Source organism: Megalobrama amblycephala, linkage group LG3 (assembly GCF_018812025.1).
Source record: "Megalobrama amblycephala isolate DHTTF-2021 linkage group LG3, ASM1881202v1, whole genome shotgun sequence".
NCBI lineage: Eukaryota > Metazoa > Chordata > Actinopteri > Cypriniformes > Xenocyprididae > Megalobrama > Megalobrama amblycephala.
In genome coordinates this window covers 20,806,076-20,878,164 of record NC_063046.1, presented here as the reverse complement: position 1 = coordinate 20,878,164, position 72,089 = coordinate 20,806,076, and the positions used below count along the sequence as shown (strand labels likewise).

Below are 72,089 nucleotides of genomic sequence, written 5' to 3'. Positions count from 1 at the left end.
TTCACGCTTTATTTATAACGTGTCTGACCACTAGTGATTAGATCAACTGAGATGAATCCTAATACCAGGTGTAAACATGGCCTTTGTGTCAGTCACTCCTCTCTCTTTTTCTAAAAGTATTTCTGTCTTGAGAGCTCAGAGCTGACTTGACACTAAAGTAGGTCTTGGCGCAGAGAAAATTCACAGACTGTTTCACAAGGACAATAGGCCTAACTTGAAATTATTTGTGAATTTCTTATCGTTTGTAGCTTATGTAGGCCTAGTAATTTCTCGATAAAAGCACCATTAAAATTAAACATTTCAAACTAATATTTACCCAGACATTATAATGTAAACACTTTCTTCTGGGCATAAACAGTGTAGTTAATACAGCATCTGAGAGACCCTAGTCCTCTTTAGTCCTTCATTATAAGTTTATTCCTGCTGGAAGGTCATTAAAGTCACTCTGCTCTTACTATTAGTGCTGTCTGTAAGCCTGCTTGAAAGGGTAGGCCTACTCTTCAGCTACCAGATTTATTTTAGTTTTATTTGGCTCTCAGTCAAAAACACTGTCAGTGAAACTGGCCGTTCAGATGGGAATCAATTCATAGGGCTGTGCTGCAAATTCCTAAAGGACCTTAGGGTGCCATTAAAAAGGATTGATTTATTTATTTTTACTTTGAATTACTTGAGGAGACAAGCTGCTGGTACAGCAAGGGTTGTAAAAGGGCATCAGATGAAAGAGTGATTGGAATCTAATAAGACATGTTTTTGTCACTTTTGTAAGAGTGTAACTGATGAACAAGACCGTTCTTCACTGTTCTTCTTTGTTTCGGAACCTGTCCGTGTTATCCCTTTAGTTCATATAAACGGCAATCGCGCTCGGATCAAAGACAAAACAATCGCTCCGAGATCGCCAGAACGAGGTGGTTCCTGCCCGACTGAAAACGAACTCTGGAGCGGTTCGGTTGAAGTGAGAAAGCAACCCAACCCAACGGACCAACGACAATGCGGTATCACAATTTAACGGTAAAATGTGTTATATAAAAAGCAACAGTCTGATTCTGTTCGCTTCTGTTTGGCTCCTCTTAATCTTAAAATGTTGTGTAATTGCTCTTCTTCGTTCATTGCAAGAATGCTGTCGTCGGGATAAACAGATACAGCCACAATAAGCCCGCGGAGCGAACTTGTATCCAACTTGAATGACGCAGAGGAACGTAAACAGGTGAACTCTGACCAATAAGAGGACAGATTTACTCACATGTGTAACTTGCATAAACACATTTTTGAAATGTTGCCTTGCGAGGGCGAACAGAACAAAGAAGAAAATGCAACATTGTAACAGATTAAGTCCCTGTTTCGGAACAAAGCAAACAATCTACAAGTCTGAAAACGCCAGACTATAGCCCGAAACATTCTGTACTTCCTTTGAATCAGCCTCCAAGCCTCGAAAATGAATTAGGTCCAGTAGGAAATAGAATTTAACTAACTAATTGTTCCAATAAAAATGTTGAAAGAAATATGATTGTATCTGTTATGTAATAAGAGTGTGTCACACTTCATTTGCGTCAATGCTTTGAAGTGAATACGGTACAGTAAACACCACTGAGCAAACAACGCCATCTTGGGGCTGTTGGAAGTAACCTAAGCAATGTTCAGGTGTTGACTTTAATAGAAGAACATTAGCGACATCTACGGTGCAGTAGTTTAAATTACATATTGAGCTACCCTTGACAAGACTGCATTACATTTAGATTTACTATTATTAATATACAAGTATTATCATCATTTATTTCTGTCTCTTCCTACGCAATATGGTGAATTCAGGTTGACTGGGACACTTTTTCCAAGTCATCTCAATGGCAAAAAGTGTCCCAATCACCCTAAATTTATATTCATATATATAGGGGAGAGCAGGGCATAAACAAACACTTTCTGACTTTCTCAGTTTGTGTAAATCCAATTAGGTTCAGAGAATTTCTTTTGTTCCACATTAATTTCACACATCTGGTACAAATATGTGGCTTTGTTTAATTAATACAGTGTATACTTTTTTTTCTTTATTTACCCCGAAAGAAGGGAAGTGAAATGTGACAACATGCCCCATAGGTGAGGCACATTGTAACATGTGATGGGGCACGTTGTAAAATGACCATATGACAGCTTAAAATGTTATCTGATTTAATGTGGAAAAATATATACATGACAAACTAAAATATTTTGTCAATAAAAAACTTTTTTTTTAGAAATTCAAATTTAAACAATTTTGTAGTTTGACAATGAACACTCTGCAGAACATAGCTATAGCCTAGGTCAAAACAATACAGGCAAACATATGAAGAAACATATTCAGCATTCAGAAAAACACAGAGGTGAACAAAACACTCCCCTCCCTCCACTCACAGAACAGGGGATAAATAGACGAGCCAGTAAAAATGCTGTAAATTTCTTGAAATAATATTTTCTAAATGTTGAGGATCTTCCTCTCCGTCTTTATTCAACTTTACTTAATTACTTAACTTTTTTTTTAAGCCATGTGTTACAACTAATCCTGCGTTAGATTGTGCCTCGCGCTCCCCTATATTCCAAAAGTTTGGAACCACTAAGATTTTTAATGTTTTTAAAAGAAGTTGCATCTGCTCACCAAGGCTACATTTATTAAAAATACAGTAAAAAAAAAAAAACAGTAATATTGTGAAATATTACTACAATTTAAAATAACTGTGTACTATTTAAATATATTTGACAAAGTAATTTATTCCTGTGATGCAAAGCTGAATTTTCAGCATCATTACTCCAGTCTTCAGTGTCACATGATCCTTCAGAAATCATTCTAATATGCTGATTTGCTGCTCAATAAACATTTATGATTATTTTCAATGTTGAAAGTTGTGTACTTTTTTTTTTTTTTTTTCCAGGATTCCTTGATGAATAGAATGTTCAAAAGAACAGCATTTATCTGAAATACAAAGCTTCTGTAGCATTATACACTACCGTTCAAAAGTTTGGGGTCAGTAAGAATTTTTATTTTTATTTTTTTTTAAAGAAATTAAAGAAATGAATACTTTTATTCAGCAAGGATGCATTAAATCAAAAGTGGCAGTAAAGACATTTATAATGTTACAAAATATTAGATTTCAGATAAACACTGTTCTTTTGAACTTTCTATTCATCAAATAATCCTGAAAAAAAATATTGTACACAAATATTTTGTGTAGCAAAATAGTAGTGGAAACCTCCACTACTGGGACCTTATGGCTGACAATAGGGGAAAAAAAAAAAAAAAAAAAACCCTGTAAAGGGTGTTGGCTGTAATTTTATTTTGTATTGAAAGTCAACCTGACCCTTCTGAGTCTTTTCATGTAATTACATGCAAAGCTGCTAGTGCAAAAGAATGAGAATACGATATTGTAACTTGTTTAAACTGGTCCAGGAGGATTTTAGTTTTTCTTAGAGTAGCTTTTGTAAAAAACCAGTATCAATATTCAGCTTATATATGAACAGAAACAAGTAGGGTTTGTTTTTCAACTAGTAGCTTCATAGCATATTTGTAATTTTTTTTAAGTGCCCCTGTTATGGCATTTGAAAGGTTACTATTTTTGTTTTGGGAGTCCCCAAAAACAGGTTTACAAGCATGCAAGGTCAAAAAACAATTTCATTGTCTTGTAATATGCATTTATTTTTACCTTATTTGCTCAACGACTCCCAAAATGATTCACTCAACGATTAATTTTTCCAAACCCCTCATTTGCGTGACGCTAACCTGCGGTGATTGGTCAGATGACTTTGTCACGGAAATCACAAAGTCCAGGAAACAAGATCCATTTGCAGCATTTTATTAGGGAAATCCAGAAACGTAATCCACAGACAGGCAAGGGTCAGAATCCATAAAGGCAGTCCATACAAAAAACACAAAACATGAAAACCAAAAACCAAAACGGAGAACCAGGAAACCATACATGAAAACACCATAACAAGAGCAGAGACAAACCAGGTATAAATAGACAGACACTAATGAACAAACACAAAACAGCTGGTTGCAATGACAAGGTGTAATGAGTCCGAGAAGTGAGTATGGGTAATGTAGTCCAATGGGTGAAAACAAGAGTCCGGGATGGAGTGCCCTCTAGTGGCTGATTAGGGCACTCTCACTAGTGATCATGACAGACTTCTGTTGGTTAACATGGAGTACAGTATACAGTGCTTGTGTCACTTACATTGTATTATAATAATGATGGTGCTCTGCTCTGTTCTAAAAATAAAGACTTGGTGGTAAACATCCAAACAGTCATGGCATATGCGTGAGCCCAACGCAGAAACATATTGATAAAGCACTGCAGTTGTACACCAACGTATTGCTCTATTCTTTATCATAACTCCTAGAAATAACAACGAAAACATTTGATATATTTCTATTTGATTATATCTCTGGACAATTGTGAGCGAACACATATTGCTGTTAGCTGGTTAGCCAGAGACCTGCAAGCTGCGCGGAGCGTACACAACACACACAACTAAATATGTAGTGTGCATGCTACAGAGAACATTACAGCAACCATTATTAATCATACTTACAGGCTGTGATTCGTCGGAGGAAGAAGCAGTCTAAATAAACTGGGTACTGACCCATCCTTCAATAACAACCAGCTTGCAAATCCCTCATTGAACGCATTTAGGTTGAAGAAGCAGTAGTCGGTAAAATGACGGGAACACAGCACAAGGTTCGAGCTATACTGTATCGTTGTAAAGATGAACTTTAACCACTGATTCTTCACGTATTGGCAGTGTTTGAGGGGTTTCCTCAAAGTTTTCCCTGGTGTCTGCGCGTGCAATAAGTGGGCGGGCAATATGCTAATGTTTTGTTTTGACATCACAACGAAACGGCTTGGGATTCGTTTTACAAACGACTCGTGTAATTGACTCTTAGTCGACTCTTACTTTTTAGAGACAACAACTTTATATACAGTGCACTTTAGGATGTAAAACTACCAACGATACCAACAATAAACGTCTAATCAATCAGCATTAGGAAGCGTATGACGGTCGTGGAGACAGAAGGGGGAGATTTGAAAAAAAAAAAAAATGCAGAAAGAGAAATTATGAGACACAATACAAAAGAGCTCAAAAGAATATCACTGGAATGAAGGTATATGACTGGGCAAGTGCTTTAGGACCTGCTTTAATATTAGAAAAGCTTTCCAGCACTGGAGAGAGCTAAGCGGGAAGGCCTGAAAACAGACGCGGAGGCTGCTTTGAACCCCGTCTCTGAACGTTCTGGGAACGTTACTAGGTGACAGGTTACCCTGCTAGAAATTTTACGTTCCCAGAACATTCTCAGAACGTCCTCTGGTATTAAGGACGTTGTCTAGTAACATTCCCAGAACGTTCAGAGACGGTCACAATGTGGAGTTCTTTTAAGGTTTGGGGAACATTATTTGGTAGACCTTCAGGGAACATTCAGGACGTTATAGGAATGTTTAGGGGACTATTACTATATGACGTTCTTTTAACTTCCCAAATGTTCTCTTTGTAACATTCTCACGCGACCATAAAATAACCAAAATAGAACTCATATCGGGAATGTTATTAAATGACCAACAGAGGACCATGTGGCAACGCTTGGTTAATGTCCCAAATATCCTCATTGTAATGTTCTTATGTGACCATAAAATTAGCCAAATTGGAATGTCCCCCTAAAATCATATAAGGAACCTTGAACTGCAGCACTTTCACTACCAAAAGAGGATGTTTTATGTCCCAATTGTTCTGTAATATTTCAGAATTTTCGTCACTTTTAGAGAACTTTTAGGCACAGTTGCGCAAGGTCACGAGAACGTCACCTTCTACATGGGTATTTTATAGAAAATAATAAAGTTTGTATTCACCGTTACAGAGGTAAGCATTTGTTTTAGATGGGCTCTTGATTCTTGCTATTTTAACATTAGATTTTTTCTGGCGGCTTTAACTGTGTTTTCAAGACACATTCGTTATAGCAAAAAAATGCAAGAGAAATTCTGATCAGATGAATTGAGTTGTTTAGTGCTGGTGATTCAATCATCATGGAGTGTCCTGATTCACTGATCATCACCAGAGTCTAAACTATGCGTGTATTATATGTTAGTTTTGCATTAATTAATGGTTAGGTTTTTTTTAAATTCATTATGCAGACAGAGTTTTAAGCAGTATATTTTAGACTCACACAGACATCATGAATCAGCGTATGATCCTCAACAATGGTGACAATAAACAAAAATCTTTTTTGTGACTTTAGTAGCTTGTTTTGTGATGGTCAGAGTTAACCCCTTAACGCCTGAATTTATATAGCTGTATATAAAAAATGTTTTATGTGTGTTTTTGCCTTTAAGTAGGTGGTAAATAATGTTGAGATTATCAATTTCACTTTTGCACAACAAATAAATAGAAATTTTGGTATGTTGCAAATTTGCGACAACAGGCATAATGGTCAATTTGGAGTCAATTTGGTATGTTGCAAATTTGCAACAGCAGGCATAATGGTCAATAATAAGATAACAATAACACAGTAAAATAACAGTGAAAAAACAATGTTTTATTTATTCACCCTTTTTTTTAATTATTTAAATAAATCTGCAACTGCAGGTATTCAATAATAAGAATTATGACCACTTTCATGTCACCAACACAATATACACAAACGTTACTGTTAAGGCTATAGGAAACATTGCATACATTTGAATTGTAGATTGATTTGAATTGTAAATTAAGTTTTAACACACGCGCACACACACACACATTCACGCACACATGCATACATACACACACACACTCACGCATGCATGCACACACACACACACACACATGCATACATACAAACACACACATGCACGCATTCACACACACGTGGACACACATGCATGCATACATACACACACTCAGGCATGCACGCACGTGTTTTTTCTCACTCGTGGAATGCACAGAAGCAGTTTTTCTTCTTGTTTAGGCACAAGTGAACATCACATTTTGTACACTTGAAGCTAGTGTGGCCCGTGCACTTAGGGAATTTGCAGCGTTGCCGCACACTGTCGATTTGCGGCCAGTGACCCACAGCATCAGCACGGACATCTTGTGTGGGAATAGCCTTAGTTGGTCCCCTGCGCTGCTTCTTCTTGAACTCTCGCTCCACGCTCCACTCTGGGGAAACTCTGACGCGAGGTTGCGCATTTACGCGCTTGCCGTAAAACACGGAAGGTTTCATTCGGATCTGCATAAAAATAAATAGCTTTTGTATTCATATCCCAGCATGGTGTAACCCAGCATTGTGTCTGTATACAGACTATTGAAAATAACTAAGCAAAATACAAAGGATTACCTACATAAGCCATCACGAAAAGCGTTTTTCTATATAGCGCTGGTTAACGGTTAACATTAGGCTTATGGCCTACTGTCGCTAATATGCTACAAAGCTAAATATTACAATAACTTCTAAAATACTTGTCACACATATTTCACCTCATTACATCGAGTGTATAAGCACACAATAAGCAGGTAAGTATTTTTATCTTAGCACAACTTACCTTATATACACCTCAGGATCAAACTTTCCCGACTCATATCCATAACTTCGCGACCGGAGTAATCCTCATGCGTAAACAGGAAATAAGTCCGTCACTTTGCGGTCCCACTAGAAACAAGTGCTTGTCGAAGGTTCCTAGGTCCGTAGTGAATATGCACTAACCGGCATTGGCGGAATGCAGACGCTATCTCGGCTGGTTGATTGAGTCAAACGGTTTGTCGCATATTTATGACAGTAGGCGTTAAGGGGTTAATCTGTTTATCTGAAAATTTTGTCACCATTGTTCATACGCAGAATCTTGATGTCTGTGTGAGTCCACATGACCCTGTCTTCATAAGTTCTTCTGAAAAGGTATCTTCAATATTCAGAGATCAGTGAATAAGACCACTATATAATATATACAATTATATAATCATCAACAATGAACAACCAACTCCATTTGATCAGATATTTTTTTTCTCCAATTTTTTTTTTTTTTTGTAACAAATGCTTTAGAAACACAGTTACAACAATTGGAGAAAAATTAAAGTTAAAATATCAAGGGTCAGGACAGGAGCCCAACAAAAGCAAGCGCTTACCTCCGTAATGGTGACATTTATAAATTTTGATAGAACAACACCTCATTAAGAAGTTTTGAATGAAAGAAATAAAGTTAGAGTGGTTTGTAATAAGTGAAGATGCTGAGATCTAGAGAGATCTGTTAGTGTTTAATGTTCTGTTTCAGTAGTCTGAGTTTTGTGAGGTTACCATTGTGCTGGAGATTAGAGCCTGGCTTCAGTCAGTGTCGATGATCCAGAAACACTGATGTAATGCTGCATGTTGCTTTATTTAAAGACAGTAACTGTGTAGTTGCTGATGCAGTGATACAGCAGTTACATTAGCTCATGCATGTGCTGTTGTCAGCTAATGACTTACTGCAAGAGATTTGCATTTAAAGAAAAGGTTTCATAATGTTAATCCAGAAATTACCTGTAAAGAACTTTTTTGTAAGACATTTTAGAAAAAAAAGTTTTTGTTTGAACAGCCACTTTTGTTAGTCGATTTAGCTCTAATTTTCAATTAAATTTTTTGACAAGAGCAGCAGGGACATTCTGAGAACATTTCCAAATAAAGTATGGTTCCCTAAACGTTCAGAGAACGTCTTGAATGTTCCCCGAAGGTCCGCCAAATAACGTCCCCCAAACCTTAAAAGAACTCCACATCATGACCGTCTCTGAATGTACTGGGAACGTTACTCAACACTAGTGGGGACATTCTGAGAATGTTTTGGGAATGTAAAATTTCTAGTGGGGTTACTGCCGTTGATGATGGTCCCATCGGTAAAGGTTGTATCACTCCAGCCCAACGATGGTTTCCAGTAAGCAGGTGAAGGTTTCTGCGTGTTCAGTAATTTAAAGTCATTTAATTCCAATTAAACTATTATCTAACTCCATTTTATTATGACCTCGAATTTAGGTTAGAATGCCAATTGATTATTTAGCTACACATTTAATTATTCTATTTAACTCTATTGAAATTACACCCGTTCATCCGGATTCCTATGCTTTGAGTCTCGCACCGACTGACTATACGATCTCATACTCACAAACTCGTCGGTCTTGGTCATTATACAGAGGCGATGACTAATATTCTAGTGGCTGTACCGACTTTGCTCATTTTAGAATACATTATTTAGTCCCCATAGATCTGAACACACTGAATTAAGGTAAGACTATATCTAAACAGAGGTCATGACCATAGAAATAAGCTGACCAACTTAATTTCCTCTAATGGTAACTTTATATAATCATGCAGTGGTTTCCCACGTACAGTTATTATAATCCTACAATAATCAGAGGTTGAGGCCCACCCTATTTAGATGGGTCTAGCAACACTCTGTTGCTCTAAATGGAAAACCCATTATTAGCCTACACAGTCTAAGTATACATAACTAATGGCAATGTGTTAGCCAAAGCTCTAAAATATCAGTTGGTGTGCCCCTCTGCTCCACCTAAGATGTACTTTAGTCTGTTACTAACCTAAGCGTAGATTTATGGGGTTATGGATTTAACGTAATCCACTAGATTTAAAGGTGCCCTAGATTATGTTTTTAAAAGATGTAATATAAGTCTAAGGTGTCCCCTGAATGTGTCTGTGAAGTTTCAGATCAAAATACCCCATAGATTTTTTTTTATTAATTTTTTTAACTGCCTATTTTGGGGCATCATTATAAACACGCCGATTTTATGCTGCGGCCCCTTTAAATCCCGTGGTCCACGCCCACAGAGCTCGCGCTTGCCTTGAACAGTGCCTTAACAAAGTTTACACAGCTAATATAACCCTCAAAATGGATCTTTACAAAGTGTTTGTCATGCATGCGGCATGCATGCGTCGGATTATGTGAGTATTGTATACTGTTATATTGTTTACTTCTGATTTTGAATGAGTTTGATAGTGCTCCGTGGCTAATGGCTAATGCTACTCTGTTGGAGAGATTTATAAAGAATGAAGTTGTGTTTATGCATTATACAGACTGCAAGTGTTTAAAAATGAAAATAGCGACGACTCTCTTGTCTCCGAGAATACAGTAATAACCGATGGTAACTTTAACCACATTTAACAGTACATTAGCAACATGCTAACGAAATATTTAGAAAGACAGTTTACAAATATCACTAAAAATATCATGTTATCATGGATCATGTCAGTTATTATTGCTCCATCTGCCATTTTTCGCTATTGTTCTTGCTTGCTTACCTAGTCTGATGATTTGGTTGTGCACATCCAGACCTTAATACTGGCTGCCCTTGTCTAATGCCTTTTATAATGTTGGAAACGTGGGCTGGCATATGCAAATATTGGGGGCGTACACCCCGACTGTTACGTAACAGTCGGTGTTATGTTGAGATTCACCTGTTGAGATGGGACCATTGTACCAGTCACACTGAGACATTTCAAATGATACCAAACATGTATAGTGCTGTATGATAACTGTTCACATTAAACCATATTGATTTTTGGGTGAATTTCAGGTAATCTCTTTATGTTTAGAGAAGAGATGGGGGAAGAGGGGGTGAAGGAAAGGAAATGTAGATTAAGAGAATACTGAGGTGTGATTGACTCAGTATGATTGCGTCTCAGATGGGGATGCTAATTTTGTAAGAGAGAGTTCAAATGTTAATTTCCTTTGTTTTCTCAGAGAGTTGGTCCTCTCTTGGTCCAGACAGTCCTCATCAAACGCTCCCCATAAAACTCAGAGTTGGCCTGCTTCACATTTAAGAAATCATTCTCTATGTCATCTCATCACCACGAAACCCAGTTATCCTAGGATATCCTTGGTTGTCTACTCACGACCCACAGTTTTCATGGAGGGAAAAGGAATTGGTCCGTTGGTCACCTCATTGTCACACTCACTGTCTGGAACTGTCCACCAAACTTACAGTCTACTAGGGATGCCACAATTCTCAATATAATATTGAACCGTTCGGTACGACATCCACGGTTCAATACGCGCTTGTGAATTGCGTTTTTTTCGGTTTTACGTTTAAATAATTTATGTGCGTTTTATTTCTCTCCGAATTGACTGTTTGTGTGTGCCTGTAAGTCTACGAGTACTCCTCCCCGCGAGTAAATATTCAATCACTATGCTCTAAAGTTAGGGGGCGCTGAACCATCATTCCACACTTTAACATGGCGAGCGGCGGGGAAGTGAGGCTACAGTACGAGGAAGCGCCGGCGTCTTTCAAATCCGTGGTGTGGAGACATTTCGGTTTTTGCCGTTGAGTATAATCAAAGACTATAGAATAACACAAGACGCGTCACTCGTATTGTTTTGAATGGGAGAAAGTGAAACGCGCAATATGGTGGAATAAGTCCCGCCTTCTAAATAAGAGCCAATCGCTGACTGATAAAGTCATCGCGTCACTGCAGCGGCCGTTAGAAGCACCGGTTTCTATAGAAACAGCCAGACGAGCGTCTCCGAAATGAGGCACAAGAGACGCGCATTTAGGTCTGCGCATGCGCATTAGCTTGATCCAGCCTGAAAAGTACAGATTTTTTGTCAAGATTCCAGCGTTTGAGAAAAAAAAATAAAATAAAATGAGGCAGTTGTTGTCAGATTTTATTGGTGATTTCAAATATTAAATTTAATCGAAAGCTTGGTAAACAGCTTTGGAGAATTTGTTTGTACAGTTTGTACATGGGCTACCAACAGCTGTGAGATGTCAGTGTTAATTTTAAAATAAAAAATTATTTTATATTATACAATACACTAGAAACTAGTGGACTTTTCTTTGCTTTTAAATAAAATAAAGGAGTATTGCAATAAATCGTTTTTACTTTTTCTACTAACCTCTTACTGTTCCTATTGCCTAAGCATAGAGTAACAAACTGAACCGAACCGAAAACCGTGGTTAAAAAACCGAGGTATGTATTGAACCGTGGGCTAACTGTATTGTTGCATCCCTACAGTCTACACTATCTGTCTAGCCAAGAATCCCTTTTCATTGCCAAATAAAGTCCCCAATGAGTATGCTGACTTAGTTAAGGTATTTAGTAAAGACAAGGCCACCAGTTGCCACTTCATGGCCCCTGGGACTGTACCATCGACTTTTTCCCTAACACCTCTCCACCTTAGAGCCGTGTTTACCCACTGTCCATTCCTGAAACCAAGGCGATGGAAGAATACATTGAAGAAGACCATCCACCTCTTCTGCTACATCTAGGTTCTTATTTGTTGACAGAAAAGATGACATCTTAAGATCTCTTCTTCTATGGAGCAATTATGGGAGGCCTGGCAGTACAAGTATCTGGTTATGCCACGTAGGCTGGCCAATGCACCTTCAAAAAAACAAGAGTTCTATTTTTGGCAAATGTAAAGGCCCTTTCACACCAAAATGAAATGAATAAGCCTCAGGCTGAAGGACACGCCTGTACTGCAGAGGGTGCAGCTCAAACAAACTTTGCTGTCATTCTGGATTGCAGAAGAAGATGCAGGAGAAGAAAGTTCAACACTCTTCAACAATAAAAACAAAACAAACAAGCAAAAAAGAAACAAATGTGATGTTTACATAAAGTCTCTTTTACTTATTGGTATGGTTGAATTGGATAATCAAAAGTCAGCAGCGAAGACATTTTATGAGATTAAATACATAAAGTAGGCATATATTTGTGTAATTTAACATTTAATTATTGCAAGTTTTCATTTCACTGTTTTTATTTATTTTGAGGAATACTGAACCTGTTTCTGTGCAAGTGAGTTGAGTAAATGCCTGCTCACATTTAGTCTAAAACTACAATAATTATCAAGTTTACACAGTGTACACAATGCCTCTGCACCTCACTCATGATTTCTCTCAACATGGGACCAGGAGAGGTGTCTGTCAATAAATTGAAAATTACTTGAAAAAGGTAATCTGACTAAGTATCTCGGGTTACTTGTAATACCTTACCTCCAACACTGTTCATGTCAATGACCATCTGTGTCTCTATCTAAAAGGAATGAAACACTGAGTTCTGACCATGTCTACACTGGGCACAACAGTTGTTGCATTGTGTTGTGCCTCACCGCAACAGCTTGAGGCTGTCGACACTGGATGCGACAAAGTGTCTGTTGCAAATCCATTTGATCTTCATGTCAGAAGTAGCTGGAGCACTTGAAATACACTATATTGCCAAAAGTTTTGAGACGCCTGCCTTTACGTGCACATGAACTTTAATGACGTCCCATTCTTAATCTGTAGGGTTTAATATGGATTTGGCCCACCCTTTGCAGCTATAACAGCCTAAACTCTTCTGGGAAGGCTTTCCACAAGGTTTAGGAGTGTGTTTATGGTAATTTTTGACCATTCTTTTAGAAGCGCATTTGTGAGGTCAGGTAGTGATTTTGGTGAGAAGGCGTGGCTTTCAGTCTCCGCTCTACTTCATCCCAAAGGTGTTCTATCGGGTTGAAGTCAGGACTCTGTGCAGGCCAGTCAAGTTCCTCCACACCAAACTCACTCATCCAAGTCTTCATGGACCTTGCTTGGTGCACTGGTGCACAGTCATGTTGGAACAGGAAGGGGCCATCCCCAAACTGTTCCCACAAAGTTGGGAGCATGAAATTGTCCAAAATGTCTTGGTATGCTGAAGCATTAAGAGTTCCTTTCACTGGAACTAAGGGGCCAAGCCAAACCCTTGAAAAACAACCCCACACCATAATCCCCCCTCCACCAAACTTTACACTCGGCACAATGCAGTCAGGCAAGTACCGTTCTCCTGGCAACCGCCAAATCCTGACTCGTCCATCGGATTGTCAGACAGAGAAGCATGATTCGTCACTCCAGAGAACATGTCTCCACTGCTCTAAAGTCCAGTGGCGGCATGCTTTACACCACTGCATCAGAAGCTTTACATTGCACTTGGAGATGTAAGGCTTGGATGCAGCTGCTCGGCCATGGAAACCCATTCCATGAAGCTCTCTACGCACTGTACTTGAGCTAATCTGAAGGCCAAACAAACACTGTGTGCCTCAGCATGCGTTGACCCCGCTCTATGATTTTACGTGGCCAACCACTTCATGGCTGAGTTGCGGTTGTTCCCAATTGCTTCCACTTTGTTATCATACCACTAACAGTTGACCGTGAAATATTTAGTAGTGAGGAAATTTCACGAATGGACTTATTGCACAGGTGGCAACCTATCACGGTACCACACTTGAATTCACTGAGCTCCTGAGAGTGACCCATTCTTTCACATATGTTTGTAGAAGCAGTCTACATGCCTAGGTGCTTGATTTTATACACCTGTGGCCATGGAAGTGATTGGAACACCTGAATTCAATGATTTGGAGGGGTGTCCCAATACTTTTGACAATATGTCTTAAATAGAACGGAGCATCAGTTTACTGTCAGGAATGTCGCATCTAGTGTAGACAGAATCACTGATTATGATGAGTTCTATCTGCTTTTGTCATGTCGTCTTAGTAAAAAAGTATGTTTACTTCTTGAGTTACTGAGAAACAGTGACAACAGAGATTCTCCCTGAAGGAACATTTTCTCTTTCAGACTGAGACAGGTGGAAGCAAACACACAGGTGGTCAACAGCTTTCACAATTATGTGAGACATATACAATACCCATGTGAAACCTTTTGTAAAAAAGTGTGTATGTGTTTGAAGTTCATGTTTACCCTATGTTATGAGAAGAAAATGTCCAATATCCAAAATCCTTGTCGGGACATTTTTTGGTCCCCATGAAGAAAACATCTTATAAATCATAGCAAATAATGTTTTTTGAAAATATAAAAATGCAGAAAGTTTTCTGCGATGGGTAGGTTAATGTTTAGGGTAAGGGCATAGAATATGCAGTTTGTACAATATAAAAATCATTATGTCTATGGAAAGTCCCCATAAAACATGGAAACCCAACATGGGTGTGTGTGGCTGTTATCTTCAACATTCATTTAAGTGGTAACTCCTACTAATGTGTAATGTTTTAAATGAACACAAATAAAGTGTTTGGCTATCGAGTATAGTTTTGATAAAACAATGCATTCTGTAGTAAATGTAATATTTTACAATTTTATAATTTTGATATAATTGTTTTCCAGAATTTACACTACCATTCAAAAGTTTGGGACCAGTGACATTTTTTTTTTAAAGAAATTAATACTTTTATGCAGCAAGATCAAAAGTAACTGTATAGACATTAACATTGTTAGAAAAAAAATCTATTTCAAATAAATGTTGTTCATTTGAACAATCTATTAAATATTTATCATAGTTTCCACAAAAATACTGCAGCACACTGTTTTCAGCACTTATTATAATAAGATTATAATCATCTACAAAATCAGCCAATAAGATATAATCATGCACCAAATCAGCACATTAAGGATGATTTCTAAAGGATCATGTGAAACTGAAGACTGGAGTAATGGCTGATGAAACTTCAGCTTTGCCATAATAGATATACATTTTAAAATATATTAAACAAAAAACAGTTAAATTATATTAATATTTCACAATATTGCTTTTACAGTATTTTTGATAAAATAAATGCAGCCTTGGTGAGCACAAGAGACTTCTTTCAAAATAACTTTTTGAACGATAGTGTATCATTTATAATGCAGTACACCCCTTATAAGTGTTTGCAGACTGTAAGAGCAAAAGACTCTTTCAATTACATCTTATAGACCCTTTAAACAAACAAACAAAAAAAAATAAAAAAAAATCCAATAGCATTTAGCTTTAGGCAGGGCTACAAAACGACCTGACCAAAATAGAAAAAAATGGAAAGCTTAATTACAGAGTACTCCAAAGGCTCCACATCTTTTGTGGTCTTGTTGCATGTTCCTTGAAAGGAAATGTTTAAACTGACAGACAGACACCAACACCCTTATGTCTTATTACTTAAAGACGAGAATCTCGCAAGAAAAGACTTCACATAGGTCATGTTATGCACATATGCTCACGATGCCTAAAATAGGATTTCTACATTTTGGTGCATCTCCAGTATATATTTGGTCTAGGTCAAAACTGCTATTTTGTGAATGTGTGTTTGAGCTGTTACCTATTAACTTGTTGGAACAGGCTGCTGTTTGTACACTCATGTCATGCCAAGGTATTTACCATTTCCTTTTGACATGCAGACAAAATCCATGAAAGGTTTTCCCCAGTAAAACAGAAAACAGAAATTTTGCCATATAAATGGTATAATGTTTTACTTTTAAGCTGTTTTATGCAAATACTGTAATGGGTCTGGATTTTATCAGCAGTTATTTTCCTCATAAAGATTGTGATTCACATATGAAGCCGGGAAACATGAGTGGGAGTGAGAGCAGGGGGAAATTGTGAGACAGGCCAAAGTGTCAGAGCCTCTCTATTTGTCCGAACAGGAGGAGGGACTGGGAGAAAAAGGTGGGGACTATGCTAATGGATTGAGAGGAAGTGAGGGAAGACTAGAGGAATGTGTTGGAGATTTCAGGGAGAGTTCAGCTGGCCCGGGAACGTGCTATCTGCCAAAAGAAGGGAACGAGAGGGACAGATACTCACACTGAACGGATGAAAACATGCCCCATTTCACTGTTGTACCAGTACAGGATAACTCACCGTCCAACTATGACAGCCTGGAAGGAATAAACTGGGTGGATTACAGAGACACAGGACAGGGAGGATACCCTGGACATGGAGACACAGTTAGCTCAGATGGTAAGTTTTCTTTTCATTTCGTTCTTTGTGAAAGACATTCCTCTCAGCATAAAACTTGGGGTTAACTGCATCAGGAGCAAAGATCGAAAGTTTATTTAGTTTAAAAGTTAGATTTAACCCTAGTATTCATGACAAACATCCTTAAACCATCCGCTATTTAGTTACAAAATTGTTCAGTCACTAACGTCATAGGACACACTACTTACATCCCAGTTGTTGGGAAGTTCTGAGGGACCTTTATCATGTTGGCAAAGTTGCATCTCTATAAAATGACGTATATTTGATGTAAGGGGAGGGATATAAAAGTAACTCAAGCTAAGACTCTTGGCACAGTGCTGACATGCCAGACACCACTGTGGTGACAAAGGAAAACAATCAAGAGCCAAAGCAGAGGCGGGACTGGGGGGGTCTGCAATAATGGGACAGGCCTCAAGTATTCATGGACACAAAAGATGGAGCCCTCTCTTTGTGCCAAGACAGCATCTGAGGGTTTAACTGGCATTTATTTACTACATATTTTCCCTTTACTTCTCTAGCGCACTTTAAAGAGAGAAACGAATGGCAAGATGTGCAGCCCTAAGGCATGATTAAAAGACATCAGGATCTGTTTACTGCAGCTGTAACTGATATATTGAAAGACCACCATGTCTGTGGAAAAGCAGTTGTCTTTTTATCTTTTGTGTATCAGGGTAAAATTTTTCAAATTTGGGTTATATAGTCAAGTGAGGCTTTTCTAAATGGAATATGTATACCATCACACATACAAATATATAGCTAATGTACTGTATACTAATATTTTACTGTTAGTAAGGTGAAGGGATGAGGGCATTACTGAAGCTGGTCATGTTTTTGCATATAGGCTTTAAAAAAAAATCAGTGTGTGACATGCTGAACTTTCATGTTAAAATGAATGACTAAAGTGAATCATTGAATGAATCACTGCAGGGGAAAAGAAAAAAGAAAATTGTATATGCAGATTCTTGCCTTACAGCACACCATAAGGAATAATTATACAGCTAATTATAAATTAATCACCGCAACAGCAGCCATATATATATATATATATATATATATATATATATATATATATATATATATATATATATATATATATATATATATATACACAAAAGACACACCCAAAAGAACATTTTATCGCAGAAAAAAAAACAAACAAACAAAAAAAAACATATATACAAAAACTGATTTTCACGTCACACATTTCCCATGCATATTTGATAATCTAATGTTATCACTAGCTCTTTAAATTATCGCTCACTCTCTTTCTCTCTAAGTATGGAAATGACAGGCTGGAATACTTGCAGAAGTACAATTACATAATCCAATCTTAGATTAAAATTTCCTAGCAGAAGATGTTTGTCCATGACAGGGCAGGTGTGTTGGATGTGTTTGCATGCCTGTTTGGGTGTTTGCGATTTTGGGGAGCAATTTAACATTAATCATCACTTCAGCCTTCTGATCACCTTATGGGTGATAACTGAGGTGGTAGATCTCTTTATACCAGTTGAGTTTGTATGACTTTCTATGTGTAAGCATGTAGGTTGAAGAAGAAGAGTCTTATGTGGCAGTCACACTGGTGGATCATTTAACTTTAGGCAGGGCACAGCAGAAGGAGGGTGTTCACACTGCTAACTTTGTTTTTCAGTGTGTCAGCTCAGCAATGTTTAAAGCAGTACTACACACTGCGGTCATTGTGCTGAAACAAGCCTGTAATGGAAAAGCATGAGCTCAAACCCATTCACCACGTCATGCATTACTTCCACGTTACAAAGAGTAAAAGAGATGTAGAGAGGAAGGAAGACAGATAAACAATATATGATAGAAATAATGTACAGTCCTGTTCTGTGTGTCCAACAGGCTTTCAGAGATCATTAGCAATAGCATTAGCTAAGAGAGAAGATGTTATCCCAGCTGGTTATCTTTGACAAAGTATTTTTGGTACAAAACAAACCCAGCTGGTGGTCCAATATACCTCAACTGGCTCGTGTCAACCAGGGAGGTGGTTAACTTTTTTATAACCTGAAGGAGTAGTTATTTGACACAGAAAAAGCAACATTGTGCAATTTTCAAGTAGGACCTGCCTGGCAGTCCTTAACACCACGAATGTCTCTGACTCCTCCAGGTAACAGTGTATTAATTCTTGTTGAAAGACAGCTGTACCTGAGAGACAGGCACAGAATGTCTTAAACTCACTTATCTCTTACTCATCTCATATATGAAATTGTTTTGTTGACTTCATCAAGATCAGGAACAGAGCTAAAAAAAAAAATATGTATAAATGTATAAAAGCAGACATTGTCCACTTTGGATCGTACCATGGGTTCATCTAAAGTGTGCTGAATAGTGCTGAATAGTGGCATATCAAACTCTCAAAATCTGCCATCATTGCTACACTATCGTTCCAAGTTTGGGGTCAGTAAGATTTTTTTTTTTTAAAGAAAATTATACTTTTATTCAGCAAGAATGCATTAAATTGATCAAAAGCGACAGTAAAGACATTTAGAACTTTAAAAAATTACACAATTTGAAAGCTGGGACTTTGTTTAATATATAAGTAACCTACTCTGTCTTGTCTGTTGACGAGTTGTCAGTGTCCTCTTTGCTCCATGATGTATTTTTCACTCTGTGGCGTGACAGCGCCATGGCTTGTCAGACAAAGCAACAATAACTAAGGGAGGCAGGTCTTTGCTAAGGTTCAATTGATATTGTTCATTAAAGCTTACTATATTATGTAGAAGAATATTGTGAGAAAGAGTTCAAGTGAGCGAGTTTATTACCTGCAGGGAATATTTTTTCCAGCAGAAGGAAGTCTTTTAGTAATTTTACTTCATGAAAGTTGCATTGATACATATATTTTTTGGCTTTAATATTTGTATTGTGTGGTAACCATATTATAAAAGCAATAAGGTACTTGAGGCTAGTGCTGTATCGTGAATAGGACACGTCCCTAGCATCCCACTATATGCCCCTGACACTTACAAATGATCGGATAGAGTAAAAGAGTAAAATAAGCGTATTAGCAAGCGCGTTGACATCATCCATAGCAACGAGATCAACCCCACCCTTTCTCTTAGCTTAAGACTTCTCTCTATTCCTTAGTAAAAGTTGGTCTCACCTATTTTGTGAATAGGTTTTAAGAGAACTCTTAAAGAGATAGTTCACCCAAAAATGAAAATTTGATGTTTATCTGCTTACCCCCAGAGCATCCAAGATGTAGGTGACTTTGTTTCTTCAGTAGAACACAAATGATGATTTTTAACTCCAACCTTTGATGTCTGTCAGTCTTATAATGCGAGTCAATGGTCACACAGTTTATAAGAGTCAATAAACATGCACAGATGAATCCAAATTAAACCCTGCGGCTTATGATGGCACATTGATGTCCTAAGACACGAAACGATCGGTTTGTGCGAGAAACCGAACAGTATTTATATCATTTTTTACCTCTAAAACACCACTATGTCCAACTACGTTCAGCAATCGCTTGGTGATGTCTGATCGCGCTCTGACAACGACAGTGATGTCTAGCACTCTTGCATCGACGTCACTTTCAAAGAGACAAAAACCCTGAGGTATATATTTAAAGACCACCGAAAGCTACAGAAAAAAGAAGCAAATGGATCACTGTAATTCACAGAAACAACTTGACTTCAGCAGATAAACATGGATTTGCAGTAATCATTTTGTGTCAAATTGTTGGATTTTGAGGTAAAATCATACCGTATATTGTATTGTTATATATTATGTTGACAACTCATCAATTAAATATTTTCCATCTTATATTCTGCATAATTGGGTGTTTTTAAATAAACAACACTGACAAAAACTATACTATAAAACTATATATGTTTTAAGGCTGGACAATATGACGATATAAAATTGATATAAGTGATTACGCGGATTTAAACCTACCTATATTGTAGTTATATAAAATATTCACAGGCAGATTTGCTTTATGTGTCTCCCCGCCGTCGAAATCAGGCACATATAAATGTCAGGAAACACGATTCCTGGCTGCATGTCAATATCCATGGATTAGGTTTATTTGACAAGTTGTAAGTAACACATTCAATTCCAACATTTAGTGTAATTCGTCAGTTTTACTCGCGTTTTCGCAGTTTCCTCTATTAAATCCAGTCAAGCAGCAGCTTCTTTTGCCACTCAGTCCAGCTGAGGGAGCCCGCTTTCGGCGGGAAAGTGACGTCGATGCAAGAGTGCTAGACATCACTGTCGTTGTCAGAGCGCGATCAGACATCACCAAGCGATTGCTGAACGTAGTTGGACATAGTGGTGTTTTAGAGGTAAAAAATGATATAAATACTGTTCGGTTTCTCGCACAAACCGATCGTTTCGTGTCTTAGGACATCAATGTGTCGTCACGAGCCGCAGGGTTTAATTTGGATTCATCTGTGCATGTTTATTGACTCTTATAAACTGTGTGACCATTGACTCGCATTATAAGACTGACAGACATCAACGGTTGGAGTTAAAAATCATCATTTGTGTTCTACTGAAGAAACAAAGTCACCTACATCTTGGATGCCCAGGGGGTAAGCAGATAAACATCAAATTTTTATTTTTGGGTGAACTATCCCTTTAAGAATTTTTTCTGCTATTTAGGGGAAGTCTTAATGGTAAGATAAAATGTTTTGTGAATACGACACAAAACATTGACATCACAAGATAACAGGTTATTAAACACGACAACAAATTCACAAGGTAAATAAAAACAATGAAAAAACAATGCAATACTATTAATTATTTATGCCCAAGTGCATGCTGGGAAAAACACAGGTAACACTTTATTTTAGGGTCTTTTAACTAGTTGCTTATTAGCATGCATATTACTAGAATATTGGCTATTTATTAATCACATATTAATGCCTTATTCTGCATGAACTTATTCTACATTCTTAATCCAACCCAATACCTAAACTTAACAACTACCTTACTAACTATTAATATGCAGTGAATTAGGAGTTTATTGAGGGAAAAGTCATAGTTAATAGTTTATATGTGTTCCCTATACTAAAGTGTTACCAAAACACAAATTGAAGTTTTTTCAGTGTAAGCCTTCTTCCTGGTTTGACTTTATTATCTTAAAGTATATAATATAAAAGCTTTAATAATAATCATTAATAAGTTAATTATTTGCTGGGTTTTATTGGCATTATTTACTTGTTTTTTTACAGTGTTGTTTTCATGGTGCTTTTGAGTAAGTATAGTATATATTTTTTTGCCTTTTGCTAATGTTTTTAATTATTGTAGCTTCGTCACAGCTTCTTCTTCCTCATTAACGCACATCAAAGCCTTCGTACGTTCTGCTCTCACAGCATGGTTCAATTCCACAGACTTATTCAACTGTACTCATCTAATTCAGTCTACCAGTGATGGGCTATTGCATAACAAACTTCTCTTCTCAGGAAAAACACATAAAACAGGCAATACATTCCTATTGTTTGTAAAGGTTAAAACACTCTTGTAAAAGTTTGTCTGCGTAAATGACTATCTGTAATCTGTAAAAATTTTATTAACAGGGTTAAAATGAAACATGCATATCTAACCGGTTAGCATTCATATGGTGTAAAAGCCAGTTATTTCTAAAGTATCCTACACTGCACTAAATAAATAATGTTACTCACATTTAATATGGAGCTGGAGCTGGTTGTATCAAGGATGAGGAGAGTTATGTGTCTGTGCAGGGCAAACAGAGTGGGTTATGCAGTTATGTAGTTTATGAGCACAACAAGCACAATGGTTGATCTCAAAATGTAAAACACTAATACAAAGACAGACAGAGTAAACACACATGAGTGAACACTTACACACCGGATATTAGTATGACAATCACGTCAAGCAACCAAGTATGCCATCATAACACAATAACTAGGACCCCCCCCCTCCAAAACAAAAACAAAACAAAACAAAAAACAGGGCTAAATCGGCCTATGCAGCATGACTTTGACTCATAATGAAAACATTAATTTGTTTAATAAATGGGATGTTTGGATAATTTCTTAAATAAGCTTCTTACCAGCTAGTTCATTTCTTCCTGAGGTTAATCAGCTTTTGTATTTTCCAACACAAAGTGGTTTTGTCTCTTCAGCATGTTCCACTTTGGAGGTATATTTGCCCTATTTGCACTGAAGCTGTTCTACCTTTAGGCTATTGTCTGAGCAACAATTTACAGATGTTTGAGCTGAACTTTTCTACAGCTGGTTGCCAAATGTGCCTGAGTCTTGACACGTAGGCCCTACTGTGGAACAACAGCTTGCGTGTGTGATGTTTCAAGACTTTTGAAAATAACTGACTATTTATCATGTAAAAATGACAACTATACAATCTTCACCGTGAACAAATGTTCTTGTTCTCTAGATTGGATAATTGTTGCAATAGTAAGCATGTGAAGTCTTTCAGACTTCAGCTCACACTAAACACTATTTGTGAGGTTAGTAGCTTTGGCTTTGATCTGCAGCTTTTGGCATAGTCCTGTTAATGTGTTCAGACCTGCCACCATAAAGCTCTTTGCTTCCTCCTCCTGCAGACACATGGCAAGAGACATTATTTGTGTGTGTGGAGGGGAAGGCTGACAAGTCATTTCTGTTTTGTTTAGAAATAATTCAGTAAAATGCTGTAAACATCTTTGTAGTGTTCAAAATCGATCCACATTTTATCATTAAAGGATTAGTTCACTTTCAAATGAATATTAGCCCAAGCTTTACTCACCCTCAAGCCATCCTAGGTATATATGTCTTTATTCTTTCTGATGAACACAATCAGAGATATTTTAATAAATATCCTGACACATCCGAGCTTTATAATAGCAGTGAACAAGGGTCACAAGTATGAGCTGAAGAAAATGCTTCCATCCATCATAAACGTGTACTCCACACGGCTTCCGCCTTCCGTACTCAGCGTATGAAGAAAGTGTAAAACTCTTGCTGTTCAAAAAGCTAATGCTACGTCCTACGCCTTCCCTATTCAACTTACGGAAAAAGTGTAACTGACGCGATGGCGGTTTACACTTTCTACGTAACTTGAACACAGAAGGCAGTCTGGCAGAAGCTTGATATTTTACTTCATAGCTTGTTAAATATGATTTTTTTTTTTTTTTTTTTTTTTTTACACAAATGCATTGCTTCGCTTCAGAAGGCCTTTATTAACCCCTCCGGAGCCGTGTGGAATATGTTTATGATGAATGGATATGGATGAAGACACTTTCTTCAGTTCATACTTATGACCCTACATACTTATGTTTACTGCTATTATAAGCTTGGATGTGTCAGGATATTTATTACAATATCTCAGATTGTGTTCATCAGAAAGAAGAAAGTCATGCACCTAGGATGGCTTGAGGGTGAGTAAAGCTCGGGGTAATTTTCATTTGAAAGTGAACTAATCCTTTAATACAGATTAAGAAAAGAACTGTCAAAGTATAACACTAGATGGCAGCATTTGACCATTCTCATTAAATAAAGAACATATTCCAATATCATAAAAAACATATCATGGCTGTTACATTTTCTAAATCTATAGACTTTTTTCATTAAACAGCTGTTTAAAATGTATCATTCTGGATTAGAGGGCCTTTATTGTGATTTTCTTGTGTGTTCTTGACTTTAAACACTTATTGTGTGATTCTGCTCGCATATTGAATCTGGTGTGTTTGTACCGTAGCAGTGTTTGTAATTTGTGATCAGATGATGGAATTGAAAGCTTATGGAAAGTCCCCATAAAACATAAAAATGTGTGTGTGTGTGTGTGTGTGTGTGTGTGTGTGTGTGTGTGTGTGTGTGTGAATATTGATGTCCCTCTCTCACTCAGTAACAGTTAATAGTTCACATTGACCTGAATATAGACTATGACTGCTCAGAGTGCTGCCTGCCTTGCTGTACATAGACAAACATGATCCACAACAATGCTAATGCAAACTCTACCTATAATGGCACATTAACCCTGGACACAGGTGAGTGAGACCTATAGAAAACAAACAGAGAGGGCAAAGAGATTCCAATCTTGACATCAGACCATGCTACTATCTTTTCTTATTATTTATTTATCTTATTTAACTGTTTATTTGTTTTTGAGCAAAAATGTTTGGTCACATCTCTGTGTTGAAATATGAAATGAAATTCCCCTCTCTTAGATGGGCAGTTAGATGGACTGGCTAATGTATTCAGTGTGGCTGTCCAGTGCAAATAAATAAATAAATAAATATTCTAAGTAGGACAATACAGACCAAACTGCTTAATTGCAATGAACTTGACAAATTTATCAGTGCTATCTATCACAGAAAGCATAATTAAGACTGGCACTGTATTTGGGTGCCTCATTTTGGCAGTGTTTGTATTGACATTTGTTGTGAGAGCAGAGAGTGTGAGGAGACAAAACAATCAAACTGATTGTGTTCAGATTCAGTGACCTGATTAAAGAACATAATGAAATAACGAAAGAAAGGTCAGAAAGAGAGGGAGAGGGAGAAAGATGCAGGAAGGCAGAAATACAAAATGTGTTTAATGCTCGATGCCAACCTTAGAATAGGGTTCAAATACTTGAGCAGCTGCATGGCATTATTTGTTTATTTAGATTCATCATCAAGTTCTTATTAAACAAAATCATTAAAAAAGACTATAAATTAAGCATCATTATTTGACCACTGTTAGAAATCATTAAATGTATAAAGCTGTGTAGAAAGTATGTGCAAAAATACAGGTAAAATGATTTTTATGCTTCAAAAATGCCATTTTCTCATTGAATTTGTCTTACAATGACACAATGTAAGAGCATGAAGATTGTGAAATAGTGACATTAATTCAGTAGGTGTAGGACAGGAAATTACATAGTCATGGGTGAAAAAAAAAAGCTATTCTGAGGAAATGAACCCCACCCTAAAAGTGGCTGGATATTTTTTTCTTTCTTCCTTTTAGTCTCATTCTCTCTCACTGGTAAAAAAAAAAAAAAAATCCTTCATCAGTTGGAGGGTATATAAATGTTAAAGCAAGAAATAAGTTATATCATAATATGTGTGATGATATACTAAGTTTAAAAACATTAAAGCAATTTAAGGATGGAGGGGAAAAACTGAAATCTAAAAGCTAATGGACACCATACACATATACACAAAGAAGATTCTTTTCAAAAACTCAGTAACAAGTACATATCAAGGACATGCTGGTTAAATCCAGTAAATAAGGTGTAAATGTATTTTTGTCATAACAACTCTCTGAGTGTTTGGCATGGTAATGGGTATGTTTGGTCTTGGCAGAATAGATCTACACTGTTGCTGCTTTTATTGCTGCTGTTGCTGCTGCAGAGCAAGTACGGGATTTGCTACTGCCAATACATACACGACACACTGCTGTTGTACAATATAGCGTACATGAATTACCCATAGAAGATCCAGGTGGAGCTGGGGAAGGTGGAGGGTTTCTGAATTGCGTTGCACTGCTAAGGCAATGTTACCAAAGTATTTTGAAGGTTGAGCATGTGGGCTCATTGGCTACTGATACAGCAGGAACCAATCAGCTGTGCCCTATAGATAATGATGGATTATAAGCAGGTTGAGTTAAAGGACCTATTAGCCTGCGCCATCTAGAGTTTCATGACAGAACTTTGTATTCCCCCTCCAGGTCATGGCAATCATAAAGAAGACAGTCCATTCCTCAGCAGTTCAGACTCAGCATCTAAGAGGAATGACTTCTATGACAAAAACCTGGCTCTGTTTGAGGTTCATTTTTAATTTTCCTTTCCTTCTCTTTGCAATATTTCTCACTAAATGTACAATCTAAAATCTTCATTTTAACATTAATATCAATAACATTAACGTATTAATAGTGGAAACATTTGTGTAGAATCCCACTATACATTTTGTGGTACTGAGGTGTATGTTTCCATAGGAAGAGCTGGACATCCGGCCAAAGGTCTCATCTCTCCTCAGCCGGCTGGTCAATTACACAAATGTTACTCAGGGAGCCAAAGAACATGAAGAGGCAGAAAGTGCTGATGCATCCAGGAAACAAGTGCCCAAGGTTATTAAAAAAAGTGAAGAAAAAAATAACTCTTACCAAAATAAAAATAATTTTTCTGAGAGACTTTTCTCTTTACTGTTTTTTCTCTATAGTCACCGAATATGGGTACGCTGATGGGAGTGTACCTGCCATGTCTGCAGAACATATTTGGTGTGATTCTTTTTCTGCGTCTCACCTGGATAGTGGGAACAGCAGGTGTCGTCCAGTCCTTCCTCATCGTTCTCATGTGTTGTTCATGTGTGAGTTCTTGCAGACACACCCTTATAAGTACACTATCAGGTTGTGTTGATCATGGCTTGTCTGCCACACATTTGCCTGAGTATCTGTCCTGTAAACAAACAGCCTTAGCATTGTATTTAAGCAGTTTGACATTGGCAATGGACAATTGTGCAAAACAAGACACAGACAGTATGAAATAATATAAAAGTATGTCAGTATGTTAAATAATATGGAGCAATGGAAATAGTAAAGCAGTAAAAAGGTCAACACTGACAATTTAACTGCAAATGGCGTAATGCTGAGATGAGAGGAAAAACTAGTGACTGTTCCATTTCCTGATGCTTTGTATATAAAAACTGTTCCCTTAGTTCACTCAAAAATGAAAAATTGTTCATCTTTGAAACACATATGTATGTTTCAAAGACAAATGAAAGTCTTAAGGGTTTAGAACACATGAGGGTAAGTAATTGATGACATTTTTTTTTTTTTTTTTTAATGTTTGCATGAACTAACCCTTTAGGTCTGGTTGTGCATGACTGAATGCTTTGGTAACTTCTGCAGCATCACAGGTTGAGTGCAGAAACAGTGCAGTCCTATCTGTGTGCTTTTCTCAGACAAGTTCAAGTTTCAACTTAAATAGTAATTCAGACTCCTTATCTCAATTTAAAGTTAAACTTAAGACTCATTTATTCAGAACAGCTTATCCTTCATGATTACTGTTTGCACTCAAGTCTAGCACTTTTGTTTTTTGTTATATCTGTCATGTTTTGTATTTGCTGCCTTTTACTTAAGTTATTGACATTTACTGTTATTTATTATTTTTAACATTGTTCTTGTTGCTATTTCTTGTTGTATGGTGACCTTGAGTGATTTGAAAGGCGCCTAAAATAAAATGCATTATTATTATTATTATTATTATTATTACATGCTACATTTTGACACGTGGAAGAAAATATCAGATGTTACTCAGCTAACAAAAATTATGTTCTAAAATATTTTGCTAATGTTCTCACGTTAGCTGGGTAGGTGTAATAGGCTGGAAAACATTTATTAAATTAATTTGACATTACATGAATCAACTGGATTACATTATTAGATTAAGTTGCTTCTTTCACTGCAGAAAAATACCTACCCCTCAAATGCAGCTGTTATTGATTAGTCAGGCAGGCAGTAGAATGTGAGCTCTGTAACTGTAGTGAGTTTGATATAAAGAAAGCACAAGATAGCCCTTTAAGATAATATGTAACATAAAATATAGTTAAAATGTTTAAATGCATGATTTTTATTTATTCATTTTTTATTTTTAACAGACAATGTTAACAGCAATCTCCATGAGTGCCATAGCCACCAATGGTGTAGTTCCAGGTAATTTGTAGTGTTTATACTCCTTTCTATTAGAATGTTTCACAGTCTAAACACACACAAATGTATTTATCTATTTATTTTTAATTGGCAGCTGGTGGAGCCTATTTCATGATATCTCGGTCTCTGGGCCCTGAGTTCGGTGGTGCAGTTGGTCTGTGTTTTTATTTAGGCACAACTTTCGCTGCTGCCATGTACATACTGGGAGCAATTGAAATATTTCTGGTCAGTGTCCTTTTATTATGACAACAACAACACACACACAATGATCCAAACCCCAAAATAATCCAGCTCTGAAAATGTCTTGTCTACAGAAATACCTGATTCCCCAGGCTGCCATATTCCATCCAGCAGATATTCATGCAGGAAGTGGTGCAATGCTGAATAACATGCGGGTATATGGCACAATATGTTTGAGTCTTATGGCTGTAGTTGTCTTCGTTGGGGTCAAGTATGTCAACAAATTTGCCTCCCTGTTCCTGGCCTGTGTCATAATCTCCATTGTTTCTATCTATGCCGGAGCTGTCAAATCCATCTTCCAACCTCCTGAGTTTCCGTAAGTCTTTCTGTAATATGTTGATAGACAAAACTAAACACAAAATGTAATATTTAAATGAAAATATAATTAAATACAAATAAGTATATCAGTTTTTTTTTTTAACCATGTGTAGGATCTGCATGTTAGGAAACCGGACGCTGGTTCGTGATTTGTTTGATGTTTGTGACAAGAAAGTAATTGTCGGTAATGAGACTGTTCCCAGCAAGCTTTGGAAGAACTTCTGCAGCTCTGAGAATTCCAGCAGTGCTCATTGTGACGAGTACTTCGCTCAGAACAATGTTACAGAGATCCCGGGCATTCCAGGACTGGCCAGTGGGATAATTAAAGGTAGGGACACACTTGTCTGGTTCACAGCATGGGTCTAAAACACATCTAGGTCAAAAAAACAAACAAACAAAAAACAGATTAAAAAACCATATCATATATTTTAAAGGTGCTAAAGAGGATCTTTTCGTCGACTGAGAAACCAAAGACTGTTACTGAGTTTTTGAAATGAGCGCATGCGTAAGAACAACCCCCCTCCTTCGAAGGAACGCCTCCCAAAACTCGTAAACACTCGTATTGGAACACAAGTGTTTACCACCGGCATTAGCTGTGTTGTGTTAGTGGATTCATTATGTCGGACTCACTGCAGGTAACTCATAATCTGCAGTTGTTACTCCGGTCTCCTGACAAAAACATTGCATGCGGCGCCTGTGGAGTGTGGAAAGTTACTGGAGTGTGCAGCCGCGCTCCTCTCTCACAAGGAACATCATGGCAGTGATTGACAAGCCAGAGGGCCAATCCACGCACGTCTCTCACAAGGAACGTCACGGCAGTGATTGACAAGCCAGAGGGCCAATCGTTTATGCGATGATCGCGTAAACGATTGGCTGATGTTTTTAAGGCCCTACCTCATGCACAGATGATGTATATTAATATTATTCCTTTCAGTGCACCTAATAAATAGTCTTTTATCAGTTAGTAAAGACAGTTTCAAGTAATATTGCAAAAATGTATAAAACAAAACATCCTCTTTAGCACCTTTAACATGATGAAAAAAAGGCTCTTCTTTGCTGGGCACTTGCCCTTTGATATGTATTATATGTGGCTTTATATATGTATTTATTTCTTTCATTTTTATGTGTGTATGTGCAGAAAACATGTGGGGGGATTACATGGAAAAAGGGCAGATTCTCGAAAAGGCAAGCCTGTCCTCCGTTGATGTCCATGGCTCCATGGAGACCTTTGGCTTCTATGTGTCTGCTGACATTGCCACTTCCTTCACCCTCTTGGTGGGAATCTTTTTTCCTTCTGCCACAGGTAAATGTCCTCATAATATGTCCTCTGGTTAATAAATATATTTATTTATTATTACATCCTCGAATACTTGATTCTGACTGGTCAATCGAGGAATCAAGCAGTGTAATATTATTAGTATGGGAAGCAGGCAGAGTTGCCAAGTCCAGTTATTATAAACAAATTTGGGCTTGTTTTCTCAAGAACTCGCATATAATTTGGGCAGTGGAGTTTTGCCTTTTTTGGGCTTATTTCCAGAATACAATTGCATATTTGTCTTCTTGTGGTTGACACCCAAAATTACTGCTTTGTCATTATTTGTGTGATAATGTTTCTGTCACTGACACTAAATAAACAACAACCCTGTCCCCTGTCAGTCGACTATTATAATGAACTTTTCTGAGTAAAAGTTTTAAGAGCTTATCTGAAACTAAGTCCAATCATTATTTAATGCTCACTTATTTATTTATTTGGCAAGTAGCCATGTAATAAGCTGTATAATGTATCTAAGTACTATGACTTCAATGGAAAATTACTTTAATTTCAGTATTTTTGTCCCTCTCTGTCTCTAAAACAGGCATTATGGCAGGATCAAACAGATCTGGAGATCTAAGAGATGCACAGAAGTCTATACCAATAGGGACGATTCTGGCCATTACAACTACCTCTCTTGTCTGTATCCTTTATTGCTGTTAGTACTGATATTATGCTCAGAACAATCCATCTAACTATTACTTATCAACAGGATGGGTTTTTTTTTGTAAACAAACTGTTATACAAACTGTGAGCAATTTTGTTTTGCATTCGAAGTTACATAGAATTCCATGACTCATTTGGCAGATTTCAGCTCTGTGGTTCTGTTTGGGGCCTGTATTGAGGGAGTGGTCCTGAGAGATAAGTAAGTTACATCTCTAGAGCATACAAGTACAAACGTTTAGATAGAACAAGCATGTTGTGTCTCATGTTCTTGCAAATGTTTTTAAGATTTGGAGACGCTGTCAGAAAAAACTTGGTGGTTGGCACCCTGTCTTGGCCCTCTCCTTGGGTCATTGTGATTGGCTCATTCTTCTCCACAGTGGGTGCAGGACTTCAGTCCCTGACCGGAGCTCCCCGCCTCCTGCAAGCCATTGCTAAAGATAACATCATCCCTTTCCTTAGAGTGAGATATATCTACTGATTTATCACAAAATATCTAAATAACACATTCTTTTTTCACAATGTTGATGTTATTCATTACAATAACAAAACCAGTACAGTCTAAAATAGCAGCATTTTTTTTTTATCTGTGGTTCATAACATATTGTAGATTATCTGTCTTGTTTTAAGGTTTAAAACACAGTATAAGTTAAGAGGAATTTCAGTGAGATGTAAATGTGCGTATTCTGAGTTTATGGTTTATATTTACTTCCTTTTCTGAAATGCCAAACCACAAAAACCATAAAAGCAAGCATTTGCATGTCATATGTAAAATGTTGTTCCTAATATGTAAATGTGTGATGCTAACAGCTGACTCACTTTTCATCCCCGTGTGTCCATGTGTTTGCACATGTACAGGTCTTTGGACACAGTAAAGCTAATGGAGAGCCCACATGGGCTCTGCTTCTGACGGGACTCATAGCAGAGCTCGGCATCCTCATTGCGTCATTGGATATGGTCGCACCTATTCTCTCCATGTGAGGTCACACCACAGATATACACGTACAGATTCAATTCACACAAAATAATTTATTTAAACGGCATATTAAGATGTCATTTTTATAATGAATGTCAATTGTTAATGGATTTTATTTATTTATTGTTTTCTGAAACATTCTAAAATGTATATTGAATTTTATTGCAAAAAGATCTTATTGGTAAAATGAAGACTAGATATCACTTTACAGTTGCTTCTTATCTGGTCACATTTTTATTTATATATTACTTTATACAATTCAGATTGTTTCTAAGCAACTTCACAGTAGTAAACAGAAAAATAATGATCATCAAACATGAGACAAATCGAATTCTGCTGTAAAGCAGCTAGAAGACAATAGTGTCATCATTATTCAGCTCAAGTTAGTTTAGTTCAAAAGCTGTGTAAAGTTCATCAATAATGAAATGAGTTTAATTCAGCTATAAGCAGTTCTACGAAAGACAATAGTGTCGTCATCCAGCTCAATTCAGTTCAAGTTTTGTTCTCATCCAATAGTGTCAGTGCTGTCAAACTGATAATTTTACTGAATATTAAATGTCTATTAAAGCAACTTATGGGCTCATTCTTGACAGATTTTTTTTACCTGGATTGTCATTGTGTGTATTACATGTCACTTATTCTAATATATATGCCTGTTCACTTGACAGGTTTTTCCTGATGTGTTATCTTTTTGTAAACTTGGCATGTGCTGTACAAACACTTTTAAGAACACCAAACTGGAGACCACGGTTCAGATACTACCACTGGTAAGTGGTACATTTTGATTCTGTGTGCATACATATGATCATATTTGTGTAAGTTCTGAGAACATCTCTTGTGGTCACATTTGAATCCAGGTCAAACTGTGATCACAAAACTTACTGGCATTCAGCTCTTGATATCCGTTATTTACTTCCTTCAATTATTTAAAAATTACCTTTAATAAAACAATTCACTCCTTTGTAGTGTAGAGTAAACCAGTAGGTCTTTTTATGATGTGCTTTCTGTTCTCTCTCTCGCAGGGCTCTGTCTTTTCTGGGCATGAGTATGTGTTTAGCCCTTATGTTTATCTCCTCTTGGTACTATGCCATTGTAGCAATGGGCATTGCTGGTATGATCTACAAGTACATTGAGTATCAGGGGTAAGAGATTCCTAATTACATCCATAAAACTGACATCTGAAATTAAACTGAAATCACCAATTGTCCATCTTTAGTTTACAAACCTTTGATCCTTGATCCTTCTCTCTTTTAGAGCAGAGAAGGAATGGGGGGACGGGATCCGTGGATTGTCTCTTAGTGCTGCCCGTTACTCACTCCTTCGCCTGGAAGCTGGACCTCCCCACACCAAAAACTGGAGGTTGTCTTAAAAGCAAATTAAAAAAATTATCAGCTGATATTTTCCAAAGAACATATTTGGAAATGCCCTGGGAACACCTTCAAATAACATATTTAAATAATGTTTAAGAAGCAGGAAGATATTGTTTGAATAATGTACTCCTGCAGGCATACTTCAAACAATGTTTGTACTGACAGTAACACATCAGTATTAAACTGCAGTTTGTGGGCGGTCAGATTTTTTAATGTTTTTGAAAGAAGTTTCTTAGGCTTACCAAGACTATTACCAAAAAATGTAAAACTGTGAATTATTCTTGTGAACACAAAGCTGAATTGTCAGCAGCCATTACTCTCATCTTTTTCTTATTTATGTTGAAAAAAGTTGTGCTGCTTAATATTTTTGTGGAAACCATGACGCATTTTTTCAGCATTCTTTGATTAATAGAACGTTCTGAAAAAAAAGCATTAATTTGAACATTAATTAACAGCATTAATTTGAAATATAATTTTTTTGTAACAATATAAATGTCATCAAAGTCACTTTTATTTAATATAATTCTTTTTTTTATTATAAATACTGTAATTACACTACAATCGCATTAAAATGAAATAATGTTAATAGGCCACAGCTGCTGGTTTTGCTGAAGTTGGATGAGGACCTACATGTAAAGTATCCCAGAATGCTTACCTTTGCCTCACAGCTGAAGGCAGGAAAAGGCCTAACCATCGTAGGTTCTGTGATACAAGGCAACTTCCTGGAATGCTATGGGGAAACACAAGCATCAGAACAGGTGAGGAAGTTTTCTTGATTTACATGCACTTTTAGCTTCACCTTGAATGTAACCGTACTTTAAAATTACAGATGCAAATATAGTAAAGAAAAAAATCTTTACCCTTTATTCAAATATTATTAAAAATGTGTTAAAGACTTTGTTAGCATATTGCATAGTTGTGCTTGGAGTCAATTGCTTTATTTGTGATAACACAGTGTATCAAGCCAAATTGTGAAGACATAATTTTTGGCCAGGCTATTATACAAATAAATTATGAACACATGCAAGAACAAGAGAGCACCAACAGAGTATTAATAATTGATTATGTTGTAGCTTTTTGCTTTTCTATAGTAAAACAAAACCTGTAGCTGTAGTTAGCCAAATAATTGTCAGATAAATACCTTGCCCAAGTTTAGTGGAATTTTTTTTTGTGTGTGTTCCCTCATATTTAAAATATTTTCCTCATATTTTGATGGTTTAATCAAACTTGTAGAGCCAATAAAAACAAAAAGCCCCTCCACTTTTGGCCACTACTGCACAATGATCTTCAATCAAGATAAACCAGCTGTAGTGGTTATATACCTTTGCAGCCATATTCAATATTCGTAGTTGCCAAGAGATTTGGTCTTGTGTCTTTTCAGTTCCATATCAACCTCTCTGGAGTGTGAGAGATAACGAGATAATGAGAAATAACAAGAGGAAACGTTTATATATTAAAGTAGAAACCATGGATGTTGATTTTATAGTACTGTAGGTTTCTATGGTTGTGCTGTGTTTGGTACCCTTCACCAGGCAATAAAGAACATGATGGAGATTGAGCGGGTGAAGGGCTTCTGTCAGGTGGTGGTCGCCTCCAAAGTGAGAGAGGGGATCGCACATCTGATCCAGTCCTGTGGTCTGGGAGGCATGAAGCACAACACAGTTGTTATGGGTTGGCCATATGGCTGGAGACAGAGTGAAGACCCACGGGCTTGGAAAACCTTTATTAGTAAGAACAAGATTTATTTGAATGATGTGCACTTGCAATTGTCTGCACTGAAACACAATAGGCTGAGGTTAATCTACTCCCCTTTCATATTATCTCACCTGTAGATACAGTCCGCTGTACTACAGCTGCCCACCTGGCTCTGATGGTCCCAAAAAATGTGTCATTCTATCCCAGCAATCATGAGCGCTTTACCGATGGATATATTGACGTCTGGTGGATTGTCCATGATGGTGGAATGCTCATGCTCCTGCCTTTCCTTCTCAAACAACATAAGGTGAGCAATTTAATTAAATTAATAATAATAATAATATTAACATTAGAATGCAACATAAAATTGATCACAGTTTGGAATGTGAAGTTCAATTACTGAACCTTTCATGTTGTACATGCTCTTGAAAGTGCATAATTGTATAATTGTAACTATGCGATTATGCAGATATACATACATGTGGTCGCATTTGAATATACTGTATATGTGTGTATGGTTTTCTTCTTGTACTTCAGGTCTGGCGTAAATGTAAGATGCGAATCTTCACTGTGGCTCAAATGGACGATAACAGTATTCAGATGAAGAAGGACCTGGCAACCTTCCTGTACCAGCTGAGATTAGAAGCAGAGGTGGAAGTGGTTGAGATGGTATACAGAACACTTTTTCTTCACTATTAATACATCCCACCCCATCACAAAAAGCATTTATGCAATAATTTCATGCTGTCAAATGTTCTTACTTGCAGCACGACAGCGACATCTCAGCATATACGTATGAGCGGACACTGATGATGGAACAGAGGTCACAGATGCTAAAACAAATGAGGCTCTCCAGTGCAGAGAGAGACAGAGAGGTACAGTCACATTCATCATGTCTGCTCTGTGCTAACACTGTCTTTTACTTACAGCAGAATAATCTAGAAGTCATTAAAATATATTATAAAATGACAAACAATATTATGTCTTTATATATATATTGTTTAAATATGTCAAAAAAAAAAAAAAAAATGAAATTAACAATATTACATCCTTGCTGTATTACACCCTTAAGTATTTACTTAAATGTTACAAAAAAAAAAGTTGCTATACTATGGTATTTGCATATGATAACAGATTTCCCCTATACTTACACTTCTGTATATCACTATAGGCTGTTTTAGGGCACATATGCTGCTACATTTGGTTAAATCTTACATTCAGCATCTCTCTCTCATTTAACTTTACTGGCTATTTATTTTATTTTACAAGTGTGTTACTTTATGTAAAAATGCTTTTAGAATGATAACAGTTACTCTGAGCCCCAAAGTTAGTCTGACATTCACTGATGGATATTTTGAATGCACTGATGAAATGAAGTGCGACCTGCAGCTGCCTGATTTCATGACAAAACGCTAAAGTTACACTTTAATGCATTTTGTACTCAGACAAAACTCAGTTGCATTTTATCCATGAAAGTCTTTGCATTATTTCCTGCACAAAGTTCTAAAACAAATACTGATCATGCATTAAATTAATTCCATTTTAAATATTCATTTTCATATTATTTAAATCCATTTTGTGAACTAAGTATGTCAGATCAAAGTAAAAAAAAGCACAAAAAAAAAATTATTTAATTTCTTCTTAGAGACTTATGGTGATGATGAGATGTTAAAAACATTTTGTCTGCATTGAGCACTTCTGTAATTTTTTATGGCAACTGAATATTTTCTTGAAGGATATCTTATGCACACTTTTGTGCTCTTTTATTTTGAATGAGGATTGATATGATATGAGGATTTTTTTTTTACGTTTTTTTTTCATATTACCATAGTAACGTGATGGTGCATATATCTGTGTTTGCTGTGATTGTCTTTTGTGTAGTATTTTATTGTAAAATATTATTTTGTAATACATACAGTTTGTTTTGTGGACTACATATTACATAGAATACATATTACATTTATAAAATGAATAATTTGTGACAAAATGCATTTTGTGACATGTTGGATGTATTTTGTTTTCTGTTATCCACAAAATTAATAGTGCAAATAATTTTGTAATTTAGAATTTTGTATACAAAATGTAAAAAACGCAACTTTTGAGTGAACATAATGCATCAAAGTGTAACTAATCTCATCAAATACAGCATTTAGTGTCACAAAATTAAGCAGGTCACATTTGGTGATCCATACAAAGACATGTTTAATGTCTTGTGACATGTCTGTTGACTGTAAAAGCCAAATACATACAGTAGCAACTCTTTAAACTGTGGTCTCATTACTTTTTTACTGTAGGCCCAACTAGTGAAGGATAGACACTCGCTGATCAGAATGGGCAGTTTGTATTCAGATGAAGAAGAGGAAACCATTGAAGTATTACCAGAGAAAAACCAGATGACCTGGACTAGTGAAAAAATAGAAGCAGAAAGACGAAACCGAAGCAATGCCCCGGAAAACTTCAGAGAACTTATCAGCATTAAACCGTGAGTGAGCAAGCAGGAACAAGAACTGGAATGCACCACTTCACACTATCAACACAGTATTTGAAATAAAGTTCGAAAGTTTTGCTTTTTATCTTTGAACAGTAGACCTATTTGTTTTTTTTATTAGTTAGCATAAAGAGAAGAGGATCACTGACATATGTTCCTTGTTGTATTTGCCTTTTTTTTTACATAAGTAAACTATGAATGTGTGCATGCTTACTTTGTATGCAATGTAGCTCTGTCTCTTATCCCCAAATGCAAATTAAAGCCATATTACTTTTTTAATTCCACACATTTTCAAAAGATGTTGATCCACCTTAGTTTAAATCAAATCTTTGTGTGTGTGTGTGTGTGTGTGTGTGTGTGTGTGTGTGTGTGTGTGTGTGTGTGTGTGTGTGTGTGTGTGTGTGTGTTTTACAGTGACCAATCCAATGTTCGTCGGATGCACACAGCTGTGAAGCTGAATGAGGTTATTGTTAATAAATCTCATGATGCCAGACTCGTGCTGCTAAACATGCCAGGACCTCCACGCAACGCAGAGGGAGATGAAAACTGTATCCTTCGTAGAGAATGATATGCTTTAATTACAGTACTACAGTTTTTTTTTTGTTTTGTTTTTTAAACATACGCTTGGACACATTTCTTAATACTTGGGTCACTTTTTTAAAACTCTTTACACACCTTTCAAAGTGGAACTCAACGCTGGGTCTTTGAGTTGAAACTATGGGAACACTTCGCGTGAGCCAGTGTCTGAAGCACTTGTGAATATACGGCAATTTTGATTGACTCCTGCAGTCAATTGATGTCACCAGCTATAAAAAAGCACCTAGAGAAAACGTCATCAGCTTCTTTGTCTTCAGGAAGCCGTTTGTGTGTGCATGTGAATATTTCTATCTGTTGTTGGGATTTCTATCTGTTGTTGGGATTTCTATCTGTTGTTGCCGCTTCTCCTGGCACTGGTAGATACTCCCACTGGGATAATACAGGGCTTACAAGAGAGAGAAGTAAGGCAATACCGCCACTCGTGTCCCACACTCTCTTTTGTTGCCTCTCCAACATGGACAAATATAGATGTAGTAGAGATGTGCTCCTGTAATCGTAGCTGACCCACACAGCAGGAGACTCCTAGGCGGATCCGCATTCAAGTCGCCTAACCCGCATGACTGTCACATTTGTTTTGGCACCCAGAGGATCAGCTCCACCTTCTACTGTCAATCAGCGAATCCTGAGCGGACCCATGTCGGATCTGCGGGCGCGCACGCACCTTTACTGTAACGGTTATATCAATTTGCAGGTCCCAAATGGACCCGCCGCGGAGGTAAGGTTTTAATCACGGATGCAGAGTGGATACAGAGTGGATGCAGCGCGGAGCCACGGCAGGTCCGTGATCCGCCTTCGTTGCGGATCCATCACTGCGTGCAAGTAGACGCCGATACGGGTCCGTTCACGGATACGTTCCGGAAGCCACGATACTTCTGCGGCCGATCCGCCGTGGAGTTCTTTTGCTGTGAGGGGATAGACTTATATAGATGAAGCAGGTGGACACTCACGTCGCACTGCTTCATCTATCGCCTTTCCAGTTCTGGGGGCATGGAGGCATATGCCTCCCTATGTACTCCCTCTGTACTTATATAAAAGGGTTGTTGCAGAAGAGGAGAGTGGGCAATACCACCACTTGTACCCCAGGCATGGAAACTCTTGGTCACTATGTGTGCAGTATGGCAACTTTTTTGTCTACAGCAGGGGGTGTCCAAACTCAGTCCTGGAGGGCCACTGTCCTGCAGAGTTTAACGCCAACTTGCCTCAATACATCTGGTGGAGCCCTCCAGAACCGAATTTGGAGACCCCTGGTCTACAGCCTAGCTCGTTGGGTAACTGCACAGCACAGAGGGCAGGCATTTGATTAGTATGGCGTTCAGTGTGTTCAGTTTAATATTAACGTTCCCATAGCATCAACTCAAAGACACAGCGTTAAGTTCCAATTCAAAAGAGGACATCTAGGTTACGTATGTAACTCAGTTCCCTGAGAAGGTGAACGAGGTGCCGCACTGTGTTGCCATACTTCCGGCATGCCTGTACGTCTTCCTTCAGACAATCTGAAACTGATGACATGTTCTCTAGGTGCCCTTTTAGTGTTGGTCGGCTCGCCTGTAACGTCATCTGACTGCAATAGCCAATCAAAATTGCTCCAATCAAAGCCAATCAAAATAACAGTACAAAATGATTCCTAAGTTATGGCCTTTTGTATAGATAGTAATTAAATTGAATCACCTGTGTAGGTGTTCAGCTACATCTAACTGTTTTGATAGCATTTCATTGTGTAGATTTGGAATATATTTCTATATGGTATTAATGTAGAAATATAGCAAATTGTTGTCTTACTCAGTTTTGTATTATGTTAGGTTTTGGACTTAAGTTTAACAGTATGCATTTTACTGGCAAATGCCAGGTGGTATGCATTTTGAAGCAGAGCAATGACCCAGAGTTTAGCTTATATACACGGCTGTTGTGCTCACTGTGTGAAGAGTTTTGAAAAAGGTGACCTACATATAGAGAAAAAAAATTGGTAATTTGGTTAAAAAAAAAAAAACGACAATGAAAGTATTCCTCATTTGGGCAAAACCGCCCTATAATCTGTTGTATGAATTTATCGATAGGCTGTTTCTTTAACTCGGTTTCAGATATGGAATTTCTTGAGGTGTTGACTGAGGGTCTAGAAAGAGTGTTGCTCGTGAGAGGTGGAGGTCGAGAGGTCATCACCATCTATTCCTGAAAGGCCAAAGATTAATATAGACCACTGTTATTGTGTGTTACTGTAAACTATATTTAGTGAAAGTCAAAAAAGTGGTATATAAAGAATATGCATACTGAACATCTTATGCCAGCCTAAACATATAATTACTGATAAACTGAATGGCACAATTTATTAATTTTACTTTAAATATTTCAATGGCATGTTTGGGCTGTTTCAGATGTGTACCTTTTCAACTGAACCCATTCCACATTCATGCCATAACATTTTGGGTAGCACTTTATTTTACAGTCCTGTTTCACATGAACATACTAAGTACTTATTGTAGTAATCACACTAAGTAGATACTAACCCTGAATCTACCCCTAAACCTAAGGGTAACCCATGTAGTTACCTTACAATACTCAGTACTTTTGTGGGTAAGTACACTGTAAGTACATTGAAAGAGCACATACTGTAAAATAAAGTGCAACCACATTTGGAATTACATTGGAATTTAGGCCATGTTTGCACAAAATAACAGATGCTTACGTGAAACATTAAACAGACAATCCCCTTAAAACATTTGAGCTTTTGCCACCAGTACATATCTCTGATGAAGCAACATGCACTTTTAAACATGCTAACAATCAATTAGAGAAAAATCGTGGTTTGGGTTAGAACCAAGTAAAATATTTCACAACAGTTAACAGTGACTCATTTTAAAAAATAAAAATGTTACATATCCTTTTAATATATAAAATTACATGCATAACTTTTTTCTGTATAGGATGGCAATATATATATATATATATATATATTAGTACACTCGATTATCATGATTTTCACTGGCCAAGTAACAGATCTAGTACTTCCTAGTACATTCAAGACTGCCATTCAGAACGCAAGTGCTGAACTTAAATTTCCAGTGAAAGTGTTTCTATTTTTTATTTTGCCTTTATTTATTTGTAGAAACTCCCCATTGTATTGGAAGAATTAGCTTTAGAAAATAACCAAAGGAGCTGGAATGGGATAAATATATTGGATATGAATAGCTCTGTAGATTTTGTAATTTATACCTGCACTTTTTCACTTGTTTTTAAGAGAGAAGATTTTTCTTTTTCTTTTTTCAATGTACTGAATTTTAGTACGCAACTCACATTGAGAAGGAGACATTTTGGATACTGAGTCTTTATTCTTTTTTAGGGCATGATAACTGTACAGACAATATACATTTGTTATACAAATAGAAGAAAATATTTTGACTAACAACATTTATATCTGGAATATAAAGGCAATGATCTGTTTCTGGTTGTATAGTGTTACATCTGTATAGTTTTCAATGTTAAAGAGAAAGATTAAACACTTCAATGAAACATGAGGTATATAGTATTAAGATACATATATTTTAAAAACTATAAAATATGAAAGTTACAATAAAGTGCACTATGAATTGCAGAATATGCTTCTTGTATTGTATATCTTATTTTTTGCCTTGGAAAAAAAAAAAGACAACCTTTAACTGCACACCTCATGGATTAACAAAAAGAAGCTAGCTAAAAACAGGTGGTATTGCATCAGAAAGGTGACAACTACTTTTTTTCCTTCTATAATAATTTATATTGAACAAAGTATTATCATATTATCGTATCATATTATAAAGCATTATTTATCATCTGCAGATATATATAAGCAGTGATGGGAATAACAGCGTTATAAATAAATAACGTTACTTTTTTCAGTAACGAGTAATCAAACTAATGACTTTTTCTCCCATTACAATGCCGTTACCGTTACTGACAAAAAAAAAAAAAAAAAAAAAGCCACGTTACTATAATTGAGCACTGAAGAGGTTTTCATCTAAGTAGTCTCTCTCAGCTATAGGACCTGCCAAGTTTTATCTCTGGTGTGTGTGTTGGGGTGGGACACATGCTAACTGATGATGACTGGTGTGTGACTAGAGATGATATACCTACAAAGCGCTTTGTTGTAAAGAAATAGTACAGGTTAGTCATACACAAACATAATTTTAAACTGATAATAATGTACGATGCAGGCTCTCTGTGTGTGTGTGTATCAGAGTATGCGAGTGGAGCGCGAGCTCAAACCAGAATACCCTTTGTAACATGCTGCGAAAATGTCAAAAGTTCTTTCTAGTTGACCAATAGTTGTTCATTTAAGCCATTAGTTGACTAATCACATTTATATTAAATTAATTTCTTAAATACTGGATAGAATAAACCATAATAATGAGCGTTTAAGATAGGCTATATAGCACTCAAGCGCACGCATAAAGCTTGCCATAAAGAACCGGCAAAAGTAATGATTATGAATGTGACAAAAACAATTGTTTTAATTGTTTATTAATAAAGTATGTTTTCTGAATCAGTGTCGGATGCAAAGTTGAAGTTGACATTGCTGACTCTCATCATCTCCGCATATTGGATGCGCCTAGAGAGAAAATGCACATTTCATTCGGATTACATAATCAGAGTAGCCTATTTCTTTTCATTTTGAATTATTTCTATTAAAAGCAGACATTTCAAGCTTTCTATAGATATATTTCTCGTGTTTATAAAGCAAGCAGCCACTGAGGTACTTTCCCTGGTAATTAGTTCCTTTTATAATGATGTAACTCCATTACTAACTCAGTTACTATTAGTGAGAAGTAACTAGTAACTATAACTAATTACTTTTTTAAAGTAACGTGCCCAAAACTGTATGTAAGTATACATTATGGCTTTGTGAGTTTGAGCAGTTCAACATGTCAGCTTGCTCAGTGGTGTGAGTTGGAGGTGGGATTACTTATTGGTCCAAGGTAAGAGGTAAAAGGAGTGTTTGAGAAATGTGTTTGGAAACAAATAATAATAATTATAATAAAAATAAAACTTATTTAATTAAAATCTTATTTAAGAAACCTATGCCTTTTACTGATATGCTATGGCAGTATGAGATGCAACAATGCTGTTTGTTTGTTACTTAATTTTGTAATCTCATGAGCTGAACATAAATCTCTTTATTTAAATTAATTTACAGAAATGTGATCTGTACACTAGCTATGCATATTAATAAACCATTATAAACTATGGTCTTCTTCAGAAACTGTTACCAAACATAAGTTTCCAAAATTGTCAAAGACCTGAGTGTCAGTTTCAGTCAGCAAATTCATTTCAAGCGTTAAATCAAGCGTTGGCAAGGCAATCTCAAAGCAGTGCCGTAAAACATTTGATTGTCTCTGGATGATTAGTTGTTTTGATGTTAAGATTACAGTAACTGGATCAAAAATACGATAAACCAGGCAATAGCTCTTACAGGCATCAATGAAGCTTTTCCATTTCGATAGCTACTGTCGGTCCTGACTGGAATAGTCAGCTTCGCACGACAGCTGTTGTTTGCTTCCAAAAATGGGATTTCAGCTTCGCTGGGTAGGGTATTTAGCATTTTATCACGTACCTGAACATATGGAGACACAGAGAGAGAGAGAGAGAGAGAGAGAGAGAGAGAGATATTTAACATATTTCTAAATGTGCTGTGACCACACTCAATGATATACTTTTAATATACTTTAATATAATATATTTTTTTTAATATATAAAAAAAAGTGTTTTGATATTTCCAAATATATTTAAAGATCTACAATCTACAACTAAAAGCAAATTAAAGTCACATGAAGAAAGGGTTTTCTGTAGCTTGTAGAAGTGATATGTGAGGCTAATGGGGAAAACAAGTGCAAAATAGTCCTTGCGTTGGTTGTGGTCCAAACTGAGTGCATTTAGATTAAATCTCTTGAATGTGCAGAGCCAGTGCACTGACATTTGGAGGAACCTTATCACACCTTATCAAGAAGAGCATGGTAAGGTGTGATATGCTTATGTATATGCTAGGTATATGGTCTCTTTCTGTCATGGTACTCTGGTTTTGCAGAAGTTCACTGATAACCAGGGATAGGGGATAATCAGAGACAGATTTGAGACCTAATGTTTTAGGTGCTGTTTTTTATTGGGTGTTGCAATAACTGTAATTTGAAGGGGTCAACTGAGGGTGGAAGATGAGAAAATATAAAGTTTGTGGTTTATTTTTTGTTTGTTTTATTTTGTATGTGGCTGTAATGAGCATAGGTCTTAAAGGGTCATGAAACCCCAAAACACATTTTTTTTTGAGATGTGAACAGATACGTACAGGTTGCATGTCACTGAAAACACTAATAGCACTTGTAAAGTTTATGAACAAGTGGAAATTGGTTATTCTTGCATTTTTCAGAGCAATTTCGTACTTCCAGTTTGAAAAGCAAAGTCTCAAAGTGTGCAGATAGGCTTGCGGTTCTGAGCGCTTCTCTGCATTTATTCATGAGAAAGAGCTCATTCAGTCCAATCATTGGACCATAATTGCAGTATTATGCATGAGGAAGTATCACTTCTGTTGCTTCTGTCTCATTGCCTATTGTTGTCATTCAGAGACATGGGTCATAGGTGCTCATTTCCTCAGTGCTACAACACAAAAATGCGTTTCCCTGCGACGTGACAAATGAATGGGGATCACTGTGTGCAGGTCAGAGAGGCAGTAGGAGTTTTTAAAAAATAAATAAATGGAGCTGGGAGGAATTTTCATCTGGCTGTAAAGACCACCATTGTAGTACAAGAAAGGAAGAGACAGAGGAATAAGATATGGGAGTGATTTGGCAGGGCTGTCTTTTGGAGTTATCCAGTGCAAAAAAGAAAGAGCAGTCAAGAAGAGAAGACCTTCAAAGAGTTAAAAGCTCTGCTATATTCACAGAAAACCAAAAGGAGATTCACAGGTGCTGAACTGAAAGGAAGGAGACAAAGGAAGATATTTGGAAGAATGTTTGTAACCAAGCAGATCTCGCCCCCATTGACTACCAGAGTATTTTTTTTTCCTACTATGGTAGTAAATGGGGTTAAAGATCTGCTTGGTTACAGACATTCTTCCAAATATCTTCCTTTGTCTCCTTCCTTTCAGTTCAGCACCTGTGAAACTCCTTTTGGTTTTCTGTGAATATAGCAATATATCAGAATGTATATGTAAGTATACAATAATCTTAAAAATAAATGTCCTTTTATTGAACAACCTTTAACATCCATACACTCTAAAAAATGCTGGGTTAAAAACAACCCAAGTTGGGTTGAAAATGGACAAACCCAGCGGTTGGGTTAAATGTTTGCCCAACGTGCTGGGTAGTTTTATTTAACTCAACTGTTGTATAAAAATTACTGTATTGCTTGCTTAAAATGAACCCAAAATATGCTGGAAATTAACATTTCTTAATATATTTAATAAATGAGCATTTATTAATAAGAAAATGAATAATAAACAATAAACATTTATTAAACTGCTTATTAATAAATGTACACCTTTTGATTATTATTGTTGCCTCTAGTAATTATGTGTCTGATTTTTAATTTCTCACCTATTTTGGATTCATTTTAAAGGTCCCGTTTTTCGTGTATTTTTGAAGCTTTGATTGTGTTTATAGTGTGCAATATAACATGTGTTCATGTTTCGCGTGTAAAAAAACACAGTATTTTTCACATAATTTACTTATCTGTATACCGCTGTTTCCACTGTCATAAAAACGGGCTGATGACTTCCTTGTTCTATGAAGTCCCTCCTTCAGAAATACGTAACGAGTTCTGATTGTGCCAGCGGTTCCTGTGTTGTGATTCGACAGCAGTTTAGCGCATCTTGCCCGGAAAGGTCACGCCTCTTACCATAACGTGGAGATGCACGCGCTCAGTGTTATTGTAAACATGTCTTTAATTTTACCCTATCAATTTGAGCTGGAATCAGACCCGGTGATTGGACTGCGGGATGAAAATAACAGCGTTTCGACGACATGGCGACAAACACACTCTACAAACGCAACTCTTGTGTATTCCTGTGGGGGAGGTTAGTCAAAAAACTGTTTTAGTGACGTCATTAAAGAAGGAAGTAGAGGGATGTAGTCCAAACTGGCCGTTCGATGTAGGCGACTTCTGTTAAATAAAATATCTCGCTTGGCATTGAACTTTGAGCTTTAACATTTTACAGATTTTATTTATACTCTAACAACAACATTACACACTAACTAAAGTTTGAAACATGGGATCACGAAGAACGGGACCTTTAAGCCAGCCATATAGTCATTTTTAATCAGTAGTTGGGTTAAATAAAACTACCCAGCAGGTTGGGCAAACATTTAACCCAACCACTGGGTTAAAACAACCCAATTGCTGGGTTTGTCCATTTTCAACCCAACTTGGGTTGTTTTTAACCAAACATTTTTTAGAGTGTAGAACCTTTCCATTGCAGAAAAGTTTCATTATAGTGGAAAAGGGTTCTTCAGATTATTAAAAGGAAAAAAAGGTTATTTTAAAAACTGTTCACTGAAAGGTTCTTTAGGGAATTAAAAATGGTTCTATGGCATCACTGCAAAGGAACCATTATTTTTAAATGTGTATCAGTGTTATGTACACTATCTTTTTACTATGTGTGTGCTACAGTCTATATTTGTACTACCCCTAAAGAGGCCATGAATTATAGATACTTTTCGTGACCTAACTGAACTAGGAACTGAACACAAGAAATTATTTCCTGACCTTCTCAGCCTCTTGGAACACTCTAAGGAAGTTCAGTCTTAGCACTCCTGCCAGCTCTTCCTCACTCCAGTTCCTTGATATCAGCTCCTCAATTAGTGCTGGGTATTTGGAGACATCCTCCAGCCCTTCAGGAAATCTGTAATAACACCGGTACATGTAAACACACACAAACATAAAGATAAGGGGCATAAGCCATGTAGGCCACGTTTCTTTGTGATTCTTAGGGATGTGTGTGGAATTATTCCCAATGGATTTAAATATTGAAAAATGTGTTAAATGTTGCTGAGAGTACTACAGTCTTATTGGTAGCTGAAAAAATTATCAAATCAGCCAATCATCTATAAATGGGCACATGTGTAAAACCGTATTGTTGTAATATTCTACAGAAAACATTGAAGATTTCTACTGAAATTAAAGCATGGAGGCACTTAGGTAAATAAACGCAAAATAGTGTGCATTTTATGCATGAGAGTTCTGTAACATAAATATAGATGAGATGTAGATAAGATGTTTACTTGCCCTTGTGCTCCATCAAAGTCTGCTCCAATCCCAATGCTTTCAGCACCAATCAGATCCTTTATATGATCAAAATGATCTAAAAAAAAAAAAAAGTTTCTAATGAAAACTAAATAAATAAATAAATGTAAAAAAAGTATGTCTGTCTTACCAGCCACAGTAGACACGTTTGTGGAATCTGAACATGCTACAAAATGTCTGTAGAAGTTCACCATGATAAGCCCACCATTTGCTTTCTAGAAAGAAAGACAGTTGAGTTACAATTCTTATCACCCAATATTTGTGATTTCATGTACCGGAACTACAGAAGCATTACAGAAGTTCATCTGCTGTGCTTACGTGCATCACATATGATGTATATTTTAATAACTTTTAATGAATTGAAAAGTAATTTTATGAACATCCAAAAAACACATGAGGAGAAGCATTAGGATAGTACAATATCAGCAATCACATACATTTGAACACACACACACAGGTTTGGAGAGTATTAAAGTCACAAAGTACACCTGTGAAATACAAATTTCTCTAACGTCTTCAAGGAAAACTAGTCCTGACCAAATAGGGCTTAATGTAGCAAACCAAAAATCAGTCTCACCAGAAGCTGCAGCAGGTCATCAGGTACGTTGCGAGTATTGTTACAGATAGCATAGGCTGAGGAGTGGCTGAAAATAACTGGAGCAATAGAATGTTTCAGCACTGCTCTGGCTGTCTCCCAGGAACTATGAGACAGATCTATCAGCATTCCCAACCTGTTCATCTCTTCCACCACTGCCTGGGGTGAGCAGGTGAAGATAGACATTTGAAAATGATTAAATTCATTAAGTACTAAGTTAGTTAGTTCTGATCCATTCTGTTTAATTCAAGTTAGGGTAAACTTGTATGATTTGTATGATGTAAATCAAACTTAATCAATGCCAAAGTGAACTCCACTGCAAAATATGTACTGATAATTGTTACACTTCAAAAACAAGTATATGCATCATAATTATGAAAACAGCTTTTTTTTGAGTGTGAAGTTTTTTTCATGTACTTGATTCATATCACATAATAGGTTAACTGTCCATAACAGCATAATGATGTTTAGATGGACATCTTGTATCTCATACAGTAGGTAGCAAAAAATTCAGCAATTTTAGCACACATATGCTCAGAAAACTACAAAAAAATATTTTTTTAAGAACAATGAACTACTGTACAAACAGGATATAAAAATCATTATCATGACTATTTCCTCCATGATCAAAGGCATTTTTTAGTCTGTCTTTGGGTTCAAAAAGAGGACAAAAGAAAGGGATTTCCAAATATAGAAGTCGAAAGAGGCCTTTAATACAGGGTCAAATTCCCCACTAAATACAACTGTAACTTTGGTTCAGCTATCTCAGGTTAAACATCTTCTAAAATTAACTTAATCCACATCGGTTTCATTTTATATTGATTTATTGACTCATATCCAAGAAAACCTTACCTTGCCAAATTCTGTCAAGCTGTTGTTCTTCCGCTGGTAAAATGAGTAAAAACGAGATGAGCTCTCAGCCCTACAAGTGACAGAATAGAAGAAAGTTTAATAATTGAACTATATGAAATGGACCAAAAACAAAAATAAATAAATATAATTCTGGGACAGTATACATATGCAGTATGTGTTGTATTTGTGCTCCTCTCTCAATTAACTATTAAAAAACATGTTTTATTGACTCTACACATTATTTTCAGCACATGTTGTACATGTATGGTGAGTATTTACCATGGCGTGTTGCAGGTGTGTGTGAGGGCCATGGATCTTACTCCAAGCTGGTAGAACATGCGTAGTGCTGGTAAACTGCTGTCGATGGAGTGGCCTCCCTCCACACTGATGAGACATGCGATTTTTGTACTATCCCTCATTCCTTAAACACACATTCACCCACAAAAATATTTCTCAACAATTGAAAGACACAAATATATAAAAACCATATGTAATCCTTTTATTTTTATCTCCTCTCCACATCAATAATAATCTATTTGAACACAATGGACAGAAGTGCTTTTATATTTCCCTGTAAAATGAAGTGAACAGATCATGTGCTGCGATCATGGACAAATACAGCTGTAGTTTTTGCTAAACCAGGCACTTGTCATTTAGCTAAAGTCAGCTGACACTGTTCAGTCTTCAAACAACTACGTATGTCCATTATCATGTTGTCATGGTCTTAGGTCTTACATTATATTAAACAACATCTATTAATCTCTATGGCTTGTTAATACAGTACTAGTTTTGGTTTGTTTGGCCCAGGTATCCCCTATGTTGTGGAGTACAAATGTCCCCAAAAGGATAGTAAAACCTGAAATTATTGACATTGTGCGGACAAAATTCTGGTCTCCATAAGGAAAAGAGTTTATAAAATCATAATAAATTGTTATTATTATCGAAAAAGTAAAAAAGCTAAATGTTTTCTGTAAGTGTCAGGTGCCATGATGGCTAAACACTCATGATGAGGAGGAATGCAGCATGGAAGACTTTAATTAACAGTCCAAGAAACAAGAGAAACACCATGACCACCAACGTAAAATACAGAAGAGAACCGACAGAGACTGAGGGAGAACACAGGGACAATATGCAAGTCAAACAAAGGGGCAAACGAGACAAATTAACAAGACACACCTGGGACCAATGAACTCAAATCAGGGTAACTAAGGGAACAAACTAGTGGTGGGAAAACTGAAAATAAAGAACATGTGACACAGAAAACAAACACAGAACCCTGACAGTAAGGGTAGGGGATAGAATGTAAAGTTTGTAGAGTATAAAATCATTATGTCTATGGATAAAACAAGTCCTCATAAAAAATAAAGAAAACAAAACGTGTGTCTTGAATTGATGCTTGTTTGAAAGGTGATCCTTGAAGTCCATTGTTGTTACTGTATATTCTGACTATGTCAGACATTAAGAATGAGTTACTTCTTACTCCTCAATTTAACCGCATTCTGTATTTAAACATTAAGAATATCAATTTTCTGAAACTATGTCACTCAAGAGTACTACACTTATTTCACACAGAACACTACTGTTCAAAAGTAAAGATTTAGAGTAATGCCAGCTGAAAATTCAGCTTTGCCATCAAAGGAATAAATTATATTTTAAAATATATTTAAATAGATTATTTGTTTATTTTTATTGCCATATCAACAATTATGGCTATTTTCATGGCTATTTAAATAGACAAGTTGTTTAAACTGTAATAAAATTTCACAATATTACTGTTTTTACTGGATTTGATCAAATCAATGCAGCCTTTGTGAGCATAAGAGACTTCTTTCAAAAAAATATTTTAATATCTTACTGACCCCAAACTTTTAAACAGTAGCGTATGTGAAATGCAGTCTGGATGTTTTACAGCATTACACTGGTCCTATCATGTTGAGTGAGGATATCCTTAGGCAGGCAGCTAGTGAGATTGCATAGTCTCTTCTCATTTCACTAACACTGCAAGTGTGGACAAGATTGTTAAATGGAATTTGCTGGAGGTAATTTACAACATCCCCTCCAGACTTCCGTTGTCTATTGCAACAATGAAGGGGATTTTATATCATTATGATTTCTATTTTCAGAGTTTCCCTAGAGAGACTATTTATGTTCAAACCAAAGAAACCTGATGGCATAGTTCACCCAAAAATTTCTTTAATTCTATAATTTACTCACCCTCATGTCTTCCAAACCTGTATGACTTCTTTCTTCTGTGAAACACAAAAGGAAATCTCTAAAGAATGCTGGTTACCTGACAGTGGTAACACTTTATAATAAGGTCTCATTTGTTAACATTAGTTAAGTGTATGAACTAACAAGAACTAACAATGAGCAATAAATTTGTTACAGTATTTAATCATCTTTGTTAATGTTAGTTAATAAAAAAAAACAGTTGTTCATTGATTGTTCATGTTAGTTCACAGTGTATTAACTATTGTTAACAAATACAACATCTGAGTTTAATAATGTATTAGTAAATGTTGATTATAATCACTAAGATTAATAAATGTTGTAGAAGTGTTGATAATTCTTAGTTCATGTTAGCTAAAGTAGTTAACTAATGAAACCTTATTGTAAAGTGTTACAGTTTTGGTTACCATTGAAATCCATTGCATGGGAGGAAAAAAAAAAACATTTCTCAAATGACCATTTTTACAGGAGGGTGAATAATTGACAGAATTTTCATTTTTCTGAGTGAACTATCCCTTTAAGCAACAAACTGCAAGAAGATACATGGCATAATGTTATGGTGAAGCCTGTGTTCAATTGGCAGGAACCACAGATGCTTTTAACTTTTTTTATTGATTTATTGATGCAATGAATAGAGAAGACATGTCTGGACTAGAAGAAATATCAGTCATGGGAAGACAGTGTCAAATAGTTTTCTACCGACTGTAGATCTCCCTCAAAATCTAAAAAAAAGAAGATTTTTTTGTCTGTTTGTTTTTTAATTTAGATGACATTCCAATCTATAAACATTAATATTACAGCATGAGTATTTCTAACAGAATATTACTAGTCAGGTGGAGGTTGGGGGGCTACAGTACCTTCAGCTGTGGTGACCAGTTCCAGGTATGAGTTTTCAGTACATACACGACGAATTACATCAATCTGTTCCAATGTCAGTCTGACAGCATCCTTGTCCTGAGCCGTGCACAACACGTATGCTGAAAAAACCTGACAAATATCAAGGGCTTATTTCTCTCCAGTCTGGCACAAACTGACAAAAAAAGACCAATCTGGATGCTCACTTGTGAGTCCAAACTGTTCAAGGAATTATTTTAAGGAAGGGTAGTAAAACACTTTTTTGAGCAATTGGCAGCTTCAGTGACAACAATGACATATTAAAGAAATTATACAGTGTATATCTAAAAATCCCTGTTAAAAACAGCTGGTTTTTGTGATGTAAAAAAAAAAAAGAATGATAAATCATATCAGAATTTTTGCACCATTAATGTGAAAATTACAACATATGGGGCCAGATTTACTAAACGGCAAATTAGCGTGAGAGCGCAATTCCACAAATGCGCCGATGGGAGTGGCAAGTTTTGTGCGTGATCTACTGCTGAAATGCAAATAAAAGAACACAGACACAGTCAAATCATTTACATAATGACCAACGCAATCTACCAAGAGTGGTGCAAATTAGCGTTGGGTCGTAAATAAGCAGAGCTGATGCTCATTAAGTGCGGATCGACACAGGCGCAACTTGTTACATGTAATATATGGATAACATCTTCCTCTGGCATTCCAAAGAAATACGAGTGGAAAATATTTTCTCCCTTCTACCATGTGCTCTCTGTTCTCTGCAGTGTCTCCTCCTAGCAGAAACAATTGGGCTTTTTTTGGGTGATAAATAATGGCTTAAATACCAGTAAATTGACTAGTGCAAACATTAGTAAATCACGTTGCGTGATTCATTTAAATACTCTCCTCCCATAAATTTTGTGTCTGAAAGGGAAACTCCTACAAATGCATATGCAATTAGGTCAGCCACAAAAAAAAAAAAAAAACACACTCAGTCCATGCCTTTTCAGCGTTAATTTTGCACTGCGTGTCTTTAGTAAACCCTGACAGTAGTTTAACGCCAAACGAGGGTTTGCGCTGGCGCAAGCTGTTAGTAAATCTGGCTCATGGAATTCCAATGATAACCAAAGAGAAAACAACAACAACAAAAACACTAGGGGTGACACTGAATAGTCGACAATTCGATGCTTCGATAGGAGGAGCCTGATTTGACTATCAATCTCACAGTCAAATTATCGCAGAGGTGTTATGAAATGAGATATGGGGGTGCTCAATATCTGATTTTACATAGACGTATCGGTTCTCTCCCAATAGGTTAATATAGAGCATATTATGATAATGCTGTAAATAAAAATGTGAAATGAAAGAAGCTTTTAATAAATATTTTTAATATGAATAAATCCAACCACCCCGTGACAGATTTTCACTTCCATGATCCGTGACTGACAGAGGACGAGAGGAGCATCTTGGCGGCAGGGATTAAATCTTTAACAATGTCTGGGATAAGAAAATCTAAAGTGTAGAATTGGATGCACTTTGAAATGGTAAAAGATGATCCAAAAAACTTAAGATGCAAGTTGTGCCAACAGCTCATGTCTTACTGCTCAACAACAACAAACGCATGCTTCTGCCGGCCAACCTTAACAAGCTGACTAGTGCGCTATTTGAAAAGACTCAAACAGACACAGGCAGATTGCGTGAAAGACTGGATTTTTTTCTCTCAATAAAAGCTGGGTACAAGTGATTTCAAAACATTTCAGCCAGTTCTAATTTTATTTTTGGATGCTGTGAATGTTTAGCTAAAAAGACTGCCACTCCAGTTTAGCGTTTATTGTCTCTGCAGTTAAAAAGACAATTCTGGCTATACTTTCACTATTTTAATCATTTCTTTAATTTTAATTTATGTATTGATCATTCTGGGTTATCTAATTTAACTATTTATGGCTTGTGTTTTGTGTTTTAAATTATTTTTATTTATTAGAACAGTATATTGTTACGATATGGTGGTGTAGAGATGAGGCAGATACGGATTTCCACAATAACATAGAGCTTTAATCAAACAAAGGCAAGGAAACACCAAACATAACCTTAACATAAACAGAGAACGGACGAGGAGTGAAGGGAGTGAGTGCAATATATGGGAGTGCAGACAATAGAGTCCAGGTGCAGGTGATGAGTGCTGATGAGGAGCTGACGAGGGAAGTGAGTGCAGGTGTGGAAACAGGAGGATCTTGGGATATGGAGTCCAGGGAAACAAGGGTTCTGTGACATTACCCCCCCCTCCCGGTAGGCGCGTCCTCGCGCCGTAGATGAAACAACCGGGAGGGGGGCGGGCGCCCTGGAGACCTCAAGCTGGTGCAGGGGGAGGAGCAAACTGGAGTGGAGGTCTCCAGGGCAGGTTCAAAAGCCATGGCGGGTCAGGGGCTGAAGGCAGCCATGGCGGGTCAGGGGCTGAAGGCAGCCATGGCGGGTCAGGGGCTGAAGGCAGCCATGGCGGGTCAGGGGCTGAAGGCAGCCATGGCGGGTCAGGGCTGAAGGCAGCCATGGCGGGTCAGGGGCTGAAGGCAGCCATGGCGGGTCAGGGGCTGAAGGCAGCCATGGCGGGTCAGGGGCTGAAGGCAGCCATGGCGGGTCAGGGGCTGAAGGCAGCCATGGCGGGTCAGGGGCTGAAGGCAGCCATGGCGGGTCAGGGGCTGAAGGCAGCCATGGCGGGTCAGGGGCTGAAGGCAGCCATGGCGGGTCAGGTGCAGCGGGCAGCCATTGCGGGTCAGGAGCCGAAGCCGAATTGTCGCCGAGCCCAGGCGGCGGTGAAGGACCGGCGGGAGATGGCGGAACCAGCGGCTCCGCCGACCGAAGCGCAGCCGGGGCTCCAGAAGGCCGCAGTTGAACACAGACGACAGACAACAGAGTGAACACCAGGGGGAGTGAGGAAGCCAACTGGAAACGAGGGACGGAGGGACGGAGCGGAGCCGGAGGAGTGCAGTCCAGAGGGGAAGGCAGGCTGACGAGGGACCAAGGTGTGAGCGGAGGCAGGATGGAGACTTGTGAAACTGGTGGACTGATGGGCAACGGTGGAGACGAGGGAGGTTGGAGCCAGGGTGTAGGTAATCGCCCAGAGGTCCGAGGTGGAGATCTGGGCGAGGGGGCTTGAGGTGGAGGTGCAGTGAGTACATACATGGGAGGCGGGAGAGGGAGGCAGGGAGGGAAAACAGTCTTATCAAAGTTCATAGCTGGAGCGGCTGGCTCGGCGGCGGCTGGAGCGGCTGGCTCGGCGGCGGCTGGAGCGGCAGGCTCGGCGGCGGCTGGAGCGGCTGGCTCGGCGGCGGCTGGAGCTGAGGGCTCGTAGGCGGCGGCTGGAGCTGAGGGCTCGTAGGCGGCGGCTGGAGCTGAGGGCTCGTAGGCGGCGGCTGGAGCTGAGGGCTCGTAGGCGGCGGCTGGAGCTGAGGGCTCGTAGGCGGCGGCTGGAGCTGAGGGCTCGTAGGCGGCGGCTGGAGCTGAGGGCTCGTAGGCGGCGGCTGGAGCTGAGGGCTCGTAGGCGGCGGCTGGAGCTGAGGGCTCGTAGGCGGCGGCTGGAGCTGAGGGCTCGTAGGCGGCGGCTGGAGCTGAGGGCTCGTAGGCGGCGGCTGGAGCTGAGGGCTCGTAGGCGGCGGCTGGAGCTGAGGGCTCGTAGGCGGCGGCTGGAGCTGAGGGCTCGTAGGCGGCGGCTGGAGCTGAGGGCTCGTAGGCGGCGGCTGGAGCTGAGGGCTCGTAGGCGGCGGCTGGAGCTGAGGGCTCGTAGGCGGCGGCTGGAGCTGAGGGCTCGTAGGCGGCGGCTGGAGCTGAGGGCTCGTAGGCGGCGGCTGGAGCTGAGGGCTCGTAGGCGGCGGCTGGAGCTGAGGGCTCGTAGGCGGCGGCTGGAGCTGAGGGCTCGTAGGCGGCGGCTGGAGCTGAGGGCTCGTAGGCGGCGGCTGGAGCTGAGGGCTCGTAGGCGGCGGCTGGAGCTGAGGGCTCGTAGGCGGCGGCTGGAGCTGAGGGCTCGTAGGCGGCGGCTGGAGCTGAGGGCTCGTAGGCGGCGGCTGGAGCTGAGGGCTCGTAGGCGGCGGCTGGAGCAGAGGGCTCGGCGGCGGCTGGAGCGGCTGGCTCGTAGGCGGCGGCTGGAGCAGAGGGCTCGTAGGCGGCGGCTGGAGCAGAGGGCTCGTTCATCCCCTCAAATACAATTAAAATCCCCACAGGCACTGGAGCTGGCTCTGTGGGGACTGGAGCGGGCTCTGGAGAGACTGGAGAGGGCTCTGGAGAGACTGGAGAGGGCTCTGGAAAGACTGGAGAGGGCTCGTTCATCCCCTCAAATACAATTAAAATCCCCACAGGCACTGGAGCTGGCACTGTGGGGACTGGAGCGGGCTCTGGAGACACTGGAGCGGGCTCTGGAGATACTGGAGCGGGCTCTGGAGATACTGGAGCGGGCTCTGGAGACACTGGAGCGGGCTCTGGAGATACTGGAGCGGGCTTTGGAGAGACTGGAGCGGGCTCTGGAGATACTGGAGCGGGCTTTGGAGAGACTGGAGCGGCTTTCTTCCTCCTCCTCCGCTTACTGGGCCCAGTAGAGGAATGTGGGTCCAGCATGGGGCAGGCAGGGAGTTTGCTGGAGGGGTATGCGGAGGAAGCCGGAGGTTGACTGACTGGCCCGGCCAACCATGTTTCTGGATGGACTGGACGACAACACTTATCCTGAACCATGTCCACGAAGAATTTGGAACCATTTAAACACAAAATTAAATTGATAGTTTCGCTTAAGGAGAAACGAAAAACAGGTTCATCAAAACGGATAGTGTCATCATCCAATCCATCCAAAAACAGGGAGATCAAAACTGCTTCAGGCCAGTCAGACAAATAAGCGAGCTCAACGAACTCCTCCACATACCTCTCCAGCGAACGACCTACCTGCAGGAGCCGATAAGGCGATCGCTGGCGGTCAGAGTGAGAGGCGTTGGAGGAGCTGAATCCAGGGACCCGGTGAAAGGCTCCATTTTTTTTTTTCCCGTGGAAAATCCGGTCGTTTTTCGGTCCGTTCTTCTGTTACGATATGGTGGTGTAGAGATGAGGCAGATACGGATTTCCACAATAACATAGAGCTTTAATCAAACAAAGGCAAGGAAACACCAAACATAACCTTAACATAAACAGAGAACGGACGAGGAGTGAAGGGAGTGAGTGCAATATATGGGAGTGCAGACAATAGAGTCCAGGTGCAGGTGATGAGTGCTGATGAGGAGCTGACGAGGGAAGTGAGTGCAGGTGTGGAAACAGGAGGATCTTGGGATATGGAGTCCAGGGAAACAAGGGTTCTGTGACATATATATTCTGTTCTAATTCAATTCTGTAAATTAATTATTGATTGTTTTTTGGTGCATCGATGTTGCGCTCTAGATTAGTTAAAGCTTGCTCACACAGGCAATTTAGACGATTTAATTTGATTTGCCGACATGTGAAATGCATATCTATTTGCATTTATTTATATAAATTTTTAAGGTTTATTGATCCAAAATGTTTTTATTCATTTTCTTCTATATCTTTGTGTGGTGTTCTGTACATCGTGGCTGCGAATGTCTATCCACATTGCCTTTCATTTCAGTTTAAAAAAGATAAAATCATTGTAAGTTTCGTCTATCACTTGACAGGCAGTTTGGTCGCTTTTTTTAAAAAGTTGTTTCTCTGTGCTACGTGTGAAAGAAAATAAAAGTTGTCTTAAGGCACGGGTATAGGCCTTACATTTTCCATGTCCCACTCCGTCTCATGCACAGTTGAGTGCGCGAGCCTTTCAATGTAGTCTATACTCCTTTGGAAAGAGTTTGTGAGCACTATCTCATGGACTGCTGTTTTTCAAACACTGATAACATGAGTGAGGTATTTTACTATGGGAAATGCCTCTGGGCGTGACCAATCCTGGAAGCACCAATTACACCACGTCTGTCAGTTAACAGACCAATCACAACAGTGATGCGGGAGTCCTGCATCCCTAAATATATAGCACTGATGGTGGTCCCTACTTCATTCTCAGCATCTCTTCTCCGTGCACTGCATAGAATTATTTTATCTATAATTAATATAGGTTTAAATGAAAATATTCTGACAGTGAGACTTGGTAACCACAGGTAAAACCAAACATGGCTACTCACTACCACTGTCAAATATTATATTATGATATGTTATATAGTCCTATAAAAAAAGCCTAAATGCAGGTAAAAACTATACACATCTTCACAAAGAAATTCATTATATATATTTCCCTTCCCAGCTAATAAATATATTGCAATATAAATGGCTACAACATGGTATTCAATATAAATATTCCACATTTCCACAATCCATGGTAAATTACTACAGTTCATTCATGGTAAATGTTTGTAAGTATGGTGAAGTGTGGTGTGTGTCGAATTGAAACGTTTCTTACTGGATGTCGCAATGCTGTTTAATAATGGTGACTGGGAATAAACACGGCTGCTTTAAGCTTTGGTTCCATTATCCAGTGGGCCGTGCTGTGTAGTTCAAAATAAACTAGTGAAACACATGAAAACAGCCCTATTTGTTCTGTATTTGTTTTTACTGACCGAGAAACAACTACAGTTTCAGTGACAGGGTGGTCCGAACAAATCCAAATCATTTCTGATTATTACGCAAACGCGTTTGGTCAATTCACGGAAAATAATCAAGACAAAAGAATTTTAGTCATGACAACTCTTGGAGTGGATTAAATTCAACCAGCATTTATTGGCATGGGGCATGAAGTATACATGGCTTGATTTTGGTGTATGAGATCTGCTACGCCGCTGCTGCTGTTACTGCTGCTGAGCAAATACAAATTTGTTCAGCTTAGGCAAATAAAACAACAAAGAAAAGGCTGCTGCAAAAATGGTAGAACCCCGTAGCAGATCTCTACAGGTGGCGCTGGGGAGGAGGAGGGATAACAGATTTCACATTGCGCAGCTTGTCGATTGCAGGCTAGGGTACAATATATATGGTTGCGTGGATTTGGAAATACTTCTGATTGGCTAGTGCCATGGCATATAAAGGACCAATCAGCGTTCAGTTAAGTCAAGTCAAGTCACCTTTATTTATATAGCGCTTTTTACAATGCAGATTGTGTCAAAGCAGCATTACATTGATAACTGGTACATAATTTTTGCTGCACAGCAGCTCTTCAAGAATAGTGTCAATGCAGGCAGATCAAAGCACTGTTGAATAAATGTCAAGAATACTGTTGAATATCAAATGTCAAGTCAAATGTCAAGTGTCCCCAACTAAGCAAGCCAAAGGCGACAGCGGCAAGGAACCCACACTCCAACAGGTGACATCAGGTGGCAAACAAGTGGCAAATAGGTGTTAAAATGGAGAAAAAAACCTTGGGAGAAACCAGGCTTAGTCGGGGGGCCAGTTCTCCTCTAGCGAACAGTGCTTTGTTACGAATCAGGTTGCTATCATAAGTCTGATAGGATCGCAACAATCAAAGTATTTATTTCAGTTCCATCCAGTTGAGGATCGTATTCATCACGCCGGTATGGACGGTTTGTTGAGGAACTGTGCTACTGGCTGTCGTGTGGATGAGGCCTTCACAATGGATGATCTAGTTGACTCGATCTCTGCTGTTACTTCAGGGCTGCGTTAAGAGTTTCATGCCTGAACTCTGTATTAAATAATGATGAGAATGAATTAATTCACGAATGACTGGTATCGCTGGTTCAGTCGACAGAAATATGGGACACATAATAACTGCTGAAATATTCACACAGAAAACGTTTCTCAGGTCAGTCGGAGGAATGTGCATGGTACGAACAGTGCAGCAACCCAATCACATGAGAATGCGTATCAATAGTAGGTCTGTGTAATCTCTTAGAAAATATATGCCAAAATGAGTTTTGGTGTGCATATGATACATACTTTATGGCGTGCATATAATACGCTTGGTAGTCTTGGGTAGGGGTGTAAGAAAATATCGATACACGTGAATATCGCGATATTATGTTTGGCGATACTGTATCGATTCACAAAAACACTGTATCGATATTTATTTATTTACTTGCTTACATCCAAGATTCGTGGCTTTGTGTTCGGTTTAAACCACAGACTGTATAAAACCAAACTGCTAGATGGCAGTGTTATCTCAGAACGTAAACTGATGCGGAGAAGCGCAAGGTGCATCGCTAGTATTAGCATTAGCAAACCCAGCTCACAAGACTATATAATTATTCCACTCCCATGGTATACAGAGCTGAAGTGTGTTGACTCATTTTGGCTTCAGCTATAAAGAAACCACTAAAGAGATCGACCAGAGTCAGTTGTTTGCAAAATAGGCCATGTTATAATCCAAAACTCGTGAAACACATTGAATCTGAGAGCTCAGTTAATATCCCGATGCCATCAGTGCTGCTGAGAGAGGCGTTCGATAGAATATGTAGTATGTACTGCACGTTTTCAGTAACAAAATAAACACACACACAAAAAAAATGACAGCAGAAAGAAAGCATCTGATCATAGCGATATGGATGTGGTTTGCACCAGCTCAGCAGTTCAGCACTTCAGTGAAGGCACGTTTATTTAAATAGCACTTTATATAATAGACTGCTTTAAAGCAAGCAGCTTTACAGTATTAAATATAAAACAGACATTCAGTCATGAAATGGACTATGCACTAGTTAAAAAGTTTATAAATTAAAAACTGCTATACTGTGAACCTTTAAAACATATATATCTAAAGAATCAGTCACTTTACTATTTTCCCTTAGATTGCACAAAATAGTGATTAGTGATATAAATGCAAATGATACAGCATTGATTAAATAAAATAAAGTTGTTTGTAAGGTTTTATGCATATGGTGGTGTGTTCTTTATGACCGTTAGATCCTCTTTATGAAAAAAAAAACAAGAAATAACGCAATATATTGCCTTTCTTACAGTATCGCAATATATATTACAATATATCGTATCGTAACCCCAGATTCTTGTCAATACACAGCCCTAGTCTTGGGTAGGATTAGTGGTGTGGGTGCCCACAGGCCGAATGAGGATGATTGGCGGGCCGGATTTGGCTCGCGGGCCACCAGTTGAATAGCCCTGTTTTACACACTTAGGATGGAATGAGCCAGTGATGGCTCAGTGACATCCAGTCTATAAAATTGTGGCCCAAATTGCTGCTGCACAAATGTCCTGAACTGAAACGCCCTTAATGAGGTGGCCATACCTCTGGTAGAATGAGCCTTCAGCCCTTCTGTGGGACAGAGAACCATGCTATTATAACCTACTGTAATAGCTTCCACTACCCAGTGGGACAGGCGCTGTTGTGAAATAGGTTTAACCTTATGAGAATCAGCCCATGAAACAAATAACTGATTACTGTTCCTTAGTGCTTTAGTTCTGTTCATATAGTGATTGGGCACAAACGCTGGATTAGTTAAGATTTACTCTTGAGTAATCCATAGCGAACCTCATACAGGAGTTTTGAACCAATAAAGTGTGAAGTTCACTAACCCCTTTCATGGTAGAACACAAAAAACAATGTACTGATTTTAAATTTCTAAGACACTTTTTGTTTAGGGAGCCCATATGCGAAGAGGGTGAATCTTTATGAATAATGCTGTGATTCACATCTGAGGAGATCAAGACCCTGCCCCTAATGAGCCGCATAATGAGCCATTAGGTCAGGAATGTGACTGAGTAAACTAAGAAAGAATGCAATGACAAAAGACATATATAATTTTTTGTTTATTTAAAATATAGTTAACTATATAAATGAGAGTCAAATACATATTTTGAGTACACAGTTATACCTGGAAATAAATTCTGTTCAAAGATATATGTGAGCATCACTTACCTGGCATTTGGTGTTTCTGCACTGGAGGGAAAAAAAAGAAGGAAAAAAAAAAAAACTTTCCTGCTTCCAGTCAGTGATCTCAGTATCATATGCATGCAGTCCAATGTGGGCCAATATCTGGTCACTATGATTCTCAAATCTGTAAGAGAAAAGAAAAAAAAAAACCATGTGAGCATGCTGATAACAGGATCATATCAGCTATTGTATTAACGTTAATATAATGTCCACTCTTAACAGAAAACATGATTTTCGTGATCTCATGCATGCACATATTATTGCACATCATGAGAAGAAAATTTTGTATAGGCCTATATTTTAAATTACAGAAAATGTTGTATAGGCCTATATTTTAAATTACAGTACCAGTCAAAAGATTGGATGCATTACTATTTATAATGTTTTTGAAAGAAGTCCCATGCTCATCAAGCCTGCATTTATTTGATCAAAAATACAGAAAAAAACAGCAATACTGTTAAATATTACAATTTAAAATAATGATTTTCTATTTTAATATACTTTAATTTCAGTCGATTTCACTCATGTCAGTATAGCAATGTAGTTTGGGAATAGCAATGGCAATTTACTAATGTAAGTCAATCTGCACCATTAATTCACACTGAGCCACAAAACTTGCAGGATTCATATTTAAACAGTCTTTTTGCAGTTTAATATTCACAGACACTATATCACAATTAGAATAAAGAACTAAAGAATAAAAATTAAAAAAAAAAAAACTTACCATTCACAATCATTGGCTCGATCTAGTTGATCCTCGAAATGAAAGTGAAAACAGCTCTTCCACTATTCTTCACCGCATCTCAAAACGATAAAAAGTAGCCTACATGAAACTGACTAAGCATGATGCATTTTTCCGAGCTGACAAGGGCGTTCACTGTGTTGAAAGTATCACCTCAGAATTTGCATCTGAATAGCGCGCCCGCTCCATGGGTGTGGCCGCATTAGTGGATAATGAGCTGACTCGCAAATGTCTGTCAACCTTCTATTTTCATACAGATTACATAAATGGAGAATATTTGACTTACATGATTTAAAACCTGACATTTCAACATTTCTTTAGACATATGTCTCATTTTTTTGTGATTAGTATTCACTGAGTTACATTTCATTTTCTGAGGACTATCAGAATGGACTTCCTTCAGAGGGAGACGACAGATCACACATCATGTTAGTTTCCTTTATTTTGCAAAAAGCACAAAATTTTGTTTTTACAAATAAAGTGTACACAAGTGTACACAAATAAAAGAAGTCATTCTATAGTTTCAATTGATATATTACTTCTGTCTCTATGACAAAATATGACGGAGTATTTTAAGTTGATTTTGCTGCTTTATGAAAAAAATCCAGCAAAACACGCCGGCGTGTTACTCTAGAGTGTTAACCCTCCCCAGGTACACTGGGTTTGCTGAGCAGCCTTGTCCCCACCAGAAAAGACAGAAGAAGAAAGATATTCACTTTGACAGTGCATATATCCACGGAAGAATAAGGAATAAACAGCCACGTTCGGGTACCTAAAAACACCGGCTCATTAATTGAACTGTTTAGTGGCCACTCTCTGCGAGGATCTCCTGAGTATAGCTTCCCAAAAGGATCTTTACAGGGAAGAGAACGAAAATAAAGTAGGGACCACCTGCAGCGGTATATATTTAGGGAGGCAGGACTCCTGCATCACTGTCATGATTGGTCTGTCAACTGACAGAAGGGGTGCAATTGGTGCTTCCACCCCGAGCCTTTTCCCATAGTGAGATACTGTGTGAATGTCTGAAAGAGAACTTGCACTGACATATCTTAAAATATGCCAGTGCCATTTTTTGGGCTCAAGATGCACACCAGTAATGTTTTTTATAAGGTACATTTATAAAAGCTACTTAAATGTCCTAATTGAACTAAGGTCTAATCCTGGCTTAATCTAAGCCTTATCTATGAAACCAGGCCTTGGAATAATTAACAGGATAAGTGTGCACACCTGAACAACTTAGTTGAAGAACGCTTTGATTTTATTCCAGCAATCATTCTGTTAGGATAGCTGATGTCTATCAGCTTGGCTCTTCTTGACTTTGGAATATTTTTATACTTTTCTTTGCAAACACGTTCCAGATCTGTTAAAGTTTGGGGCAGTTTTGTGCATCAAGCCCAGCACTTGATCTGTCTGTGTCTTTAACAAGTCAGTACACACAAATGTAGGTCTGTGACTTTAAATTTACAAATTGTAGTAAGTAGCAGATCTAAGTACAGGATATTTAAAGATATAAATTAAAGTCAAAATCAGAAATTACCTGCCCTCCAACATGACCAGCTTTGAGGCGACTGATATCTGTAGCCGCATGAGAAATGCTATGCAGATTGATCTTGGTGAGTTTGTTGTTATAATGAATTCTCAGACGTAGCGCAAGGTCATTGTGTCTAATTAAAGAGAAAGAAAAGCAGTATGAAATCAAAATACATAACTGCAATTTTTATAGCAGGTGGTGTTTTTGTTTGATAACTACAGTACAACCTGATGGAGTAATTTGCCATTCAGTATTCTCAGTTATATATCATAAACCAGTTATGTTTAAAGTACAGATTAAAAATACATGCAAGTGAAAGTGATAAGTGAGTCCTACCCATCAATTAGTGGATATTTTCTCATTATATCCAGTGCTCTACTGGTTTCGGATATTACTCCATGAAGTGAGAGAAGGGTGCATACGAACCATGCGCCACTGCCTGCTTCTTTATATATGAACATCCTTCGATGCTGATAATAAAACGTCATAAAGGATTTGCTCTATTAAAATTAAGTCATAATTTGCAAGCAAAAGACACGCACAGTAACACAAGGCAAAACTGTTCAAAAGAGCATTTATGTATTTATAAATTTCTACTCGCATCAGATTCCACTAGGAACTATAAAATGTAGTTAAGGTAAAATGCAAGAAAGAAATAGATGAATGAGAAACCTGGGCTAGTTGTCACATGGGAAGGTTGTCATAAGTGCTATATTTCAGCTCTATTTAAATATCCAATTTTTAAGCTTGTTTTCTTTAGCACTGGTTGCCCATGCTGATTTCAAAGGTGTCCTTTATTTATTTCCATTATTTTAAAAATTAGTTATACGTTATGAAAACATAGGCTACCGTAACCTCCAGACCAGGGATTGGCAGTATTTATGATACATGTATTTCAAATACAAAATAGTATTTTGTAATTTGTATTTGATAGGGTTGATGAAAATGGCTTTGTATTTTGTATCAAAATACTTTAGTGTTTTGTATTTTTGTAGTTTTAAAATACTGTAAAATACTTTGTAAGAAGTCTTCATGATGACATCATAAAAATGCGGCCTCTGATTGGTTGCCTACTCAGTGGTTTGCCCAGACTTGTTGAAGTTCAGAACAGATGTTAGTTTTGGTGTTTCGTTTTAGTAGACTAGGCTAAATAGTTTACCAATTTACATAATGTTCTTGAAAACTATTATACCAAGCAGCAGCCCCCTATATGATTAAAAATCAATTGATTAATTAGTTAGATGAATCAGTGTGTCGAATCAGCTGTTCGGAGCGGCAAAGTCACGTGATTTCGGCAGTTTGGCAGTTTGACACGTGATCTGAATCATGATTCGATACACTGATTCATAATGCTCCGATGCTTCACCAAAAATATTCTCGTTGCTTTATAATATTAATATTGAACCACTGTACTCACATGAACTGATTTAAATATGTTTTTAGTACATTAATGGATCTTGAGAGAGGAAATGTCATTGCTGGCTATGAAGGCCTCACTGAGCCATCGGATTTTAACAAAAATATCTTAATTTGTGTTCCGAAGACTAATGAAGGTCTTACGGGTGTGGAACGGCATGAGGGTGAGTAATAAATGACAGAATTTTCATTTTTGGGTGAACTAACCCTTTAAAGTTACTGTTATATGAAGCAGAGCAGGGCGAGTGATGTTGGAGCTGAACGAGACCACTGGAGAGATTGCTAATGAGAGACAAGCATGACACACGTCTCGAGAGCAGCGGACCTTTTATTATGCCAGTCGCCGCTTCTGCTTTTTTTGCTCTATAGCGTATGTTGGGTAATGCAGTGCGGTTTATCATATTAAGATACATTTGTTTACATATTAGTTACATTTGTTATAATGCTACTCTGTGCGTTCGCTTGGTGGCTGCTATGAGACACTTGTTGCACACTGCAGTAAGCTAGATTGATAGTCATGGTAAAACATGGCACTCGTGGTAAATCAAGAAAATGAAAATTAAACAAAAAGGTATATAACACGATTAGTTTTCAGTCCATGAATGAATCCAAATAGTTACTCATCTGTCTAATAAAACATAATTGTATATCATATATCATAGATGAGGAATATAAAGCGTCTTTGGTGTTTCCATGGTTTCTACTTAATAAAACAGAAATTGAGGGTATGATCTCATTGATAGGCAACGCACGGACACAGTCTGTGTCCTGGTTAAAATTGCTTATTTCTCTGGATTTAAACATTCTTGTAAACATTTGGGATAATGTAAGTACAGAAGTCAACAAAATATATAACATTGTTCTAGTGGTTTTTGGATATTTCAATCCAAAAATCCTACTGTACATATTGTGCCTTTAACTGGTTGCATATGTTAGATTTATTGATTAACTCATGCAGAGAAAAGCTGTTGCTATCAAACATTGTTTACTTATTCAACTGAGTCAGTGTAATGGTGAAGAGATAGATCAAATAGGCCAACTGATGGAAGGTTTGCGAAGAAATGTCATGCTCCCTTGTAAAAGTATTTTTTAGTATTTTTAAAATACAAAAACACAGTAGTTTATTTTGATACTTGTGGCTGCTGTATTTTGTAGTTTATTTTGATATACTTAAAATTAAGGTATTTTATTTTAAAATACATTTTGATGTATTTTTGCCCAACCCTACTCCAGACTTTATCGTCCACCCTGGATCATTTAAACCCGCAGGCCACATACACAATTACCTATTTACATATAAGTCTATAGAAAAATAGAAAAACTAAATAATAATAATAATAATAATAATAATAAAAAGGTAAGAGACAGAGTAAAATGTAATGTAGAATTAAATTATGACTTCTGTCATTTTATACAATTCACTGATTACAATGTCTGTTGTCCAGAACAATTATATGTGCTTTTCAAGTTTTACTAGCAGGGTCATCAGAAATGTCCACTTTTCTGTCCCTAGCCTTTACAGAAATATTACACTTGAAAAACACTTTAGGATTACAATTGTTTTATATTTTAAAATGAAACAATATATTATTTGAACAATTACACCTTCTTGAGTCATCAATGTGGCAATAATTGTTTTTTAATTAATTATAAGAATTCCAAGCGCCACAGAAAGGCTTGTCCTCACGTCAAGTCATGTACAGAGGGAAAGTGCATTATTTTGAGATCAGAAACAGGTTTTTCTACCATTTAAAATACAATAATGTATACATAACTATCAAATATATGATGTAAATGACATAAAAAAACAAAATGTGGAATAAATATTATAAAATATATAATGAATAGTAGTCCCCTGGAGTTGTGTCACTGGTGTTACCATTTAACAAAAATCTCTTATTTTAAAAGAAAAATCACAATGATGACATCACTTGACTTCCCTTTTCCTATGGAAAGTCTTTTCAGTTATTAGAATTTTAATTTTAAAAAAAATCATAATTTCCTATGAATTTTTTAAATGTTTATGATCTTTTACTGACTGCTTTCACCAAGTGTCAATGATAAGTCTTTGATTTTATACCAAATGTAACAATTCAGTCCCATCTACTTAATTATAGTTGAAGAATAAGGATCTTTGTCACCGGTGTTACTATTTTTTTGTCTGTCACATTAAATAAAATGTGTCATTTGTGACATGATCATAATTTTACATCCAATGACTTCTGGCTCAATGACTCAAAAATTAAGATTTAAAGGATAGCGTCATTACTTGTTTATAACTGTTTTTCAAATATTTGTATTGTTATAGCAATGGTTGCGCAAATGAACTAACATCATTCAATCACACTTTTAACAAACCTGATTAAAATAAATAACACATAAACTCCTTATCTTTTGCATTATCATTATTTTTCTGTAATTCTGACTGCATGTGCTGAAATAGTTGAGAAATAATATTTCATAAAAACCTTTAAAATTGCCAGAGAAGGTAACATCTATGACAAAAAAAAAAAAAAAGATACATGCGGTCTTTAAATAAATGCACATAAAAATTATTATTATTATTTTAAATCATTAAGCTGTCATTTAGTCTAACATTTAAGTTTAAATGTTAGAGAAAGAAACACATTTTAAGACATCTTGCCATTCCAGAAGTGGACGTTTCTGTAGAATGTCCCAGCATTAAATTAAATTATGGAACATACTGCTTAAAAAAACTAGATAGTAGGCTATTTTATACTTAGTTTGCATTCTTCTTAACATCTCAAAACATTGGCCAATAGCCTAATGTAGTGATAAAACGCCTCGCTCTGAGTTACCATGCGTTTTTTCTGGATAAAACGGTGAAGATGTTCAACAGTTTACGTATTTTTATAGTAGATTTAACTGTCCAGGGAAGAAAAGGCAATGAACGGTAAAAAAATATTAGTAACGGCTCAGATTTCCCCTACTCCGTTATGCCAAATAGTATCAAACACGTCTGAAATGTCCATCCATAAAATACACAGTACAGTAATACTACTATTACTCACCGCGTCAGGAGGCTTGCTTAAAAGTAATCATGGACATGCAGAGTTGTTTATGCCGAGTGGTGTAATCGGTTTTCCTGTGCGGAACTTAAAACACTTGCACATGTTGTCCTATGCAGGGTTGCCAGGTTTGCATTACAAAATCGCCCAATACTAGCCCAATCGCGTTCCTGGGTTCCCCGGTAAAAACTGCGTTTCGGGAAACGCTTGATGCTGTGGCCTTCGATGAAGTGTCGCCCCCTTCCGCGTGTTTCTTGGTAGGCACATGAACACTGTCATAAGTCAAGAAATACACAAATTATATATATATATACATACATACACACAAATTATATATATATATATATATATATATATATATATATATATATATATATATATATATATATATATATATATATATAATCAGCACTACAGAAAAGTACTCTGGGTGTGCATCAGAAAAACTGGGTGGCATATTTATTGTCCGATTAATGTGCAACCGGACAAAATATTGTAATTGAAATTGTTGTAGGGGGGTCTGGGAGCATCCTCCCCCGTTTTCGGGATTTTAAGACGATTCTGGGCACTTGCAAGAAAATAATTGGAAAAAAAAATTTGCTTTAATAAAAACAAAACAAACAAAAAATGATTGACGGCTGGGCATTGACACAAATTTCACATTGGATTTGATTTTGATTCTGAAGATTGTGGTTTGATTTCGATTTGATTTCCTTGATTCATTATTGACTATTTGGGGCCCGTCAGGGTAAAGTGGTTTTATATTGCACATTCGGACATCCGTATCAATAGCCTTGTTAATCAAACTCATTGGACATTCAGTGACATTCACAAGTAAATATGCCATTAAAACAATACTTGCCTATTTTGACGAATTGAAAAATGTTGTAAGTTGACACGTTGGTTGCAATACATGTCGCTGCTTAAAATTGCAAACATTAATTTATTCCATTTATTGGAAAGTCTGAATTTACCAGAAGTCCGAATTGCGAATATAAAACCAACTTTACCGGTGCCCGTCAGGTACAGCAAATTTCCTCAAAGAAAAAAATCTCTTCAACACTGTAAATTATACAGGGAACCACGCTGGTAGCCAATACTATAATATTAAAAATTAATTTATTTGTAGCTACTTACATATAAATTACCAGTTTTTATAATAACGTTATAATAAAAAAAATTATGCAATTATAGGCTATTTCTACTCATTTTATTAGACCTAAAAATTTAAATGGCGGGTTAAAACAGATTTATACATTCAATATTGAAGTACGTTAAGCACAAATACAATGAAATGCAAAGTGCATATATTTGCAAAATGCTCCTCTCGAAGTTCATTTTTGGGACTGATGCGTTTTTGGACATTGAAGGGCTTTTTGAGGTAAATGCGGTAAATTTGACATTATTACAATATGTTTTAATGACACCTTTCCCAGTTGAAACATGAACATGAAAGATGATGACGGATTTTGGTAAGTTCTACTATATCTTTCAACATACCTTTGGATGTTCATTCATGTTTATTACATGTGGAAGAGTTGGTCCTTCACGCCCGCCGCATGAACTGAAGCGTTAGCGCTACAAGCCACAGAGAGCCACGAATGATCGCGACAGCTCGCGAGAGTCTATGGTCTCACTCCAGCTATGGGAAAGTATCCCATTTTGAACTTGTGAGGTTTGTTGTGCTGCAATTTCACCTGGACCATTTTAGGTGTGCCAGTGCCACTTTGGGTGGCACCGGCACACCCTGGCAACCCGTGGCTACGCCACTGATATATATATATATATATATATATATATATATATATATATATATATATATACATACATACACACAAATTATATATATACACTGCACATGACTATCTTTGCTTAAAGTTATGAGCAGCAGCTACGCTAATATTCTCCTTTTGCTTTTCTGTTTTACCTCGGGACACCCGCCCTGAGGTGACTAGAGAGGACTTCAGCTTCAGTTTGGATCCAGCCTCTTAAGAAGACCTCAGACAACCATCACCTGTGAAGAGACGGCGCCAGCTCCTGCGAGGACTTCAGAAGACGCAATCATCTGGATCAACATTCACATTGCACAATCTCTATATCCTAATTTATTGTTAATGTAATTCATTTTCCAGGAGCTCTTTGCTTCTACCTTCAGTTAAACTGCTAACAGTGATTGTAATTAATTACCTAAAGTATATTATTTGCTAACTACATTCTTTAAATTGTAATGTTGACATCCATTTTCTGTAAAGCTGCTTTGAAATGATATGTATCGTGAAAAGCGCTATACAAATAAATTTGAATTGATATATATATATATATATATATATATATATATATATATATATATATATATATATATATATATATTCAATTCAAATTTATTTGTATAGCGCTTTTATATATATATAAAAAGTTAGGAGCATGCAGTGATTGTGGCGGGGCTCGCAGACGTGAAAAAGCGGAGATTTACAAAACCTCAAGTGGCATGGTTATCGTTGAGGATGAGCTGTTAAACTTTCTTTTTGTCAAAATGCGTATAATGACGCAAGATGAACTTATTATGCTGGCTACTAGACATTTCTCCTCTGAGTTTGAAGTCTGTCCTAAAACCACAAAAGGACATAAACAATATAAAAGCATGTTTGAAAGTGCTAAACGAATCCGGTGATAATATTCCCCGGTTTGTTTCACATTATTTGGATGAGCTGCCTTTCATTGGATTTGGAAGTCTGGATGCCTCTGCGCTGCTCAGCCGAATAGAGCAACTTAGCCGGGACGTCTTGGCCATGAGGCTGGCATCTGAAGAGCAGATTAAAGTAAACGAAAATCTGTAAAAGGCTTCGAAGGCCATTGAACGCTGAGTAGCAGCGATTGAGGAAGTCCGGCCCTCCCCTGATCCAGGCCTAGAGGACTATGAGCCACGCGAGCTGACTATGCGGGCGCCTGTGAAGAAGCACGACTGGGCAGACGTGACCACCGAGCCGGCTGGAACGTCTGCCAACGTCTTGCCTGAAGAAAGCTTTAGCTAGGTCAGTGATGCCTGGCACACAATGTCTTGGCTTGATCATTGTTTATGTACTACAGATGCACATGCCAGTATTCTTAATATGCAGATTTTATATGACATGGCAACATCTGATCACATGCCATTCATTATGAACTATAATTTTGGACTATATCCCAAAAGTGATACCTGTTGAAATGTGCGCTAATAGTGATAAAGTGGACTGGACAAATCTAACCGGCGAGGACATTTCTGCCTATACCCAGAGGACCTACAGTATGCATGCCTTGGTCATATTGATATACCTAAGGAAGCCATTATATGTCGTGATGTGAACTGTACAAATCAAGAACACTGTAATCAACTTTGCTTGCTATACAAGAACACTCTGGATGCATTGATAACATCTAGTAGGCTGTGTCAACGTAAAAAACAAGCTCACTGTGGTAAACCAGGATGGAGCACCTATGTGGAAGAAGCTCATGCAGAGGCCCGGAGTGCGTTTAAAGCCTGGGCTGAGGATGGGAAGCACAGGAGTGGGACACTATTTGAACAAAAGAAGGAGGCTAATGCTAAATTTAAAGGTCCCGTTCTTCGTGATCCCATGTTTCAAACTTTAGTTAGTGTGTAATGTTGTTGTTAGAGTATAAATAAAATCTGTAAAATTTTAAAGCTCAAAGTTCAATGCCAAGCGAGATATTTTATTTAACAGAAGTCGTCTACATCGAACGGCCAGTTTGGACTACATC

At 37.7% G+C, this 72,089-nt stretch overlaps 2 protein-coding genes across 2 annotated transcripts; one reads left to right on the top strand and one right to left on the bottom strand.

Moving 5' to 3' along the window:
- Positions 1-16,426: 16,426 nt before the first annotated feature.
- slc12a4 (solute carrier family 12 member 4) lies at positions 16,427-41,576 on the top strand. Its single transcript, XM_048184616.1, has 24 exons — positions 16,427-16,696; positions 26,347-26,444; positions 26,614-26,745; positions 26,838-26,984; positions 28,275-28,329; positions 28,421-28,551; positions 28,641-28,882; positions 28,998-29,212; positions 30,023-30,187; positions 30,741-30,839; positions 31,004-31,061; positions 31,148-31,322; positions 31,718-31,836; positions 32,504-32,602; positions 32,858-32,977; positions 33,090-33,194; positions 33,795-33,963; positions 34,738-34,933; positions 35,038-35,207; positions 35,438-35,569; positions 35,668-35,775; positions 37,195-37,382; positions 37,803-37,936; positions 40,064-41,576. The coding sequence occupies exons 1-24, from the start codon at positions 16,558-16,560 to the stop codon at positions 40,153-40,155; spliced, it is 3,288 nt and encodes a 1,095-aa protein (XP_048040573.1). The 5' UTR covers positions 16,427-16,557; the 3' UTR covers positions 40,156-41,576.
- A 1,433-nt stretch (positions 41,577-43,009) lies between these two features.
- dpep2 (dipeptidase 2) lies at positions 43,010-68,540 on the bottom strand. Its single transcript, XM_048184615.1, has 11 exons — positions 68,337-68,540; positions 64,225-64,358; positions 63,895-64,021; positions 51,777-51,906; positions 48,970-49,111; positions 48,691-48,760; positions 47,821-47,997; positions 47,374-47,458; positions 47,226-47,301; positions 46,707-46,842; positions 43,010-43,566 (listed from the first exon to the last, which is right to left on the bottom strand). The coding sequence occupies exons 2-11, from the start codon at positions 64,347-64,349 to the stop codon at positions 43,378-43,380; spliced, it is 1,257 nt and encodes a 418-aa protein (XP_048040572.1). The 5' UTR covers positions 64,350-64,358; positions 68,337-68,540; the 3' UTR covers positions 43,010-43,377.
- Between the last annotated feature and the right edge of the window lie 3,549 nt (positions 68,541-72,089).

Bases quoted from the DNA above. Each gene is read 5' to 3' on its own strand.
- slc12a4 (XM_048184616.1), top strand. From the start codon at position 16,558: ATGCCCCATTTCACTGTTGTACCAGTACAGGATAACTCACCGTCCAAC. The intron at 30,188-30,740 runs GTAAATGTCCTC...TCTCTAAAACAG, and splicing joins CTTTTTTCCTTCTGCCACAG to GCATTATGGCAGGATCAAAC. The intron at 33,195-33,794 runs GTTGTCTTAAAA...TAATGTTAATAG, and splicing joins CCCCACACCAAAAACTGGAG to GCCACAGCTGCTGGTTTTGC.
- dpep2 (XM_048184615.1), bottom strand. From the start codon at position 64,349: ATGTTCATATATAAAGAAGCAGGCAGTGGCGCATGGTTCGTATGCACC. The intron at 48,761-48,969 runs GTAAATACTCAC...TGTCACTTGTAG, and splicing joins CACACCTGCAACACGCCATG to GGCTGAGAGCTCATCTCGTT. The intron at 46,843-47,225 runs GCAAGTAAACAT...GTGTTATTACAG, and splicing joins GACTTTGATGGAGCACAAGG to ATTTCCTGAAGGGCTGGAGG.